The 72,089-nt window shown below is 36.4% G+C and overlaps 1 protein-coding gene across 7 annotated transcripts; it reads left to right on the top strand.

Moving 5' to 3' along the window:
• The first annotated feature begins 41,926 nt into the window (after positions 1 to 41,926).
• Positions 41,927 to 69,378, top strand: LOC131151206 (protein NONRESPONDING TO OXYLIPINS 2, mitochondrial). Of its 7 annotated transcripts, none has more exons than XM_058102456.1 (4): positions 41,972 to 42,240; positions 42,315 to 42,433; positions 68,866 to 68,931; positions 69,099 to 69,378. In XM_058102456.1, the coding sequence occupies exons 1-3, from the start codon at positions 42,080 to 42,082 to the stop codon at positions 68,889 to 68,891; spliced, it is 306 nt and encodes a 101-aa protein (XP_057958439.1). In that variant the 5' UTR covers positions 41,972 to 42,079; the 3' UTR covers positions 68,892 to 68,931; positions 69,099 to 69,378. The 7 variants fall into 7 exon arrangements, with proteins under 7 accessions (XP_057958435.1, XP_057958439.1, XP_057958438.1 ...); XM_058102459.1 differs by having other exon boundaries at positions 41,982 to 42,222; XM_058102452.1 differs by lacking the exons at positions 68,866 to 68,931; positions 69,099 to 69,378 and adding an exon at positions 49,496 to 49,903 and having other exon boundaries at positions 41,927 to 42,240.
• Positions 69,379 to 72,089: the final 2,711 nt, after the last annotated feature.

The following is a 72,089-nucleotide window of genomic DNA, read 5'->3' as shown; positions in this document are numbered from 1 at the left end:
CATGTGTTTGGTTAGGCTTAGAGAATGGTTAGTGTTTATGATAACGTTTTGCAAATGTTATTAAAATGATATTTATAAACCTCATGTTAGTCACACGTTGTTTTAATATATTGTTTCTTCCCTTATTGAGATGTGTCTCACCCGAATATGACTATTTCTTTTTCAGGATATCCTCGAGGTCGGGCTTAGAGAGCTCAAGGGTTTATAGCATTTTTGAGAATTATAAAGAGAAATGGTATATTTTGATAATACTGTTGGGTTGTATAAAGTTTAAGTTTATGTTTTTTTGTTTTAAGTCTGCTAAGAAATGAATGATTGTGAATACTGGTTTTGTGGTTTGAGTTTTTTGAAGTATGTAGATTTATGAATACAAGTGGATGAATGGTTAATATAAATTATAGGTAGAAATAGTAAACTTTGGTATTATATTTATGGAGATTATGTTTATGTTTTTCGCTATGTATATATTGATTTATGGATTATCATGATTTTATCAAGTATAACGCACCGGACCTGGGTTTAAGGGTTCGGAGCATTAACCCAGGCCCGGTGCATTATATTTTAGTATCAAAGCCAAGTTATTTTGGGATTTTGAGAACTTAGGAATAATTTAATACCAAATTAGAGGAAATAGTTAGGATAAGGATACTAGATGAATAGGTTAGGTTTTGAGAAGAAGGTTTGGTGTAAGGAAGTATAAGATTTTGTTTTGTAACTTAGAGACGAAAATACATCAACGATTTCCTGTGATTTTTCTGAAGCAGTTGACGGCCTCAGAAAAGCCACGGTAAATCTTAGATGTTTTAGTTTCTGAATTGTGAGACTAGTCCTTATATGCAGATTTTGGATTTTTATTGGATTTAATTTAATTATTATGTTGTTTGGGGTTATAATATTGAATTCTTATCTCTATTCTGTCCTATTTTGAGGATGGATTTGGGAGATGAGAATGTAGAGGCTGAAGGAAGAGAGGATTCAGTGACTTCTAGTAAAGAAGAAATGAATACCTCTAAGGTGTTGCGGGGTATCGCTCGTCAGGTTAAGGCAGAGATGAAGAATGATCCAAAAGAACAAAACTGTCTACCTGTAGATTAGGGCTACAGCAATAAGGAATTTATGAGGATGAACCCTCCAACCTTTGTAGGAGGAACTGATCCAGTGGTTGCAGAGAATTGGTATTATGACTGTACTCGACTACACAGACGAACAGAGGGTCCATTATGCTACATTCAAGATGACTGGAGAGGCAAAACACTAGTGGCTTTCTGCAAAGCTGCTAGAGGACCAGAGGGGGGAAAAGATAGCTCTTACCTGGGAGAGATTTAAGGAGCTATTCTTTGACATATATTTTCTTTCATCTGTCAGAGAGGAAAAGATTGAGGAGTTCACTAATCTGACCCAAGAGGATATGACGATTGTGGAATATGCGGCTAAATTTGTGGAATTGTCGCGTTTCGCTCCATTTTTTATCCCAAACGAGGTAAGGAAAGTCAGGAAATTTGAGAAAGGCCTAAGGCGCAGAATCTACGAGCTGGTGGTCGGATTTCAGGTCTAGAGTTTTTTAGAACTAGTTGATAAGGCATCGGTGTTAGAGAAGAGTATACAAAGCAACACTGAGTCTTTAAAGCAGAAGAAGATACCTACACCATCTAGTTTTCATTTTGAGGCCAGTTAGGGATTAGGGAATAAAGGAAAAGAGGTAGTGAACTCTCTATGCCCGAAGTGTAATAAGAGGCATAGGGACGAATGCTGGTTTGACACTCCGAATTGTTACAAGTGCAGTAAGTCAGGGCATGTCAAGAAAGATTGTCGGGAGCCGTTGTCTATGGTATCTGTGAAGAACCAAGATCGAGGAAAATAGTAGGTACCATTAGGAAGAGGTGCTCCAACTCTAGTGTATACACTTCAAGCTGAGGAATATGCCATCAGAGAAGCAGGTATGAGATTATATTTTAGATAATGATGATTTAATTTAATGAAGAATGATTGAATGGTTTATATGATGATATGTATGCTGAGTTCTTATAGTTATAGTTAGCGAATGAATTCAAGTAATGTGAAAAGATGATTAGTTAGTAAAATTTTGAGGATGAAATTTCTTAAGGAAGGGAGAATGTAATAACCTGGAAATTAAAACTATTAAAATAATTATTAAGTATAATAAATGAAATGGATTAACGGATAATAAGGAAAAAGGAAAGATTTTAGAGGAAGGAACAGCAGGCCTCGTCGACAAATGTTCTGTCTTCATCGACGAGTGTCCTTCAGAGATCGTGGACGAACTCCAGTCCCTCGTCGACGAAGAAATCCTGAGAAATTAATTTTGAACTCTGAATTTCGTCAACGAATGTATCTTCTCATCGACGAAGTCTCTTCAGTAATTCGTCGACGAACTCTGCCTTCTCATTGACGAATCTACGTGGCAGCAGCATTTATAAAAGAATCCAAGGTTGCTTCCACGCGAAGAATTTGGGAAATTTTCATTTCTCTCTCTAGAAAGTTATTTTCTCTCTCTCATCTCTTCAAATTCGGCCCGGATTCAGCCCGAATCACTAAATGAAAGTCGCTACGGTGTTCTAGGGAAGATTCTTTACACATCTAGCAAATCAGTTTTTTTAAACTGAGCTTTTTGGGAAATGCTCCAAAGTTAAGGTAAGGGTCTAGATTTTCAATTTTGGATTTTTATAAGTTTATTTAAGGTTATTAAGTTGAGAAAATATAGAAATAGTAGGTTATTTGGGACTTATCTCATCAAACTAGGGTTTTGATTTTGGCTCCAAGTGAACGCTGCGGGTATATGTATATGTTTTGGTATAAGTTTTAAAATGTCAACCATGTAAATTAAGTTTTCTGAGCTTAGGACCGTTTATTTAGTCATGTATATGTGAAAATGGACTGATGAAAGTGAAAGGTATTTTCTGGAAAATTATATAAGAAATGGAAATTATATTTTCAGTATTTAAATGTTAAATGTGGGTTGACTTATTTTACAAGAAATATGTATGAATTTTATTGATAAATTGTGTGGCATGAGTAAATGTAAGTTTTGTGCAAATGTACGTTATATGTATGAGATGCAGGTTAAGTAAGTAATGCATTAAGAATAAAACATGAAATGAACTATGCTACTTGTATATGTTAATGCAACCGTGTAAATGTATGACAGCTGAAAGCCGTGTTAGCCGATTCTAGTGCATTTCTATGTAAACTAACTGATGACAGCTAAAAGGAGTTGTGATAGTAGATTCTAGTTCATTTCTATGTGGACTAACTGATGACGGCTAAAGAGCGACTGTGGTATGAATGAATGAAATGGCAATGGAATGAAATGTGAAATGTGAACAATGTAAATAGGAAAGTGTCACTTAAAGTGAAATGCAATGCAATGTTTTAAACTATGAATGTGAACAAATGTGAATGGTTGAATAATGACAAAAAGAATAGTGTATTATGATATTAGAAGTATCTATGCTCATAGAACATGCTACGATTGGGTGGAGCGTACTCTTTGCCTGGGGGCTTGCTGAGAAAGGCGAGTACGCTAGTAACTTTAGATGTGTTAATAGCTGCATAATGTATTAAGGCAGAGGGAACCTACTTGTATGGGCGGTTAAATTTTCCTATCCTTGGGGCCTTCGCTGGTAAACCTTTGTTTGAACTTTGTGAGTATGAGATCAATCTAACACTAGAGGACTTACTGAGTAAGGTGAGTGTCCTAATATGCTTTAGTAGTGACCTTCGGGTTGCCTAAGTATCAGAGTAAAGGGGTGCTACTTGTATGAGCGGGTAATCACCCCTATCATTGGGTAATCTCGTGGGCTAAATCTTCTGCATGTGTTTGGTTAAGCTCAGAGAATGGTTTCGGTGTTTATGATAACGTTTTGCAAATATTATTAAAATGAAATTTATAAACCTCATGTTAGCCACACGCTGTTTTAATATATTGTTTCTTCCCTTATTGAAATGTGTCTCACCTGAATATGACTATTTCTTTTTCAGGACATCCTCGAGGTCGGGTTTAGAGAGCTCGAGGGTTTATAGCATTTTTGAGGATTATAAAGAGAAAATGTATATTTTGATAATACTGTTGGATTATATAAAGTTTAAGTTTATGTTTTTATATTTTAAGTCTGCTAAGAAATGAATGATTGTAAATACTGGTTTTGTGGTTTGAGTTTTTTGAAGTATGTAGATTTGTGAATACAAGTAGATGAATGATTAATATGGATTATAGGTAGAAATAGTAAACTCTGGTATTATATTTATGAAAATTATGTTTATATTTTTCGTTGTGTATATATTGATTTATGGATTATCAGGATTTTATTAGGTATAACGCACCGGACCTGGGTTTAAGGGTTCGGGGCGTTACACACCTCTCAGTAAGATGAAATAAATTATTATCAGTGTGTGACAAATGAGTTATCATGTAACATTATACATTCCTTAATGAGCTTTAAATAAGATAACATTTATAAACTGTGTCTATACCTATATAATTGCCTAACACATATATATCATTTCGGTTCATTATTCAGCTCAAAAGCCTCATTCACATAAATCTACACTTCACATAATCTATACATAACTAGTATTCGCTGAAATTGAGGCATCTCGTGCTGCTGTCTTCCAATTCAGTCATTCATAACATGCACTCGCTGAGAGGCGTTTTGTATCGCCGTCTCCCGAATCAGCAAGTCCTTGGACAAAAGTACTGAGGATCGGGGTGTTTTCGATCACCGTCCCCCTTTGCCTTTCTCTATAGTTATCGGGGCATTTCTTTTCGTCGTCCTCCTTTCCCTTTCTCTATAATTTTTGGGGCATTTCGTTTCGCTACCCCCCTTTCCTTATTATCTAAACAACATTAGTATTTCCAAAATTTCTAATCATTCACGTATTCATATCAAACTATCAATCCATAACTCGGTATCAAATCGTCATTATCGTAACTTGGTATAACAATCGCATTTCTATACGTAATTACATCTCAGTACAAATTCTCAAATTTGCATATAATCATAACTCAGTATCATTTCACATGTCCGTATAGAATCATATCTCAATATAACATCACATTACTATAAACAATCACATCTTATCTATATTATATCACACAAGATATTCCAACTAATTTGTTTCTGTAACTATGACCATTTGTTCTCATACCACACATTTTAAATGCTTAAATCATAATTTGATAAACAGTCCGACAAAAATATATTTGTTGAAAACAAGGGTATGATCATCTCCACAATTTTACTTAAACACACAATATACATTTTCCATAAAAATGAGATGATTACCCTACTCACTTAGTTTTTCTCAAAAACATAAATAATAATCCACTTCCATATTTCTAAATTATTCAGAAAATCATATACAACATTTATGTACTCAGAATCTTAGTTTTAATCAGTTAATTTACAAATAATAAGCTAACATAATTTATTTCTCTTACTTTATCCCTGAAGTGGTACCTATAATGCTCAAACGACAAATCCACTCCGATTAAATTGCTAAGGATCGACGCTAGGGCCCATAAATGACGTTTATCCTTCGATTTGGCTGAGTTCTTGAAGAGAAAATGGAGAGAGAGAGAGAGAGAGAGAGAGAGAGAGAGAGAGAGAGAGAGCTCTTTCTTTAAAAAAAAAAAAAAAACTTAATTCCTATTTATAAGCTTGACAGTTTGGTTTTTAGCCAAACTGATTTTTACCGTTTTACATTTACCAGTCCTCAATAATATGAAATCGTCGACAGTTTTCTTGAGCTCCACCAAATCGTTGACGGTATTGTTATTATTATTATTATTATTATTATTATTATTATTATTATTATTATTATCCCAGTCTCTACAAGGGGTCTGCAAGCAATGAACATACATGGGTGGAGTTTGAGGTTTGAAATACTTCAAAAGTAGACCTACTAAAGCGGATCGGGTCGGATCATCTGTGACAGATTAGGCAGATTATCGGGTGAAAAATTATAATTCATATTTGACTCATTTAAGTAGCGGATTGGTAGCGGTTCGGGTAAGATAATTCATGACAGATGGTAGATAATCAGCCATTCTCATATATTATTTTATTAATAATTTATTTTGTATCATAGATTTTCAAGTTGTATACGACAACTTACGGTTAAGTTGGCACAACTATGTTTGAACTTTATTTAAAATAATTAAGCAATGTCAGCTGCGATTTTAAACACCAATTTTAGTTGTACCTAAAATTAACATATATTTTTTGACGCAACAAAAAAAAATTGCTTCAATATTTATTCAATACAAAATTTTTTCATCAATATCAATCAAATTTAGTACTTTTTAAAAATAAATACTTATTGTTAAATACTTATCAACAAATACTTATTGTTAAACAGTATTCAGATTTCAGAGTGTTCACTACTTAGCGTTGCGGCTGCTGCCTATGTGGTGTGTGAGTGTGTACTGTGGCTGCCACTTCTGACTTTTGTGTTGAGAAGTTGGGCTCGGGGGGGGGGGGTGTGGGTGTGGACTGTTTGGCCGTGTGCGCATGGTAGTGGGCATTTGCCAGTTGGCAAGGCAAAGGGCTAGGTGGGTTGGGGTTTCGGGGGGGGGGGGGGGGGGGGGGGGGGTGGTGGGGGTGTGGACTGTGTGGCCGTGTGCGCATGGTCGTGGGCATTGGCCAGTGGGCTAGGCAATGGGCTAGGTGGGTTGGGGCTTTTGGGGGTGGGGTGTTGGGCTTTATGGGTTAATCAGTTAAGGCTTTTAAGCGGGTTGACGGATATTCGCCAGATAAATCCGTCCCAACCCGACCAGCTAAGGGGGCGGATATAAAATGGAAACTCATATTCAACTCATTTAACAAGTGAGTCAATTATAATTCGGTTAAAGCGAGTCGGGTTCGGTTCAGATTAACGGATCTGTATCCATTTTGTCAGGTCAATTCAAAAGCTTAAATCAGGAAAGCATACTAAAGGTTAAAATGGAAGAAATTATGGGTTGAGAGTGTTTGGTTAAGGGTGATGAGCTTGTTGCTTTTGAGGCTTTGGATAAGTGTTCCTAGAAAAGAAAAGAAAAAAAATTGTAAGCATGGGTTTATCTTTCTCTTGGGGGTGATGTTTTCTAAAAATTAAGAAAACATTCATATTTGCCAACATGAATTCTAGTTGTAGATTTGGATTTTTTAAATTTAAATAAAATATAATATAAAAGTGTATTAATTCTTTTTGTAAATTAACACAAATTTAGATCAAAGTCCTGATATCTATCCTCTTAAACATTGGCTCATAAAACTTGTGATTAATTTTTCTAATAAACAATTATTTAAAATTGAGAAAGTGCAGCGTAACTACTAGTTGTAGTTGTTAGTCTATGGTTTTATCCTTCTAAACAGCATCCTACCATTGTCAGCACGATGAGCACCCTGCCCATTAACTCGCACCTATTTCCCAGTCTAGAACTTTTTTTCACAAAAGGAAATTATCTTCAAATCTTTCGTGTAATGTTATGTCCAATCAAGTGTCCTTAGTGCACCCAACTCATATTAAAATCTCCTCAAATTTTGTCATCTATCCAATATCTGAACTATTATCTATGTGTTTTGGCTCTTGGGATGAGCTTTCTTCGCTTATCTTTACATTTTTTTAGACTAGAGCATCTTTGGAGCAATTGGGCATGAAATTTGAATCTGCTCAACCATTGAACACAATTGTGCATTAGAGACTCCACACTTTTTGAAATATGGCATTGCCATCCTAGTCAATGAAACATACCCCTTTTAATGGGTCAAATCGTTGAGACAAGTGGTAGGTTTTTGGCGGGGGCATTTTAAAACATTTTGTCTTTTCTCCCCAGGTATTGTGTTCAATCTTGTTAAAACCAATTCATTTTTTGTCTTTTGCACTCATCTTCTTTGTTAAAGCTTCAATCCTTTCTTTCGAGGCTTCTCCTTTATGACTCATTATCATAATCTTTTCCTCATCTCTGATTCAACTTCTCATTCTTGTACAAAGTGTATGCCTCCTTAGTTTTTTTTTTCATGATTCTTATGTAGTTTCCCCAAGATGTTCAAGTTATTTTCTATTAATAGTTTGTTTATTATTATTCTTTTCATTTTTTTCATAATGGAGGAGTCTTCTTTTTCCACTTCATAATTCACATTGTTAACTTTTTGAGTCTGATCCCTATTTTGATTATGATAAATAATAGTATCTCATCTGTGTGCTAAGTGTATGGACATGTTCATTTTTCTAAGCACAGGTAATAGATGGGAAATAGAAACCTTGAATGCACATCAACGATCATATTCCATGGTGTATTCCATGGACAATCAGAGGAGCATAAGAATTGAAGACTTTATTTATTATTTTCTAAATTGTAATTATTATTTAGGTTTAATGTGTGCATGCATATCATATGATCTAAATTGAAGCTCAACCAAGACCTTAGATTGACCTTAGGGGCCTAAACTTTTTATGAAAACATTTTTTCCAAAACAAGTTTTTAAAAAAAAAAAAAAAAAACTCCTTCATGTTTCTTCTATTGCATTGATAAGCGCTTTTATCTATCAATTACTCCTTATCTTAAAACGTGTTTAACATGAAAGTTGTGATATTTTCTCTTAGCTTTCTGTTGATACCAAGCACGTTCAATTTGGAGTTGTATAAAAAAAGTTATGTTCAAAATACTGAAGGATGTCTGCAGTAGAAAAATTCTCTTCATGTTTCTTTTGTCTCATTGATGAGCAGTTTTCTTTATCAAAAGCTCTTTATCTTTAAAAATGTTCAACATGAATGTTGTGAGATTTTCTCATAACTTTCGGTTGATATCAAGAAAGTCCAATTTGGAGTTATATAGAAAATGTTATGTTTGAAACCAAAAACAGTTAGTTTTCAAATTGAATTATATTTTAATACCCCAACAACCATAAAATGGGTAGTAATGGGTTTCCCCTATAAATACAAGCCTAAACCACTTGAAAAATGTTAGAAAAACTCTTGGGAGCATTCTTGCATATTCTCTCTTTCCCAAACATATTTTACACTCCATTTTTTAAGGTCAAAAGCTTATTTCTTCTACTCTTCTTCTTGAAAATCTTTTTGGGGAAATTATTTTTAGGGTTTATAGGCAAGGCTTGAGCTTGAGCATATATATCTTGCTTGAAAATCCTTCTTGCTATTTTTATTAAAAGGCTAATATTGAAAGAAATCATTTCTCTTACTCCTTTCATTAGAAAATATATTTTTGGAGAAAAATTCTTTGGATTTTTTAAGAGAGCCTTAAGCAATATTTTTCACTCATATTTTCTTGCTTGGAAGGTTTCTCATAATTGATAAGGTCAATCATATTGTGAAAATCATTTTTCCATTCTCTAACTCAATTAATTGCAAAATATTTTTGGGAGGTTTTATCATACTCTACCAAGCTTCAATTGAAAATCATTTGAAAGTGCTTTAAGATTTTTACTTGTACAAATCATCTTGGTTAAGAATCATTTTCTTGTACGCATTATATTTCATATATTTTGTAATTTATGGTTCGGGTTGCGAATCGGGTGAGGTAGCTACATCTCGTGAGCAACGGATTAGAATGAAGCGGTGTCTCTTGTAAGGGTGCACTAGCCGTCCAAAGCATGATTGGGAACTAGAGTATACTCTAGCATAATGATCACGAGAACCTCTATGAGGGACTGTAGCCTAATACGTGTACCTGACTAAAGCAATAGAGGTGCTAATCTTGTTACTAAACATCATCACAATCTAAACCATAAATGAAAGCAGTAAAGGAAAGCTGTAAATGAAAGCATGTAAAAAGATCATCCCTTTGTATTCATCATGTCTATCACTAATGCTAGGAAGTATAAAAGAAGATCCTAATATACACGGATGTGGTATGAACACCACCGGTTGTCACAGGCCGTCGGACACTCTATACATGAACTAAAACTACTCTACCCCTATTCTAACTTGGCTTTCAATGACTTCCTAAGTTTGTTACTAACCTAAGAGAGGCCAAAGAGGACCCCAGAGCTTGTGTTCATAGAGAATACTTATAGGCTCTAGGGTTTACAAGGGTTGTTTTACAAGTTAGGAAAGTTTGTAGCAAATCTTACGTAGCATCACTATTGACGAAGTCGCTCCTCTAGCATTCTTGTGCGCACCCTAGTCGAATCTCGCGGGAAGTCAAGGATTCAAATCTTCAATGTCTTTGACTTCATTGCACCTTAGGGTCTTGATGTTGAACTGATGGTCGAGACTTGCAGTATCTCGATCCTCAGGAAATCTCAATATCTTGACATAGTCGCCCTAAAAGGTCCCTTGGTCGAACACTTCATCGAGACTCTCAGTATTTCTCAATTTCATTTCTGTCTCAGTATCTCGACGTGGTCGCTCCAGGGTGTCACTTGGTCGCGCATTTGGTTAAACCTTGCAGCATTCTGATCTCAGTCTGAACCTTGAAGTTTGCAGTGGAAGACTAAGTTGCTCTTGTGGTTTGCTAGTCGCGCCACATGGTCGAGCGTCATCTTCTTGTCTATTTATGATTTGAAGCTTCTAGAGCTTGGCTGAACGTTTGAATTCGAGCTTTGAATCCTTCAAATCCTCCTTTACTTCTTGTAATGCCTAACTCCATGGTTTTAACCTGTTTTTCCTAAGAAGACAAACAAACCTTGCATAGTTTTGAACAATGATAACTCTGGGTAAATACATAATAAAATGAGGATAAACAAAGGTAAATGGGGGTCTAAAATCATGTATTTTAGGGATTCATTACAACCCCCAACTTACACTTTGCTAGTCCTCGAGCAAAGGAAAATCTAAGAAAACCACCAAATCCTGCCTATATTCTCTTTCGCGGGAAATACGATTGCATTTATTGTATACAATAAGGCTTTAATCCCCCAGGTTGATCCTAGTGGACGAGTTCTAGTCTCGTGAGGGTTTCCAAGGCAATACCCACAAACACTAGTGTAGTAAATATAAGAACACATGCAACATAATCATACCATTTTACATACAAAGATATAACCTTGTTACTTACAGATTCCTTTATACACAACTCTATTATACGCACATTTTGTAGCATTTCAATCATGTGAAACTCAATACAACACAGCTATCTCAAGACACCACTCACAAGGAATCAACTCATGATTATAATTCAAAGTTAATATTAGCATGTAAATCCAAGTATGGATAGGCCACGTCACAGGGCATGTGTAAAGGATGTGATTTGTCTCACTCAGAATGGTCTGAGGGACCTACTGAACGGTCGTCTTGACTTAGCCTCACTAGTTTATTCCCTCAAAATTCACTCAAGAGAATGGGTTCACTCTCATACGTGAGGAAAAGTGTCATGATCAAACATCGCACATATTTAAAGAACTAACACTAGAAGTGTGGAGTGAACTAGTCTTATAAGAAAGGAATTCAACATTTATTGAGGTGTCAGGTCCTTCACCCTAACATCTTCTCACTGACTCGCCATATTTAATCAAGACCGCCCTAGAGGAACTTATTCCCAAACTTGCTTCAATTCAGCAAATGCATTGGTCGGAAGATCCTTCATACATGCAAATTCGTAGTGTGTGTCCTCAGCTTGACCTTTTTATCTTTTCTCAGAGCAAGTGTATATTTTTGTTTTTATTTTTATCTGCTCAGGTTTCTCTTTCTTTTTCGTTTTCCTTCTTTGCATGGTTAGCTAAAACAATCATAACCTTTTATATTGTCTTCATGTTTCCAATAAGAACGTTGTTCGAATAGGAGTCCATGGAAAAAGTTAGTCTCTACGGGGGCTTAACCTTTATGTCTTGAGTAAGCTACAAGACCTAGATTTATATCTCCCCACTTGATGTCACCTCTAGGCTAGCAAATACAATAGCAAAGATTAGTTGTTAAAGGAAATCCAGTAAAAGAAGGAAAGTTAAGTTTTATAAACCTAGAGTTTGACGTCAAAAACTCAAGCAATGAACGAATGGCTCAGCAATACCTCACAAGGTGTCATAGTCGCTACGGTTGTTCTCTCAATGCTCTCAAAGAACCCTAAGTGTTACAAATCGCGTGAAGTGTGTTTTTAGCCCCTTGAAGTACCATGTAAATACTAGAGTTTACATTACAGTATTAACCTGAACAAACCACTAGTCAACGACCTAGAGTAATATCAAGTTGTTGGTCATGTTATGTGATCTTTACACAACTAATTTACTACATTGTTAGTGAGCATAATGAAATCATATAACTAAAAAGTTTATTTAAATCACATAAATATAATTAAATTCATATATTCAGATTTAATTGGGAATATTTTAAAATATGTCTGACATAATCCATTCCCCTTACCTTATCTCAGGAGTGGTGCCTACGACGCCCAAACCATGAAATATCCCCGATTAAAATGTTGGTGACTGAAATTGGAACCCAGGATTATCTTTTGTTCTTCAATCGGTGCACGATTTTTAAGAAAATTGAAGAGAGAGAAAGAGATGGACGGAGAAGAGAAAGAGAGAGAGAGAGAGAGAGTTTGCAGGTTAGGGGGTCTTCTATGAATTCAATTTCAATTGAATTCTTGAAGGATCCTTCATGTAGCCTTTATATATATATATATATATATATATATATATATATATATATATATATAATTTAATTAATAATTATTATTTAATTATTTAATTTAATTTTAATTAATTAATTATTTATTTATTTTTAAGGATCACTTCCATGTATATTATTTTTGGGGTCGTTACATTCTCCCCTCCTTATAAGAATTTCATCCTTGAAATTTGTTAAACATAACTGGCTCAACAAACGGTCTCATTTACATAAATTTACATAATAAGTAGTAAAATGATTTCCTCATTTCCTAGGTCATGTTTACATATAAAACAATATAACGACCTCCTTATTTCCTGCCAACGCTATATTGCAATATACAAGATAGACAATACAACAACTTCCTCAACCTACTAACGTTATATTGCAACCCTTTTCAACACTTCCAAAAAATCAGTATATCATCATAATTTTCACAATCTGTACATTATTCACATTATCTCGAGTACCTAATATAAAATCCATGCTCAGTATATAATCACATCTCTGAATACAATCATAACTTAGTATAAAAATTAGAACTCTATATGTATATTCATAACTTCGTATAAAATCACAATTTCACTATAATATCATACAAGAGATTCCAACTGATTTAATTATGCAATTATAACAAATTATTCTCATTTCCAGTTCCCCAAAGATCTAACATCGACATAATCTTTTTCTCTCAACAGATAATATATTCTAGGTCTTTCTTTAAAAACAAAAATGGTACCTACAAAGTTCAGTAACCAAATTGCAATACGGTTAGGATACCTAGTAACCACTCCCTTATCATCTTCTAGCTCCAAAACAAAATTCCTTTTGAATAAAGAGGTATTTAAGGCTTTAAGTGTCATGATCCATAGGCAACCACATTTTCCTTTTTCATCAATACACATCCCAATCCATTCAAGGTGCATCTATAAATACAACATAACGATCATCATTGTTTGGAAGAGTTACTGTTGGAACTATTGTTAATTGGTGTTTTAATTACTAAAACTCTCATTCACATTCTTTATTCCATGCAAATTTCTTTCCTTTCCTTGTCAAAGAGATCTTCTAGTTGCACCCTAGGTTGCCTTAGTTTAGCTAATGTCATTCTATATGAAGCAGTTGACGTAGACTCCGTTCCTAGCACCACATCAATATTAAATTCAATCTCCTTTTGAAGGCAGCCCCAATAAATCATCTTAAAAAATATCTAAAAATTTATCACTTATGGGTAAAGAAGTTTGAGTTTCAGTAACTTGTGTATTTTCTTTCATTACTGTTACAAACCCCGGACATATGCCCAAATTCCATCCTTCCACAAGCATTCAAGATATTAAACATGAGAAATTGTTAGTTGGAAAGAAACTGTCACTCCATTTGGATCTTCGAGTACTACTTTCTTTTGGAAATAATCAACTAAGTGTATGATAAATAGATAACCACTCCATTTATAGGATTACCTCATAATCCACAACATCCATGTTAATAAATCACCTGGGCAGTCATTTCCACCGATATCTAAATTGCATGTCTGCATATTCTGTCCACATTTATAGTCTTCCCCATGGGTGAAGTAACTCACAAGATAATACTCTAAATGTTCAAATTATAAACACAACATACTAGAAAAGGATGCAACAATGTAAGAGTGAGTAGAACCAAAATCGAATAAAACTCTTGCCTAAGTGTTGTGTAAAAGAATCATACTTCAATTCCTTAATGTTGACTAGTTCTTGGAAAAACTGTGATAATTCAACAAATTTGCTTTTATATTATTAGCTAACAAACAAATTCCTCTGACTCAACTACATTAATTTATGTAATTTGGCTTCTTGGAGTGTTTTTCGAAAATATTTCCCATTGAAAACTATTTTAATGTCAGTATAACTCATAGCCTCAATCCTCAACATCTTTTACCTGTTGCATAGATTCGCACCAATGGTCAGCCTCTCCTTATAAAAAAAAAAACTTGCAATGATGACTTTATATTCATCAAGCACTATATATGTGACTCACTCGAAAAATGAGCAGCTCGGAAGTTATCCCAAGTATAGGAGTTCAGTCGTGTAATAATTAGCCCAAGGGTAAGATCATCTCCTTAGGGAATGCAATTTAGCTCTAAATTTTGTATAATTCCAAAAGAAAATAAGAAAAGAAAAAGTTTACTGAACACAGTTCAGATTCAAGTCTTGGGATGTTTAACATTCTTTTTTGACGAATTAAAACAACGCAATTTAAATTCTAAATCCTAATACGCACTAAATTCAACACTGAGAAACAAAAATCCTACGCTTAATCGGGCTAGAATTGAAACACGCATTTGAAGTTCGGAATCAAAACTAAAGACGATAACTTTCCTATTTAATTTAAGCACACAATTAAAAATAAACTCATTCAAACACAAATTCACAATAACCAAATTTCTAACTCATTTAAGAGCTCAAAAAAAAAAAAAAAAATAGAACTTTAACAACTGAATGATAAACTTAAACAAGATAAAAAAATTTAGATTTAAATTAAACCGAGTTTAAATTAAACAGAACCTAACAAGATTTAAATCCTAAAAGAAGATTTTTTTCTTTTTGTATTTTATTTCTTCTTTTTTTTTTCAAGAAACCAAAAAGAACCTTAATCAATAATAAAAAAAATAACTCAAACAAAAATTAAATCTAATGCTAATGTTAATTGAGAAAATGAAGAAAATAAATAGACTTTAATAATAATCATCCAACAAAGATTCAAAACTTCAAAACTTGAATAGAAATTTTACTGAAATTTAACAATAACTAATTAAAAGCAAGAATAAATAAAGAGAAAGGGAAAGAAAGAGAGAAAGAGAGAGAGAGAGAGAGAGAGAGAGAGAGAGAGAAGGAAGTAGTGTGTTGGCCATTTGTTGGAGCAGCAGAATGGAGACTCGGGTTGGCAGCAGCAGCAGTAATGGAAGAGGTGAGTAGCAGTGCAGGGTTGTGGTTCTGTTACACAGCAGGAGAAACAGAGAACATGGCTTTGGTTGGGAGGTTTCCACTGCAGCAGCAACACTAAGCTCGGGTTCTTGGATGGCAGCAATAGCACTCGACAAGCTGGGGGTAGCAACAGCAGCTATGAAGGATTCGACAGGGGATAATAGCAAGGAGAAGAAGGAGACCAAGAGGAAGAGAGAAGAGAGGAGAGGGAAGAAAGAAAAATAAGAGAGGCAAAGAACTGGAGAGGGGAAAGGAGAAAGGGGTGAGACAGAGTTGAGAGAAGGAAGAAGGGTTGGGAGTTGTTCCATGAAGGAGAGAAAAAAAAATTAATTTAAAGGCTTCCCTCCCCCCCCCCCCCAAAGACCTACCTAGCGCCACAAGAAGGAGCGGAGTCTAGACCCGGCTGCATGGCCGGTTCAAATCAAACATATTATTATATATTTTTTCTTTTTGTTTTTCTTATTTCTTCTTTTTTTTTTCTTTTTGTTTCCTAGAGAACAAGCCCAGTTTTGACCATTCTAAAGCCTGTATCTCTCGAAACTTAAAACACAAAAGTTGTAGATAATTTTCTCAATTTTTCACAACATTTCGAATCATCTCGATTGGAGGTCAGACGAGAAAATTACGCACAGATTATGAAGTAGTGTCGGTTTTAACTTCCAATAATTGTCGTGCGATAAAAAAAATACCAAAAATTCATAAACTATTCAATGAAATCCAAATATTATAAATAGGACACATTGTTAAATTATTGAGAATAATTAGGTATTTAATTAAAAAAAATATAGCCTTCAATGCATAAATTAAAATACCTAATTACACAATTTAAGCGCGTAATCACACCCCCCAACTAACGTTTTGTTAGTCTCTAGCAAATAACGTGAATGAATTCCAGGGCGGTACCCATAAATACTAACTCCAACAAACATGAAACGATTGCACACATGACACAATTATACCATTTCACATATAGGAATATAACCGAATTTCACACAAGCTCATCATATACAATGCACACAACTCCGAAGTAAGTCATTCATGCAAGTTTCATCGTTATTCACAAACCAGATGTGAATACATTGGAAGCATTAAGCAGTTGAAGAGTCTTCACACATAGAGAACATGTGTCGTGTCTCTGACTTTTTGTGGTATTTGTATGGAGTAGGTATTAACCTTTCATTTCATGTGCATTTCTACTTTTCTTATTCTTTCTTCTGCTCATTCTTCAATTTTTTTTCTTTTCATTGTTAATTAGGACAATCATTACACTTCTTTTGTTGCCTGCATACCACTCATGTGAATTAAGTTTGAACAGTAGTATATGAACTAAGTCTATTTTTAGGGGTGGCTCTGCCTTCACATCTTGAATAGGCTACAAAACTTAGGTTTCTATCTCCCTACTAGATGCCACCTCTAGGCTAGCAAGTCAAAAAATAGAGACTAGTGTACAAAGAATCATATAGAAGAAAAGAGAACTGAGTTTCATGAATTCTGATTTGATGTTAACACTCAAAAAGATGATACATAGCTCAAGGATACCTCACAAGGTGTCATAGTCACTATGGGTGTTCTCTCAGTGCTCACAAGGAATCCTAAGTGCAATGAATCACGTGGATGTATCTATTCAGCCTCATGAGATACCATGTAAATACCAAAGTTTATATAACCAAATTAACATGAGTGTACTACCAATCAATTCTTCATGGAGTTACAAAGTCATATAAAGAGAAACTACACATAAATGACTTGAGCATATAATTCTTAGGTTATATGCAAGTATATGAAGGATATACGTCAGTGTTAATCATGGCATAATCATCTATCTTCAATACTTTTTCTTTCTTTCTTTTTATTTTTTTATTAATACAAAACTCGGCAAGTAGACGTGCACAGTGTCACATGCAAATTCTCACCCCCCCCCCAAACTAAAGTGGAACATTGTCCTCAATGTGAAAACATAGGGAAAATAGAAAAATTGTGCATGGGTGAAACAAGCTAATAGAAAAAACACTAAAAATTACTACCAACAAATGCAACAAAAAAAGAAAAGAGAAATGCAAATGAAGAAAACAAATAAAAAAAAAAAGTAATGAGAAAGAGGTCAAAACACTCTCATAGGGTCTTGCAGAAGCAAGACTTCTTTATTTGGATCGAAGGGAGTTATGAGAGGCTTGAGCTGCTATTCATTGACCACGAAGCTATTATCATTCGTTGGATCCACAAGTTTTACTGCGCCATGGGAATGAGTGTGTTCAACGATGTACGAGTCACCCCATCGGGACCTCAGTTTCCCGAAAAACAGATGGTATCTAGAGTTGCAGAGAAGATCTTGTTGATTTGGGAAAAGCTATTTATCCTTGATGTTATTGAAATGAAGAATAGCTTCCTAAGAGGGAGGGTGAATTGGAAATCTTTTAATTTTATTTGATTTTTAAGTTTTCTAATTTTAATAACCCAGCAAAATACAATATATAACAACACTTAAGAAAACTCGAATTTAAAATAATAATTCAATCAATGTAATCAATCAACCAATAACATTTAGGCTTCCATTGCTTTCCCTGTAACCTTTTATTATTCACTTTACTTGATTAAGATTTCCGCAAATTAATCAACGTACTCCCCTTTTGGGTTTCCGCAAAAGATTAATCAAAACGTACTTTCTATTGATCAAGAACTTAATTTAAATCTTGCAACCTACACTCATAAATTTTATAACAAAAGCGAATAAAGTATGTAAATTAAAGTAGAGAGAAGGAGACAAGAGTTTTTACAAGGTTCGGCTTCAACACAGCCTACGTCCTCACCTTTGGCAAAAAACACCAAAGGATTTCACTATCTCAGTTCCTTTACCTGGTGGAACAATACCAACTTACAATGCACTCCTTCAATTAGGTTAGAGCCCACCTCTCCAAATAACAACCCCTTATTTGGTTCAACGATTCAACAACTCAGAATCGTTTAAGAAAGATAACAAAGGAATATGTGTACAAAAGAGAACTCTCACAGTAGAGTGAATTAATACACCAATCAGCTCACTTTATATCTCAAAATAATTTAAATATAAGAAATTTCAAGCTCAATTACTTGGTATGGATTATCAAATAATTTTCCAAAGAAGATAAAAATTTTGATCGTTGGAAAACTTAATTTCAGAATGTAAATCGATTTCAGATCAGAGAGTTTATCTTAAAAGAATTTCAGATCCTTTGAAAACAAAATTTTGAATACTTGAAGATTAGTTGATCTAAAACCTTTAAAAAAAACTTACTTTGATCTAAAAGCCTTTGAATATCTCTGGATCAGAAAAGTTGTTGAAAAGCACTTGATCTGGAAACTTTAGAGTATTTCTCAATTTCAGAATTCTTTTGAATATTTCATCAAAGTTCTTTCTTTCTTTCTTTGTACTTTCTTTTCTCTTATGTAAAATGTTTGAGATTAGAACTATTTATAGAGTTTTTTGAAATCATCCATTACTCCCAAAGATTCCTAAAATTCATTTCCAAATATTTTGAAATAAATATGTTTAAAAACATGGTTTAAAAAATCTTCTCTTTTTAAGCCCTTTTTATTTATTAAAAAGAATACTTTTTAGAGTATATATGTTTAAAAAAATATTTTTGATTTTCCAAATATTTTGAAATAAATATGTTTAAAAACGTCATTATTTCAAAAAAATTTGTTTTCTTAAACCCTTTCTTTTTATAAATTAAAGAAATATTCTTTATAGTATATATATAAAAACATATTTTCGAATTTTTTATATGCTTCAAATTTCTTTATACTTAAGATTTACTTTGAAGTACTTACATTTGAAAATATCCTTAAAAGTATAATCTAATCTTCAAAACTTGTTCTTCCACCATCTTTGTAGTTGCATTCTTTCCTTTGAACTTTTCACAATATGACCTCATTCTTCATGCTCTTTGTAATCCATGAACTTTCTTATACACTTGAGCTCTGTTATTTTCCTGAACACTTTTACTTGAAACATATTAAATATATCATTTGACTTGTTATCATCAAAATAAGAATTGTAAGCCTTATTAGGCCAACAGTTATGCATCAACTTCATCCACTTCTTCGCTAAGCGATCCTTGTCATAAACTTTCTTCTTGGATTCTTGAAATTCACACACCTGCAACTTTCCTAAACCTATGGCATTATCAAGTGAAAAGTTAATCTGTTTTATAACTGATAATGCATAATGTTGAATCTTAACAGGTACATAACATGTCTTACCGTAAATCAACCTGTAGGGAGACATCCCCAAATTCTTCTTGAATGCAGTTTGGTAGGCCCAGAGTGCATCAATCAGTTTCTCAAACTAGGTGTTGCAATTAGGACAACCCGTCTTCTTAGGTATGATCTTGAACTCTGCAAAGAACTGACGCTTATCCCGTGTTACCTCGTGTTCTAACATTCGATCGGTGGCAAGGTAGTTCAAAATATCATCAAACCAAGGGCCGCATGACATGTCGGTAGTAGGATAGATGATGTCTAACATCTTCACCACTTCTTTCTTTATCACCTCCATCATGGTTGAGTTCGGTCTCTATCGCGCATCACAAACTGGTATTACATCTATCTTTATGGACTGCCCCTCTGATTCTCGTAACTCTCTAATAAAGGAAACTTTTTCATCAGATTCCTTAGGATTCTTGGGAGCTTCATTCTAAAATGCACCATCAGAACCAAATGTCGACGACAGGTCTGACATATCCAAGTCATCTACAAAATTTACTGCGTGTACCTCTGAATCATCACACCCAGTCAGTGTCTTATTAAACATGTTCATCTCCAATGTCATTTTTCCAAACGTAAGATTAAGTACTCCGCTTCGACAATTAATCAAGGCATTGGAAGTAGCAAGGAAAGGTCGCCCAAGAATAACAGGGGCCTGATATATGGTGGAGACAGGCTGCTGCATATCTAAAACCACAAAATCTACTGGGTAATAAAATTTGTCAACTTGTACTAACACATCTTCAATAACACCTCGTGGAGCTTTTAGTGATCTATCTGCCAACTACAGCATCATGGGTGTTTTCTTCAGCTCACCTAAACCCAACTGCTCGTATATTAAAAATGGGAGCAAGTTCACACTACTCCCCAAATCAAGTAAAACTCTCCAAATATGAGTTTTACTAATCATGATAGAAATAGTGGGGGAACTAGTATCTCTAGGCTTCTGAGGAGTCCGACTCAATATCAACGCACTAACTTGCTTGGTCAAGAAAGCTTTCTGCTTCACATCTAATTTCCTTTTTACTATGCACAGATCCTTTAGAAATTTTGTGTATGTAGGAACTTGTTGTATGACATCCAGAAGTGGAATGTTGATCTTCACCTGTTTGAAGATTTCTTGAATCTTAGTGTGATACTTATTCTTCTGACCAGATGTCAACCTCTGAGGATAGGGTACCACAGGTTGATACTCCTTAACAGTCTCATCCCCCTTATTATCTGACTTCTTTGAATCTGAGTCTGCTTCGTCTGATTTTTCATTTCCCTCGTTTGTCTCAGTTGGCTTTTTAGGTGTTGGACCATCTGTTTTTTGATCAACGAGCATTTTAGGACGGAAAACTTCTTTTCCACTTCTCACTGTAGCAACTGCCTTCGTCATTTCAATAGAATCCCTTGAAACAATATGCATTGGTTGCTATTGTTGTCGATATACTTGTGGATTAGGCTAAGGTTGTGTAGAAAATTTCTCTTTTTCTAAGGTATTCAACTGTGTACTTATCTTATTCATGGTGTCTCTCAGTTCACTGATGGCTTGAGTATTTTGACTGTTGGTCGTGACATGAACCTACATGAATTGCTAAAACATATTCGCCATCTGCGTCATGTTATCATCAAAAGATTTCTTTGATGGAAATGGAGCTAAAATTGGTTGAAATCTCGAAGGTGCGTAGCTCTAAGAGACCTGTTGCGGCTAATACAACTGTTGAGGAGCTACAACTAAGTGATATAGCGGCTGTGGAGGTGGTACATAAGATTGAGGAAATTACTGAAACTGTGAGGAAGATGGGCTAGACTGATCGTTCCTCCATGATAAGTTCGAGTGATTCTTCCATCCTGGATTATAAGGGTTTGAGAATGGCTGATATTGAGATTTATTGACCCAATTTGTTGACTACATTTGATCAAATCCACTCTCTTACAATCCTGGTAGAAACAGACAATCCTCCACCGATTTCACAGTTTTCACTTTCTCTGACTCCATAACCTCAATTTTTTTAGACAACGCTGCAATAAGAACCCGTAAATTAGTTTCCTCTTTGATCTCATATCTACCTCCACCACTGATCGCTCTGAGAGGTTGTGCTACCATTAGTGTCTGTTCATGTCGTATGTTCCATTGTTAGGCACTCTTAGCTAAATAATCAAAGAATGATAGAGCCTTATCTGATCCCTTGCTGAAGAACTCCCCGTTGTGCATTGTCTGGACAAACTGTTTACATTCAGGGGTTAAAGCAGTATAAAAATAATTCACTAACCTCCAAGATTCGAATCCGTGATGTAGACATATATTCATTAGGTCCTTGAATCTCTCCCAGTAAGCTTGAAACGTCTTGTCACCTTTTTGCATGAACTGACTGATCTGCCTCTGCAGATATCGAGTTCTCTAAAAAGGGAAGAACTTAGGTAAGAACTCACATTACATTTCAACCTAACCAATAATAAAGTTAGGTCGTAGAGTATTAAACCAAAATTTTGCCTTATCTTTTAAAGAAAAAGGAAACAAGTGAAGTTTGATTTTCTCATCAGTTCCAGCCCTATTAATGAAAGTGGTGCAGACCAACTCAAAATCTGTCAAATGTTGGTATGGACTCTCCGAATCCATCCCGTGAAATTAGGGTTTCACAGATAACATGTCATGCTTAATTGTGAAATTCGGTGCATCTTGTGATAACACAATGTAGGAAGGTGTAGAAGTGTGTGTGGACTATAGAAAATCTTGAAGTGTACGTGGTACAGGTGCAGTCATGACTTCCTTAAAAAAATGTTCAAATAGATTACTCAAATCAATTTCAGAATCACTCAAAGTAACAGGAGAACAATTAAATTATGTGCTTTGTGTGCCACTACTGGTGTTAAGTAAAATTTTAGACAGTCTATTCGAAAGATCTTAAATCCAAGGCATCAAACATCAATGTTAACAGTAGAAATTCACCAACATAGCAACAAATAAGCATGATAAAAATTTTTCAATTTTTATTATTATTTTTAAATATATTTTTTGTACTTTTTTCAATTAAAAATAAAAATAATTGGAAAAACATAAATTTTGAAATTAAAGCTGGCACTCCTCGACAACGGTGCCAAAAACTTGACTCACTCAAAAAATGAGCAGTTCGGAAGCTATCCCAAGTATAGGAGTTCAGTCGTGTAATAATTAGCCCAAGGGTCAGATCGTCTTCTCAGGGAATGCTATTTAACTCTAAATTTTGTGTAATTCCAAAAGAAAATAAGAAAAGAAAAAGTTTACTGAACATAGTTCAGATTCAAGCTTGGGATGTTTGAGATTCTTTTTGACGAATTAAAACAATACAATTTAAATTCTAAATCCCAACATGCACTAAATTTAACACTAAGAAACAGAAATCCTACGCTTAATCAGGCAAGAATTGAAACATGCATTTGAACTTCGGAATAAAAACTAAAGACGATAACTTTCCTATTTAATTTAAGCACACAATTAAAAATAAGCTCATTCAAACACAAATTCACAATAACCAAATTTCTAACTCATTTAAGAACTCAAACCAAAATTAGAAATTTAACAACTGAACGATAAACTTAAACACGATAAAAAAAATTCAGATTTTAATTAAACCGACTTTAAATTAAATAAAACCCAACAAGATTTAAATCTTAAAAGAAGATTTTTATTTTTATTTTTGTATTTTATTTCTTCTTCTTCTTTTTTTCAAGAAACCAAACTGAACCTTAATCAATAATAAAAAAAATAACTCAAACAAAAATTAAATCTAATGCTCATATAAATTGAGAAAAGGAAGAAAATAAATAAACTTTAATAATAATCATCCAACAAAGATTCAAAACTTCAAAACTTGAGTAGAAATTTTACTGAAATTTAACAATAACCAATTAAAAGCAAGAATAAATAAAGAGAAAGGGAAAGAAAAAGAGAGAGAAAGAGAGTGAGAAGGAAGCAGTGTGCTGGCAATTTGTTGGAGTAGTAGAATGGAGACTCGGGTTGGCAGCAGCAGCAATGGAAGAGGTGAGTAGTAGTGCAAGGCTATGGTTCTATTACACAGCAGGAGAAACAGAGAACATGACTTCGGTTGGGAGGTTTCCACTGCAGCAACAACACTAAGCTCAAGTTCTTGGATGGCAGCAACAACACTCGGCAAGCTGGGGGCAGTAGTAATAGCTATGGAGGACTTGGCAGAGGACAGCAGAAGGGAGAAGAGGGAGGCCAAGAGGAAGAGAGAAGAGAGGAGAGGGAAAAGAGAAAAGGAAGAGAGGGAGAGAACTAGAGAGGGGAAAGGAGAAAGGGGCGAGACAGAGTTGAGAGAAGGAAGAAGGGTTGGGAGCTATTCCATGAAGGAGAGAAAAAAAAAATTAATTTAAAGGCTCCCCCCCCCCCCGGTCCAAAGACCTACCCAGCGCCACAAGAAGGAGCGGGGTCCAGACCCAGCTGCATGACAGGGTTAAATCAAACATATTATTATTTTTTTTTTCTTTTTGTTTTTCTTGTTTCTTCTTTTTTCTTATTTTTGTTTTCCAGGGAACAAGCCCAGTTTTGACCATCCTAAAGCTCGTATCTCTCGAAGCTTAAAACATAAAAGTTGTAGATAATTTTCTCATTTTTTACAACATTTCGAATCGTATCGATTGGAGCTCATACGAGAAAATTACGCATAGATTACGAAGTAGCGTCCGTTTTAACTTCCAATTATTGCCCTGCGATAAAAAAAATACCAAAAATTCATAAATTACTCAATGAAACCCAAATATTATAAATAGGACACATTGTTAAATTATTGAGAATAATTATGTATTTAATTAAAAAAATATAGGTCTCAATGCATGAATTAAAATACTTAATTACGCAATTTAAGTGCGTAATCAACCTGCTCGGATATCTCAGACTGGGATGCGTAATCATTTGCTTGTTAGACAAGCATGAACATGTCTAACAGCTTCAGAATACAAAATGGCCTTGTTTTAGATGCCATATAATAGAACACAATGTCCAAAGAATTTTAGGAGGCACTGCTTCAACACCGTCCCTCGAAAAAGACTACAACAATGCACTAGCTCAAAATTCAAAGACTTGGCAAAAGGTACTCTTAAGACATTTTACAATGTAACTGATCACACTTGCGAACATGTTTCCTAGTTTCTTCTTAATCGTTAAACCATGTCATGTCTGTCATAGTAAGCCGACATGCAGTCTTCATATACGTTCATTGGAGATAAATTTTCAATCATATTTTAACAATTGGAAGAACAATATCCCTTTTTGAATATCCACAAAAGTTTGAATGCAACTTCCAACTTGTTCACTTCTCTCGTCATGCCTTAGCTAAAGGGCCAAGTCCATTATCAGATGCTTGAATTGCTAAATATTCCACCAGAAAATACTAAAAATATCATGTATCTGAAACATCCAAACACCATAATGCCTATGTTCCTAGCTGTTATGGATAAGTGATTAGACTTTTTCAAAATATATACATCTTAGTGTTGTCAAGATGGATCATGTATCTAGAACGAAGTGCTTCCAGCAAGACTTCCTCTTTCAAATCATGTGAAACACAAACCTCCCCAAATCACAAAGCCCCCATGAAAGATTTTGTCTACCCTTCAGAGTGTGTACCTACTTCAATACCTCTCAACAAAACTAGGGGTCTTACTCTTATCCTTTGGTAGTTCACTCCAATAAAGTTGATTGTGCCTTTAAGTTATATATACAAACTTTATCTCCTTTATGGATCATTTGAAAGTCAAAAAAAATCTATTGTCTCTAATATTTTCCACTTATTTAATTTAAATTTATTCCATTATCGTTGCCTCATTTTCTTTAACCACTTTAAAAAGATCCTCGTTTCAAAATCCCATAAGTTTCAGTTGAACGAAACCTGTGAAAATCAGCTTAATATCCAAACCTATAGCAGGTCAGGCGACTGACCTCAAAGAGGTTGGTCAACTACCCTTTGACGAATCTCGGTAGTTTGCCTGAAATCTCAATCAATCGACTGAGGTCCCTTTATCAATCAATTGACCTTGCACTGACACCCCCAAAATCCTGAGTTATAATTCATCAGGCGATTGAGGACTCTGTCTCAGTTGACTGACAAGCCATTGTCCCTCTGAAAAGTTGTTCTCAAAACCCATGGTTGACCTATAAGAATATGGAAAGATTGAATATTTTCTTTAAGCACAAGAAATACGAGGGAGAATAGCATACATCAAAGAACCATATAAAGTTAGGAATACACTCTAATGTACAAAGGTGCGCACATTCCCAAAAATGCACAAAATTCTATTTCATATATTCCAATATTGCAAATGGTAGTTCATTTCTTGCAGTGGCTATTTACACATGAAAAAGATCATTGTTCAACATTTCGGAAGAAAAACGTCAATGGTTTGCCGTGGCTTTTCTGAAACCGTTGACTGTTCCAGAAAAATCATCGAAAACCCTCGATTAATTTTTGCTTTTGGCTGCAAAACAAAACTCCAAAATTCTAATTTGCTTGTTGTACTTTACTCTGTTATGCATCCTATATCTGATCGCTCCTACAATACCTAGCCTACCCATTCCCATTCTCATCTTACTTCATACCTATACTCTGATAATAATCCTTTCTAGAGTCCACAAAATCTATGTCCTATGCTCTCATACCAATTATAACGACCCAAAAAATTTCGCTTAAATTTCTCTGATACCTTGTAATGCCCCGAACCCAGAAGGAGGTTCAGAGGGTTATATTAAATAAATCTCTGATACCAAAAAAATACACAACGGAAGATCTCCATAATAATTAGTAGAGTACTAAAAAACCATCATTTATTACAATAAAAATCCCAGTATCATAATAAAATTCTGAACTCATCAAAACGTATATAAAATAATAACAATTCTAACCAAGGACCTTTTACCCCACCAACGCTTCCACTGCGCACTCTGATTACTGTTATAATCCTTATGACATCTGAAAAATAATTGGTTATAAAGGGGTGAGTCACCTCTTAGTAAAAAGGAATAAATTATTATCAGTCTATGACAACATGAGTTTTTAATATATCATAAACATACCCTTTATACAATTAACTTTTTACTGATAAATCATGTAAAGCTAAACTCACACATATATATCTAAGGAAACATAATTTTCTCAAAACATACTTTTCATCATAGCATACTTATCGTAATAAATTACTTTATATTTAGATGTCATCTGTTACATATATACATACATAAAATTTTCCCTAGGACATTCATATATCTCGTCATGTAATAACCTCACATAACCAGGTTGTGCGACCCGAGGGCGAGACTTAGTCATGACTGTCCTACCACTAGGTTAAGTCAAATTTAACGTGTCTATAATAAGATTGGCCCACCTCAACTTGGTACGGACTAGGGGCAGTCAAAACCTCTTCGTAGGCCCAATCGACTTTTGTTACCAACACTCTCCCCGAGTAGTGTGGTTGCACTGACTATCATCATCATACTAGCAATGATACTATGCTCTCAATCTGAATTAGTCCATCAGGGTTCTACTACCATATAATACATTTCATAAAGTCAAACTGTAACATTATCACATTTCCATAAATTTGTAAATAACTTGATGTAATAACAATTCTGTATAGAATCTGTCATTTCATAACTCTTCATAATATCATTATTTCATAACTTGGCACACAACCTTCTATGATCGGCACACAATCATCTGTGATTAGCACAAAACCATTTGTGATCGACACACAATCATCTATAATCTGCACACAGACATCTGTACTCAGCACACAACCGTCTGTACTTATATCATAATTTCATAATTTTACAACATTTTCTAAAATCAGTATATACTCATGCCACACAATTTGAGTTAATATTTCATAATATAGTAATCATAAAAAATCCCAACATGCTTATTTATGTTTTAAATAAATTAAACTCATGCTATACAATTTATATTATAATTAAATTTTCATAAATTACCTGGAAAATTCTTATAAGTATATACTCAATAAATTCTAAAAAAAAAAACGCGGGTATGATCCACTTCCCATATTTAAATTTAATCTCTAACATATTTAAAAACAAAAATATGATCAAATCCCCGCAGTTTAATTTAATTCCAAAATATCCCCAAATCCAGACATGTATCTAAATCACATAAATATAATTAAATTCATGTATTCAGATTTAATTGAGAATTTTTTAAAATATGTCTGATATAATCTATTTCTCTTATCTTATCCTAGGAGTGGTGCCTACAATGCGTAAACCACGAAATCTCCTTGATTAAAAGGTTGGTGACTGAAATTGGGACTTAGAGATATTTTCCATTCTTCAATCGGCGCACGATTGCTAAAAAAATTGAAGAGAAAGAAAAAGATGGATGGAGGAGAGAGACTGGTTTCAAAGTCTTGGTGAATTCAGATAGGTAACATTCATTAATTCCCAGATTCCCTCCTTTGCTTTGGGCACACTCTACAGAGAATTCGTCGGTGATCCAGATATTCATGCCAATACAGTTCGACAAGAATATTTTGAAATGAGATGTTGTTCTTTAAAGAGAAAGGATCTTGATTTCCATTATCAAAGGATGTCTAAGAGGTATTATCTTCTTGGTGGATTTCATGATGATAATCTCAGACAAGTTTATATTAATTCTGTGCCAGAAGATATTCAGCCAGATTTACAGAGAAAAATTGCTTCTCTCTCGCGACCACTCAAAAAAATCCCGTTAGGAGAAATTTATCAACTGACACTCACTTCTCTTGAAAAGATATGTGATACCCATCAGTTGTTCTCAAAGATGATGAAACAGAATCATAAGTTCACAAAGCAATGCAAGAAGCCTTACTTGCAGATCAAATGCAAAGAAAAGGATTGCATCTGTAGTCCCAAAAAGAAGAAGCATTTCAAAGATTATGGTTATGAGAAACTTTCCAAGAAAGATCACAGAAAGAAAAAGAAGTTCAGATTCTTCAAAAAGAAGAACCGACGAGGACATGATAAATCTCCTCGCTGTTTCATTTGCAAGAAAAAAGGTCACTATCCAAAGCAATGCCCGATGAACAGGACAAAATCTGCAAAGCTCACCTAACAGTTACAGAATGAAGAACTAGATACAGATGCAGAATTTGTTCTTTCAGAACAAGAAGAGATGACTGAAGAAACTATTCTCGTCCTTACTAATTTAGAAAATTCTGATTCAGAAGATGATTATCATTCGGATGAAACTCTTCAAGTCCAACCTATTCTCTTCTCTCAAGATTCTCAAATCAGTCCTCATGTTCAAATTCAGCTCCTTCCAGAAAAGCATGGTAAACCTATTCCTGCTGTTGCATTCATTGATACGCGATCCCATAAGACCATGATCAATCCAAAAGTCCTACCATCAGATTGTTAGTCTTCCTATACTCAATTTTTCAGAGCTACTAATGATCAAATTTTTACTACCACCTTGATTTCAAAAAGGAAAATTGGGATTAAACTCCTTCCTAATTGCATCATTTGGACTCATGTTATCGGTAGTCCTCTTATTCAAAAAGATGTTCTTTTAGGATGGGATGTTTATTGTCTTTCAAAATCCTTAAGGATTCTTCCCACTAGAATTAAATACAAAAGAGAATTCAAGCCTTTTACCCAGACAAACAAAATCTATTCTCTTTCGCATTCTCCTCCAAATTTCTAGCCCATTCAAAACAAACTCCTCAAATTGTGTGCAGAAAGTCATGATCAGTTTATTCATGATCATCCACTTTGGAAAAATCCAGATTTTTTCATCTACATTCCCTTCAAGCTCAGTGAAGATATTAGTCCGACCAAGGCTACCTATCCAGGAATGACTCCATCAGACCTCAAGCTAGCTAGAGAAGAATGTTATTCTTTATTGAAGCAAGGTCTCATTGAACCAACCAATTCCTCTTGGGCACGTCAAGCATTTTATGTTGAAAAAAGATCAGAAAAGATCAGAGGAAAAAAGAGATTAGTCATTGATTACAAGCCGTTGAATATGTTCATCAGGGATGATAAGTTCCCTATTCCAAAAGCCAGAACACAATTCATCCATCTTGCTGAGGCAGAAATATTTTCAAAGTTCGATCTAAAAGGTGCTTTTTGGCAACTCGGGATTCACCCAGATGACAGATACAAGATAGCGTTCTGTATTCCGAATGAACAATTCCAATGGACAGTTTTGCCCTTCGGTTTAAAGATTGCGCCATCACTATTTCAAAAGGCGATGACCAGGATTTTTAATCCTATTCTGCATAGTACCCTGATTTATATTGATGACATTCTATTATTCTCAAAAAGTCTTGCAGATCATCATCACCTTCTTGATCATTTCCACCAACTGGCATCATAGTACGGGATAATGCTATCAGAAAAGAAAAGCGTGATTGGACAAAAAGAAATTGATTTTCTGGGGATGAAAATTTCCCACAGAATCATCTGTCGAGGTCCACATCTCGCAGAGCAATTATTGCAGTTTCTAGATGCTAATCTTTCTGTCGAAGAAATTCAACAATTTCTTGGCATAATTAATTACATCAGAGACTTCATCCCGCATGTGAGTCATTTTACCAGCTCCCTGTCACAGCTGTTGAAAAAGAAACCACCCCCATGGGGCCCTGACCAGACAAATGCTGTCAAATATCTCAAAAAAGCTGCCAAGGATCCACCGCCTCTGACTATTCCATCTACCGAAAATCTTATCCTCCAGTCAGACGCAAGTGACCATTATTAGGGTGCCCTACTGCTTGAAGATAAGGATAACAGAAGGTCCTACTGCGGACACGCCAGTGGAGAATTCAAAGATTCTCCAAAGCACTATCACACTGTGTTCAAAGAGATAATTGCGGTGAAAAATGGAATTCAAAAATTTGACTTCTACGTCAGATCAAAGCACTTCACAGTTGAAATGGACAACTCATCTTTCCCAAAGATGCTTAAATTCCGGAACAAGATTCTCCTTGATCCTCAGATTCTCAGATTGAAAGACTGGTTTTCTAGATATGACTTCTTCGTGAAGCATATAAAAGGCGATCATAATGTCCTCACTGATATGTTATCTTGCCCCCGGAAAACATCCTTCCTCATATCCAGACACCGAGCCATACCATTGATTTTCATGGCCTCATCCTCATTATCACCTCCAGATATCCTGTACCTCAGTGCTTCTACACAGATACATTTCCCGCCAAAAATACCTCTAGAAACCACTGATGTCTCCAAAATCTAGTTCTGTGCAAAACCCTTATGTTACCACTATGCTCAGACTATTGGTCATCACCATACCTTCTTAGCATATCCATTCCTCAATCCCTACGTCATCAAACCATCATCCTTCAATACTCATGTATTATATTATCTATGGTATCTTTCTGTTTTGCAGGAACATGCTGTATTCCTCCCGCTCCAAAAGACGTATGCCCATCTTCATGATCCAGATAACCAGAAGTCCCTGTTCTGAACCTTCCTCCAGCTGTTCGATCCACTATCCACATGGAGAAAGAAGCTGACTACCCTTATGGGTAACCATAACCTCTGGAAGATGGACCCAGCTGAAGCAGCTGCAGTACACAGTATCTTCATACTTCATAGGCCGTATTTCTACAATCCGACCAGAAGCCTTCTATGGTGCCAGAATCAAGCCTACGAATGGGATACGCTGTACAACCTTTCTACATGGCCAAGATACAAACCCTCACTGTTGAACCACCTCTGTGAAATGAATGACCTAAAGTTCTGTTCCGAGCTCGTCACGGCCATTCCAGATGAAATTCCTGCTCCTAAGCCACCTGACAAAGACCCTCATGATCCAAACCCTATGGATACAGATGATGAAGACAATCCATGGAAGCAGAAGACGTACTACCATCCGATCCATGGAGAAATCACGGATGAAGACTACGTCAACCTCAATCTCTCGCCATCTCATAGAAGTCCATAATGGCAGGCTACTTTATGTATTATTGTTACTAAAGGCCACAATGGTGGGCCGTCCTATGTCTGCGTGTGTTGTAAGTTTGTTTATAAGTCAGTATTTGTTGGCTTAATTTGTCAAGAAGTCTTGCATAATTAAAGGTGGTGGGTCACTCTCGCACAAATGCAGCCGCCCATGTGCTGTCACCTTTTAATTATGACTGTTGTCAGTAGTTAAGTCGTCTTTACCAGTTGTCAGTCAACGCCACAAAAGTCTTCACTGACTTTGCTTTATGTCGTCGTCCGTCTTTATGTCTCTATCGTGTTTACTTTATGTCATTCTCAAGGTTTGCTTATCATGTAAGCTTCGGGGTCTCAGACCTCTATTTAAAGGGACTGTCTTCCCTTTTGTAAGGCAAACTGAAGTTAGACTAGAATCAGACGAAGTTAGAAATAAAATTCCTCCTTGTGTGTTCTTCCATGGCTTTCTAATTTCCTTCTTTCCCTAAAGGCTATTTGCCCGAAGGACTTCTATTCTCTTACTTCTATGAGCTTGTAATGTCTCTATGATATTACGAGGGATATCTTTATAGTGGATAACCGTAACCTGCCAAGTCACTATGCTGGTGTGAGGCAAACCTTTGGTTTAACGAAACTGTAATGGGTTCCTTAAATAATCATAGCATGGCACCGAGTATGCTCTGTGCTTGCCTTTAAGGAGGATCCTGCACATTAGAAAGGTTGTACGGTCCCCGAAGACCTCCTCTGGTAAAGCATTTGGTTGAAGGACCCGAGTTCTTTGTTTGAGTGGCCATGGGAAGGCCTATGTTGGAGATGTGGTCCTAGATTGGTTGCTTTCCTTTGGAAGGTCTTGGGGCTCCCGGCTCTCATGTGGTATCAAAGCCATGTCCTTGCCTGGAGTCCAGGAAAGTTAAGATCATAGAAGTAAATTTTAAAAGAACGAGGAACAAATAGCTCAAAGGGGAAACTTGCAAACCATGGATTCTCATTCACAAAGTTCAGAAATTACACCTGCTCGACTTTCTTCTTCCATATTTCTTCCTTCCTCCATCAAGAAGACTACTTCTTCCAAAATTACTAACCTAGTAGAATATTCCTATATTCCTCACTCTGCTCAGATACAGGAAACCTCTCTTCCTTTTGTAAATCCCTACAATATTTTTAGAAGAAAAAGATCTCTTGCCAACCAAGTTCGTACTTTTCTCATATCTCACAACAGACCGCAAGTCAAGGAGTTCGTCCAGACCATAACTCTTGACAAGTGTCTCATCCCAGCCTCTTCCAAGGAACAATATGTTGATCTTGAGCTTGATCAAGATCTCATCAACCAGTGGATCAGAGAAGGCTACACTCATCTCCATTTTGGTGCTGTCAGACTCCTTCTGACACTTCATGGCCGAAAAGGACTTCCAGTCACAGCCAGAATCACTTTACTCAACACTACCTACACTCAGTATGAGCATGCAGCAATTGGTACCTCACTTACCACTCTCCAAGCTGGTAGTGTGTGTCTCACGTTCTTTCCCAACTTCAATATTCCTCTCAGAGACAAGAACCTGAGGAACTGCATAAAGGTTCAACTGCAGATTTCTGGTGCTCCATAAGTCTCTTCAGCCTACATGGCTACCCTGCATCATCAGCTCATCTACAAACTTCAAGATCACGCTCTCCCCCTTCCGGGACAGTCTGAGGACACTATCCTGATTACTGCTGAACGAGAAGATGATGATCCTACCATCCTTCAGATTCCACGACAGATTCCTAGAGAAGAACTAAAACAACTCATTCCTCTAAAGTGGATTTCCAGCTATGAACAGCTTCATCAGCAATCTTCACCCATCAATCTTTCAGATCCCAAGTTCCAGAGACTTCCAGATGGAATGGTAAAGACGGTGTTCAACCCGAAAGATACGGCTTCATCCAGCACTCCTCCGGTGTTCCAATCATTGATGATAAAGCCTGTTACTTTCGAAGATGACATTCCAGTTAGTCACGTTGAAATAGATGAATCCCCCATCTATACTGACAAAATTGAATGACATTTCATATGGGATGTTGATCCTTGTATGTGCGATCCAGATTGCACTTGCCACCAAACACACCAGAGAGAAACCAAACCATCCTGTAAACCTTTTTCTCCTCACAGAAAACCTGATCACCCAAACAGCCCATGGATAGGTATCCGACGTCCAAATCCTAAACCAAAACCTTTATGGATTTATGATAGAGCCCTTGAGATTCTTCGCGAAGAAGGACTCCTTCCTCCAGAAGAGCCTGAACCAGAACCTTACCAAACTCCAGTTTCCAAACTACCCCAATCTCAGCCAATTCCCTGTTTCATGGCTTCTCCCTATGACAAACAGTTTCCACCCTTGGAACCAAGATCTTATGCTGACTCTAACCTTCATGCTAGACCTTTCATCCAACCCTCTGACATTCAACCAGACGGTTCCAGAAAGCTTCCATCACAAGATGAACAAGTCATGAACTGGCAAACTCAGAATGCTAGAACCCAGAACACAATGTTGACTGCCATTGATCACAAAGTTGACAAACTCATCCAACATGGCGCTCAGATGAACCAATGTTTTGACAACCTTGATTCCAGAATTGAAGCTTTATATGTTGATCTCAAAAGAAGAATTGATTGCCTTGATACTAAACTCAGACAATTCATTTCTGTAGTATACTTTGGATCAATGTTCAATGAAAAGGAAACAGAAATAAGAAGACTCAAAGACCAAGTATCACAAATTGAACGAGAATATCATCCAACTCCCTTACTAACCTACATACCTAAAGCCTTTCCATATGCTCCATCATACTCTTTCATTCCTCAGTCACCACCGATTCCATCCTACCAACAGCCAGATTATTCTAAGCATTTCAAGTCCACTGCTGAAATTCTTAAGAGACATTCTCTTATTCCATCAGCTCCCATTACTCACAGATCTCCAATTCCGGCAAAGCCTTTACCTCCTGAACCTGTTGACCAAAAACTCAAAAGCCCAGTTTTATCACCTGATCAATCTCCATCCTTCCTTGCTGACCCTGTTCCTGAAATACCCATTGATGATAACAGTGATGTTTCCACTGAAATTGAAACATCGTCCTCCTCCTCAGATCAAGAAAATACTTATCTCACCACTATGATGATGGCATCTCCCACAGAACTAGGATCATCCAGAACCCAAGAATTCCATAAAGAAACCAATACCACAGTTCCCATTGTGGAAGAACCCTCTGAAGCCACTTCGGCTACTTCTCATTCGGTTCCACACCATTCAAATAATAATTCATGGTTCTCTTTTGATGGACTACCTCCAGCTAAGTGGAGAGATCGAATTGGTGAATTTGGTGCATGGATTGACCTTCAGCTCTCAAAGCCCAGGAACACTTTACAATCAGTTCTCGTTGAATTCACATCCAGATTTACTGGAACATTAAGAGACTGGTTTCAAAGTCTTGGTGAATTCAGACAAGTAACATTCATTAATTCCTAGATTCCCTCATTTGCTTTGGGCACACTCTACAGAGAATTCGTCGGTGATCCAAATATTCATGCCAATACAGTTCGACAAGAATATTTTGAAATGAGATGTTGTTCTTTAAAGAGAAAGGATCTTGATTTCCATTATCAAAGGATGTCTAAGAAGTATTATCTTCTTGGTGGATTTCATGATGATAATCTCAGACAAGTTTACATTAACTCTCTGCCAAAAGATATCCAGCCAGATTTACAAAGAAAAATTGCTTCTCTCTCACAACCACTCAAAGAAATCTCGTTAGGAGAAATTCATCAACTGGCACTCACTTCTCTTGGAAAGTTATGCGATACTCATTAGTTGTTCTCAAAGATGATGAAACAGAATCATAAGTTCACAAAGCAATGCAAGAAGCCTTACTTGCAGATCAAATGCAAAGAAAAGGACTGCATCTGTAGTCCTAAAAAAAAGAAGCATTTCAAAGATTATGGTTCTGAGAAACTTTCCAAGAAAGATCACATAAAGAAAAGGAAGTTCAGATTCTTCAAAAAGAAGAACCGACGAGGACATGATAAATCTCCTCGCTGTTTCATTTGCAAGAAAAAAGGTCACTATCCAAAGCAATGCCCGATGAACAGGACAAAATCTGCAAAGCTCGCCCAACAATTACAGAATGAAGAACTAGATGCAAATGCAGAATCTGTTCTTTCAGAACAAGAAGAGATGACTGAAGAAACTATTCTCGTCCTTACTGATTCAGAAAACTCTGATTCAGAAGATGATTATCATTCGGATGAAACTCTTCAAGTCCAACCTATTCTCTTCTCTCAAGATTCTCAAATCAGTCCTCATGTTCAAATTCAGCTCTTTCCAGAAAAGCATGGTAAACCCATTTCTGCTGTTGCATTCATTGATATGGGATCCCATAAGACCATAATCAATCCAAAAGTCCTATCATCAGATTGTTGGTCTTCCCATACTCAATTTTTCAGAGCTGCTAATGATCAAATTTTTACTACCACCTTGATTTCAAAAAGGAAAATTGGGATTAAACTCCTTCCTAATTGCATCATTTGGACTCATATTATCGGTAGTCCTCTTCCTCAAAAAGATGTTCTTTTAGGATGGGATGTTTATTGTCTTTCAAAATCCTTAAGGATTCTTCCCACTAGAATTAAATACAAAAGAGAATTCAAGCCTTTTACCCAGACAAATAAAATCTATTCTCTTTCGTATTCTCCTCCAAATTTCCAGCCCATTCAAAACAAACTCCTCAAATTGTGTGCAGAAAGTCATGATCAGTTTATTCATGATCATCCATTTTGGAAAAATCCAGATTTTTTCATCCACATTACCTTCAAGCTCAGTGAAGATATTAGTCCGACCAAGGCTACCCATCCGGGAATGACTCCATCTGACCTCAAGTTAGCCAGAGAAGAATGTTATTCTTTATTAGAACATGGTCTCATTGAACTAACCAATTCCTTTTGAGCATGTCAAGCATTCTATGTTGAAAAAAGATCAGAAAAGATCAGAGGAAAAAAGAGATTAGTTATTGATTACAAGTCGTTGAATATGTTCATCAAGGATGATAAGTTCCCTATTCCAAAAGCCAGAACATAATTCATCCATCTTGCTGAGGCAGAAATATTTTCAAAGTTCGATCTAAAAGGTGCTTTTTGGCAACTCGGGATTCACCCAGATGACAGATACAAGACAGCGTTCTGCATTCCGAATGAACAATTCCAGTGGACAGTTTTGCCCTTCGATTTAAAGATTGCGCCATCACTGTTTCAAAAGGTGATGACCAGGGTTTTTAATCCTATTCTACATAGTACCCTGATTTATATTGATGGCATTTTATTTTTCTCAAAAAGTATTGCAGATCATCATCACCTTCTTGATCATTTCCACTAGCTGGCATCACAGTACGGGATAATGCTATCAGAAAAGAAAAGCATGATTGGACAAAAAGAAATTGATTTTCTGGGGATGAAAATTTCCCACGGAACCATCTGTCCAGGTCCACATCTCGCAGAGCAATTATTGCAGTTTCCAGATGCTAATCTTTTTGTCAAAGAAATTCAACAATTTCTTGGCATAATTAATTACATCAGAGACTTCATCCCACATGCGAGTCATTTTACTAGCTCCCTGTCACGGCTGTTGAAAAAGAAACCACCCCCATGGGGCCTTGACCAGACAAATGCTGTCAAATATCTCAAAAAAGCTGCCAAGGATCCACCGCCTCTGACTATTCCATCTACCGAAAATCTTATCCTCCAGTCAAACGCAAGTGACCATTATTAGGGTGCCCTACTGCTTGAAGATAAGGATAACAGAAGGTCCTACTGCGGACACGCCAGTGGAGAATTCAAAGATTCTCAAAAGCACTATCACATTGTGTTCAAAGAGATAATTGCGGTGAAAATGGAATTCAAAAATTTGACTTCTACGTCAGATCAAAGCACTTCACAATTGAAATGGGCAACTCATCTTTCCCAAATATGCTTGAATTCTGGAACAAGATTCTCTCTGATCCACAAATTCTTAGACTGAAAGACTGGTTTTCCAGATATGACTTCTCCATGAAGCATATAAAAGGCGATCATAACGTCCTCGCTGATATGTTATCTCGCCCCCGAAAAACATCCTTCCTCATTTCCAGACACCGAGCCATAGCACTGATTTTCATGGCCTCATCCTCATCATCACCACCAGATATCTTCTACCTCAGTGCTTCTACATAGATACATTTCCCGCTAGAAACTCCTCTAGAAACCACTGATGTCTCCAAAATCTAGTTCTGTGCAAAACCCTTATGTTACCACTATGCTCAGACTATTGGTCATCACCATACCTTCTTAGCATATCCATTCCTCAATCCCTACGTCATCAAACCATCATCCTTCAATACTCATGTATTATGGTATCTATGGTATCTTTCTGTTTTGCAGGAACATGCTGTATTCCTCCCTCTGCAAGAGGCGTATGCCCATCTTCATGGTCCAGCCAACCAGAAGTCCCTGTTCTGGACCTTCCTCTAGCTGTTCGATCCACTATCCACGTGGAGAAAGAAATTGACTACCCTTATGGGTAACCATAACCTCTGGAAGATGGACCCAGCTGAAGCAGCCGCAGTACACAGTATCTTCATACTTCATAGGCCGTATTTCTACAATCCGACCAGAAGCCTCTTATGGTCCCAGAATCAAGCCTACGAATGGGATACGCTATACAACCTTTCTACATGGCCAAGATACAAACCCTCACTGTTGAACCACCTCTGTGAAATGAATGACCTAAAGTTCTGTTCCGAGCTCGTCACGGCCATTCCAGATGAAATTCCTGCTCCTAAGCCACCTGACAAAGACCCTCTTGATCCAGACTCTATGGATACAGATGATGAAGACAATCCATGGAAGCAGAAGACGTACTACCATCCGATCCATGGAGAAATCACGGATGAAGACTACGTCAACCTCAATCTCTCGCCATCTCATAGAAGTCCATAATGGCAGGCTACTTTATGTATTATTGTTACTAAAGGCCACAATGGTGGGCCGTCCTATGTCTGCGTGTGTTGTAAGTTTGTTTATAAGTCAGTATTTGTTGGCTTAATTTGTCAAGAAGTCTTGCATAATTAAAGGTGGTGGGTCACTCTCGCACAAATGCAGCCGCCCATGTGCTGTCACCTTTTAATTATGACTGTTGTCAGTAGTTAAGTCGTCTTTATCAGTTGTCAGTCGACGCCACAAAAGTCTTCACTAACTTTGCTTTATGTCGTCGTCCGTCTTTATGTCTCTATCGTGTTTACTTTATGTCATTCTCAAGGTTTGCTTATCATGTAAGCTTCGGGGTCTCAGACCTCTATTTAAAGGGACTGTCTTCCCTTTTGTAAGGCAAACTGAAGTTAGACTAGAATCAGACGAAGTTAGAAATAAAATTCCTCCTTGTGTGTTCTTCCATGGCTTTCTAATTTCCTTCTTCCCCTAAAAGGTTATTTGTCCGAAGGACTTCTATTTTCTTACTTCTATGAGCTTGTAATGTCTCTATGATATTACGAGGGATATCTTTACAGTGGATACCCGTAACTTGCTGAGTCACTATACTGGCGTGAGGCAAACCTCTGGTTTAACGAAATTGTAATGGGTTCCTTAAATAATCATAGCATGGCACCGAGTATGCTCTGTGCTTGCCTCCAAGGAGGATCCTGCACATCAAAAAGGTTGTACGGTCCCCGAAGACCTCCTTTGGTAAGGCATTTGGTTGAAGGACCCGAGTTCTCCGTTTGAGTGGCCATGGGAAGGCCTGTGTTGGAGATGTGGTCCTAGATTGGTTGCTTTCCTTTGGAAGGTCTTGGGGCTCCCGACTCTCGTGTGGTATTTAATAATAATTATTTAATTATTTAATTTTAATTAATTAATTAATTAATTACTTTTTTTAAGATCACTTCCATACATACTATTTTTGGGATCGTTACATAATCATTGCTCTTAGTACATTATTTTTTATTAAGATAGATTGTTTCCGAGTCATATTCATTGCTCTTAATACTATTCCATTTACAATTTTCGATAAATAGACTAATTTTTTCTTTATTAAATTACCTAATTTTTGAACTCAAGAAAAAAATGGAATTATCTTTATAAATAAATGATCATTCTTCATTGAAAATATTCATTACGTTAAATATACTTTTTCTTATCCAATTTAGGATTGCCTAGTTACTTTTGTTTTGATCACTTTTAACATCATACAATGAGCAATTATGTTTTAATTATATGTGTTAATTGAAAACATGAATATTGACATTATACTAGAAGTTATTAAGTGCAAATTATTAATATTTGATTTGGTTTTTATCAAAATCGAAAAGTTTTATGGATATTATTAATGTTTTTATGGTTGAGTTCTTTTATTACAAATAAACGTAGACAGCCAAACAATTGTGATTAGATGACACATTTTTTTTTCCTGACATGAATTTTGAAGTATTTGTAAGATGTTCAACAGTAATTTTTATTTAATTTTAAATTATTATATTTATGTAATTCTATAATTATATGAAATGTCTAGCATGCTTATATATAGATAAAAAAAATCAAATTATTGACACATATACATTTATTCAACTAATATTTAGAAATATGAACATCTAGTAATTTGACTTATGATTTAAATTTGATAATTAAAATTTAAAAATTATTAAAACCTATGCACAAGGTATATACTTATTTATTTATATTTGGGGTGCATTTGAATTAATTGTAGTGGTATTAGAGGCGGGGCAAAATCAGGGCGGGCAACGATTCCCCTTAATGTCACAAAATTTATTCCAATTACAAAATCCATTCCTATGAGGATGGAAGCTTTACCAATCCAAATCCATGTTCATGAGTAGAGAAAGCCTGAGTTTTCGAGCTCCACTCAACTCTTCTCTTCTCCCATCCCTCTCAACTTCTGTAAGTCCATTCTGTTTTGTAAATTTTAACAATATTTAATACAAGCATTTGAAATTCAGAATTATCAATTTATCCAATAAGTATGCTCTGCACTTGCGACTCTGTTTGATCTTGTGCATTAGAAAAACTGTTTTAATTATTCAAAATTCTCAAAGATTGCTCATGGGTTGTCTGTTAAGCTTGACCTGATCAGTTAAATAGACGTAATAGCCAGTCTCCCCAGCGGACTCTTAGTCATCCCTTAAATCTTGAGAAAGTAATTTACTTTCAATTTATGCAATTTATGATGCTTACGTCCTTTTGCTTGCCAATTGTTTAATCTTCCCTTGCTTTAAGAGTGATCTGGGCGTATCTGGTATTGGAGCCAATTTTATTCATTGCTCTTTCAAAAGTTTTCATTTTGTTGTATGTTTTTGATTTTCGCTAAGCGTTGGTAAGGCAGTGAAAATCCGTTGGTCAGCCCGCCGAAGTCAGGAGAGCGTATAGGGTGGTCTCGGTGCCGTTCCCGATTAGGAAAACCTCAAAACATATTTTATTGAAAACCAAAAAAGAAGATGGATAAACTAGTTCAAAGTATCATGAACAAAGGAAAATTCTTAAAAGAAGTTAAGTACAAACAAGAAGAAACAAGTAAAAGATCTTATAAGAAAGAATTACAAATATCACTTGGCAAAATTGAAAAAAGATTTTCAAATTGGAATGGTAAAAGTTTACCAAGTCAAGATTTAAATAAAATTTGGAAAATGACAAAGTCCGAAAGCCAAATTATTAAGCATAAAGGATCAATTGAGAAAAATGAAGAATATTTTATTAAAATTATTAATAAATCAATTTCATTAACAACCAGTGAAGCAAGACAACAGAAAAGACTTTTTAGTCTTGAAGATCTAGAATCCCTTAGATCAAAATATGATAAACTTCATATTGGAATGATTCAAGTCGGATTATTCTCTTTAATAAGAGTAGGACTTAACAAACCAGTTTGTATTGTTCTTCGTGATGCCAGATATCATGAATTTAATGACTCACTTTTAGGAATGTTAGAATCCAATATTGCTGAAGGTCTGATTTATTTTGAATATTATCCAAATATTAGGATAAATTTTAATAATAAATCATTATACAAACTATTAACATTGGATATTCAAACTAAAGGTTATGATATGAATTCAAGAAGTTTAAATCTTGAACTTTACCGATCCAAATCCATGTTCATGAGTAGACATAAATAATAAAACAAAACAAAATAAAATAACATGGTTTTCGCCGGTTGCCCTTAGTTTTGGACGGAGAACTTATTTCCGGCCAGTGATCGGGTCACTCGGGTAATTTTCGTGCGAAAAACATAAACCCCACTAAAACCCCCCTGGTGTTGCCTTTGCTTACCTTCTCGAAAGCCCTAGTCCAATTTCTTCTCCCCTTCCTATTGCAATGGCTTCTCGCTTTCGCTCTCTCTCCAAACCTTCTTTGACCCTCCTCAAATCCACCCTCACCAAACCCGTCCCCAAGCCCAAGCCCAAGCCCAACCCCTCTCCGTCCTTCCTCACTCCACGCTCTTCCCCGCCGCTCTCCAGGCAAACCGTTCTGTCCCTGTCAGACCTACCCATTTGGTTTCTAGCTGTATGCCTTCACTTCAAAATTTCTGACCGTTAACTCTGAATTTCAGGTCATTTGCTCAAATGGGTGCTCTTCAGTCCCTTCTCCCTCTTCACTCAGCCGTGTCTTCAGCTCGTCTGACGTCGTGCCTTGGGATTGATTCAGTGAGCTCAAGATCGTTGTCTCAGGGTATGCTCTGCAGTGCAAACCCAGGAGTTTGATATGTCCAATGTATTTGTTTAGTGTCAGTAAGCATTCTTTGTTCTCAATTATATCTCTGGTTAAATTGGATATCTTGGATTATATGCTTTCTTTTATTCTCATCGTCTGTTTCTTGCCAAAACATGTAGGAAGACATGAAGTGGAATTTTGAATTTTATGCGGCCAAAAAAGTTAAAGAATTTTGTAATTTAGACTTTTCAGTATTTTGGACCTAATAAAAGAGAAGTGTACAGCTACTTAGGGTCTGTTGTTATCGTTGCTATTTTATGTTTCCTGTTTCTGTTTCTCCATAGTAAAGAAATCAATTATTAAAATGCTTTTTTTTATGTTGCTATTTTTTTTTTTAATTTCTGTTGCCGATTTTTAGCTATTTGTCAAAAAACTGAAAATAAGGTTTTATAGTTTTCAGTTGTTTTGGCAACCTGTTGCCAAAAATGTTAATATCTAAAAATAGTTTTTTAGATTAAATTATTCATTTTATACTTTTTTAAATTAAAGTCAAAATTAAATTATCGTAAATATAATTAAAAAAAATATAAATAAATTTTTAAAAAATAGTAATAAAGCCAATTGCAAAATATTTTTACTATTTTTCAGTTATCATATCTAATAAAATTTTTATTGTAAAGTAAAATTTGAAAATAGAACAATTATGTAAAAGAATTGTAATAAATTTTATTTTTATTATAGTAATTTTTTTAATGTGTATTATTTGTATTTATTATTTTAATCATATTTATTATTTGATTTAAAAATGAAAATGAGTATGTTTTAATTAAAATTTTAATTTGTATTAGTTTTATAAATGTTAACCAAACAGGTTGCTAGTTTCTAGTCTTTAGTTTCGGTTTATGGTTTCTGTTTTTTCTTTCTCTAATTTTTTACAGTGATACCAAACGGTCCCTTAATTTGTTTGTTTGTTTGTTTTATTTTTTTAATTATTATTTTAATAAATAAAACTTTGTACATAATTATGGATTTCCAAATCAAGCCTATGAGCTCACTAGAAAAGAACGAGGTTAAAAATTTGAGTTTCCGCACTTGTGGGTGGACCCAATCTATTCAAATGATAAAATAAAATTAAAAAGGAAAGAAAAGGAATAAGGAGTTTACGTGGGAAGTTGAATCTTGCTTGGGGCACAATTGTTTGATTGACATGGTATTGTTTCCGTGCCAAGCTTGTTTCAAGGCTAATTAATTAGTCTTGGATTTTTTTATTGCATTAGTGGTGGCTTATCTTTCCAAAGCATGCATGGTTGACCTTTGTAACTTGGTGTTTTATTCCTTGAGGACTTCTCGTAGGATAATAAGCATGGCTTCTCTTCCCAAGCTTGCAAGAACATATTTTTTCAAAGTCATGTCTTGCCTTTGGGGATATTTGCATTGATATTATATGCAAATTAGGTTTATATAAGGAGAAGGGTTTCCTTGTCATGTGGGTTGTGTGTGTTTCATGTAGTGTAAGGTCAAGCCAAAAGATTGTGAATTTGTAGTTCTTCCCCTTGCACATTTTCTTGGGTTAGGAAAGAGTTGTGGGAATATTTTTTTCTACAATTGTCTGGAGAGGAGTAATAAATTCTCTTGTTGTATTTTTCTTTACATCTTGATAGCAATTGAACTCTTGCCATATTGCACATTGACATAGGCTGATAGCCAGACTGCGTTAATTTCTTGTGTTTTCAATTTTCTTGCAATTTTATTTTATCTCTTCGCCATTTGTGGAATTGTGGTGTGGGTGATCCTTGTGGTTGAACAAAGTGGTATTATAGTTGGGTTTTCATTAGTGAGGGGTTTGATGAAAATCAGGAAATTGCTCGAAAGAAAAAGGTGGAGAAGGTTGCAGGCGGTTCGTTTGAGGTGGATAAATTTGGTGACAAAAGGATTTTTGAATTATGGGAGTTGGGGGTCCATATGTGTTGGTACAACTTGGGCAACCAAAAGCCTTACTTACAAAGGAGGAAAAAGTTGTAAAAAATGTCTAATGATGATTGGAAAGAAATTGACATGAGAGCTGTTTCTACAATTCATCTACGTCCATCGCATGGTATTTTCTTTTGTATAAAAATTGAGAATACGGTTGCAGATTTGTAGGGGAGATTGAAAAGTTTGCATTGACCTAAATATCTCTTCAGAAGAAGAAGCTCTATTCCTTGAAGATGAGTGAAAGTGGCAAATTCTCATGTCACTTGAATGCTTTCCATGACATAATAAGTGATGCAGGGGCAGCATCAAGTTTCTACAGCCATGGAGATATTAGAAGAGATGAAGGAAGGGGAAGGGAGGAGAGAGGGGATACCAAGGGGGAAACTCAAGTTCACTTCAATTCAAATTCATCAACAATTGTCTACAATATGGTTTTCACACACCATTTATAAGAAAGCCTCTTTACATGAAATTACACATAAACCCCTCAAACTACATTACATTACAAATGTACCCCTACTTTACACAAATATTACAAACAACCCCCAAACACACATAATCCTATACTAATTAATACTAAACACATATAGTAAACTACTAACTTAACCCCACAATTCCTTTACCCAACTCTTCTTAATTATTTTGTAGCAAGGATCTTCCAAAGGTCTTATATCTTGTCCTACATCAACACTCCCCTAGTTAGAAAAAATTCAGCCTCGAATTTTGAAATGTTGGAGAATCAAAAGGGAGAAGCAAACTTGGATTCTTTGAAAGCCAGCGCTTGAGTGATACAAGAAACCATGATCCTTTGGCAGCATCATAGACTTGAATTGAGAGTTAGCATCAATAAGCACATCGGGAATGACAAACTCAACAATTGGAATGTCTAAAGGACTTTGGATGTCTTCAAACACATTCATTTCCTTCCTTGTTGTCTTCAAGCTGAGTAATTATAACTGGTTCTTTTCCTTGGTAGAGCTGACTTCAAAATGATTTTCTTCCCATTATAGTGAAAGTCATATTTGTTCTCATGTCCTTGAGTCACACCTAAATCATCCAACCAAGGAGGACCAATGTTGCTGAATAATGCATATATATATATATATATATAAATGTTGCAGCTATATATCACAACCCTTTAACACAATTTCCCACAATCCTTACTCCCAATTTCTCAAAGAAAACTATCTTGAATTCACCCTGATATTGATTTTCCTGCTGAAATGAAACAAATTCACGAAGAAAACTCACAAATTACAGCAACAAAACCTGATTTTTAATGCTGCCAGTGACAATTTCTAGGGCTTCATGCCAAATTATCACCCTTGCTTGCAATATGTTGTGTCCATAAGCAAAATTATCTCCTTGCAAATCAAAATTTCGTGGAGAATACCCAAAATATCGTGGCTGGGCAGTTTTTCATGAGACTGGAAATTGCAGAAAACTGTGGAAGTTTCCTAGTTGCAGGTCGCCGGCATGTGGGTGCGTGGGCCGCTAGTGAGGCACCTCCGACGATGAAACTTGGGTCGAGGGGAGATCAGGGATTGGTGGTGGCGGTTTTATGAGAAAAGCACAGGAGATGAGAGTTTTTGAAGTGCTGATGGCTGCAGAAGTTTTGGCTGGCGCATGGGGATCCTCCGGTGGTCGGATGGTGATAAAATTTTGAGGGGAAGGGTTTTGGGGGGTTCTGTTTTTGTTGGTCGTGGTGGTGGTGTTGCGGGACTGTCACTAGAAAGTGGTGCTTGAGATTTGGGGACACAACTGGAATTTCTGAAAAGTTCAGAAACTGCAGAACTGCTTTTCAGGTTTTTTTTTTAATTGAAATTCAAAAAGTAATATATATATATATATATATATATATATGGAGAGAGAGAGAGAGAAAAGAAGAAGATGGGAGGTTGGAGGAGTTGCTAGACTGAAACTGCCAAAGGACAACCACAGATTTCAGAAATGAGAGAGATGAGAGAATTATGGGAGAGAATAAAGAGAAGAAGAAGAGAAACAGACAAGAAGAAGAGGGCAGACTGCTGCTGGGCAGCAGGGAATTATGGACAGAACAGGAGATTAGAAACAGAGAAGAAAGAAGAAGAAAAGGAAGAAGCGGAAGAGAAAAGGAGAAGAGTGAGGGAGAATGGGTGGACTGAAATGGAAGAATGGAGATCGTGGTTGGGCTCTGATACCAAATGATGCCAGGGCAGCATCAAGGTTCTGCAGCCATGGAGAAATTAGAGGAGAGGAATGAAGGGGAAGAGAGGAGATACTAGGGGGGAACTCATGTTCAATTAACAATTCAAATTCATCAACAACTGCCTACAGCATGGCTTTCACACACTATTTATTAGAAAACCTCTTTACATGAAATTGCACATAAACCCCTAAAGCTATATTACATTATAAATATATCCCTACTTTACACAAATATTACAAACAACCCCCAAACACACATAATCCTATACTAATTAATACTAAACACACATAATAAACTAATAACTTAATCTCACAATTCCTTAACCCAACTCTTAATTATTTTTTCAGCAAGGATCTTCCAAAGGTCTTACTTCTTCTCCTACATCAATAAGTCAATGGGAGATCATTGGTATGCTATTGTTAAATGAAGACAAGGCTTTGATTTTGCTTTTTATATTGTTAGATAATTTTGATGGTCTCGTCATGAAAATTAGTTACGTCAAGGGAAACCAACTCAAATTGGATGATGTGACTGCCACATTATTGTCAAGCTTCGTAGGAATGCAACCATAGGGAGCTACCGGTTTGGTGGAAATGAAGCTTTTGCTACTGAGGACAATCACAAGTGAACATGAGATATCATCTAGAAACCATCCAAAAACTTGGAATGGTACACTTTTTTGTTGGTGTTGTGGAAAGAAAGAGCATGTCAAGAAGGAATGCCATTGTAAAAAGTATCAAGAGAACAAACATGGAGGTGAACCAAATCAAGTAGAAGAGTTTGTTGCTAGATGTACTTAGTAGTGATGGCGAATTGTATGTTGCGGGTAAGGGTTCTTATACTCTGAAAATTGGATTCTTGATAATGGTGCAACTCATCAATGTGTTCACATAAATTGTGGTTTTTGTTTCGTGATAAATGTGAGGATAATTTTGTGACCATGGGAAACAACTCAAAATATAATGTGATGGTGTTGGTTGTGCCCTCATAGAAGCGTATGATGGTGTTGTTAAAGCTCTTGAAAATGTTTTGCATGTATGAGCTTTAAAAAAAACTTGATTTCACTTTTAATATAGATTTGAGGGGTTATAAGTTCATGGTGAAGGTGGGCATTTCAAAATATCAAGAGGTGCGCTTGTAGGGATGAGGGGATCTTGAGTTGGAAACTCATACCAAGTGGTTGATATCACATTAATGAAAAAAGTGGGCTGTCCAAAAAGGAAGTGTTCTCCAAGGAAGTGAAAGGTGGTGGTGGGAGAAACAAACCAAAGACGGAAAAGACATTGGTATTTCCAAAGAAGGATAGGCTACATGGACCTTCTCTTTGTTTCAAGCCAAGGACTGATGACTTTAATGTGGACATGGAAGTCAAAGTTGGTCTATACAACAAAATTGAGAACATGTGTCCGGATATTGAAACAAGGATTAAGAATGATCAACAATTGGAGAAGTTCAAAAAATAAACCAAAGGGATGTTTTGTTCAAGCATGGGGCTACTCTAACAAGAGACAAGAAACAACTCGATATTATATCAATTCAATAGTTGCCTACTTGCCTGTATGGTAACCTTTTTAATTTTTTAGTTTTTCTTATTTAGTTCATGAGCATAGTTGCATAAACATGACATGATATTAATTCATTCTTTTTGATCATATATATAGTTTTATAGTAGGAGAGTTATGGAGAGGAGTGCAAGGAGCTTAGCTTTATATATATTGCCATGAGATGTAGAGGAATTGGAGCTCATTTGACCATGTCCAGCCAAAAAAAGGAATCAGTTGGAACATCAAAGATTGAATGCTCGTCTTTGCTAAGTACAACATTCAACTAGAACTAAGGCAAGTTACGATGCAACAAAGCAGTGAGATGTATGATCCAATTTGTTTACTGGATAAGGAATCAGATGATGAATGAATCACCAAAAAGGAAGACCCTTGTCTATTGGAAGACATTCCATGGATGAATATCGATGATTGCTTTGAAGATAATGGAGGAGTTGGACATAGTGAGAGAAGAAAAAGAGGTATGAATTGCATGACTAAGACTTTATATTTGCTACGCTCTAAGTAATTAGTTTATGAATGAAAGATGGGGTTTCAAAAATAATTTTGACATGTCATTATGTAGGACCAAGGAACCTAAGATTTGATTGTAAAGGGAAAGGAAAAAATGTTGAAGAAGATGACATTGAATTGATTGATGAAGAGGATGGAGATGTTGAAGAAGAGGAACAAGAAGAGATTTTTGTGGTAGACAATCAAGAGGATGACGTGGAAGATGATGATGACCACCTTGCCTTGGGGGAATGGGATGATTAAATAATGATGCACATTAGACATTTCAAATGAGTAGCCTATAAATGTTTATAGTTTAGTTTATTTTTTTTAATGAATATGAGATGGGGGTTCTAGATATCTTTTTTCTTTTGAAGATGACGTCTCAAAACACATGTGTTAGACTTATATTTTTATGGTAAGCTATTGCGACTTGGTACTTAATAGAGGTAGGGATGGATAAATCATGGTATATCTTTTTTGTATATGGCTAGTTTTTCCTTTGTGTGAATATATGTTTGAGTTAAATAGATCATGGTAGGTTTCAGACCTACATAACTTGCTTCTAAGGCAAGAGCCATTCCAAATAGCAACATGATTGACCCATATTTGTTGAAATTTCAAAGTGTTTTGCTATTTTATTTACACATGTGCATCTCATTTAGAATGAATTTTTCAAAATTTGAACCAAATCTTATGATTTGATTCAATTCTTGAATCACGAAATTAGAATTCCTATTCATGCTTGATTTGACAACTATGCTTCTGAGCATACCACTCTCAAATTAGTGATACTTCTTTGAAAGCTTGCTGGAAATTTTTCTGAAGCTTCCTAGTCCTTTTCCATTGATCTACTATTGGAAGAGATGTGGAAGAGTTGGGAGGCTGCTGAAATTACTCTATATCGGGGTCGATATACTATGTTTCAATGGATGCAAAAGCTTTTCATTGGGATAACCTGTTCTCAAAATGCTCTTGAATTGAATTCCAGCAGCCGTGATTTGAAGCTCGATTCCAAGGGGAAGCCCATGAAAGTGAAGATGAGTGTCCCACTGGCAGCTGCATGATTTGAATTTGTTGCTAAAACTTCCTTATCATGTACTCTCTTTCTTATTACTAGTTGTGTTGGAACCATTCATAGGGCAAGGCTTTTTAATCAGGGCAAGTGTACCACTGAGAATCCAATTTCATATAAAGCAGATACTATGGGCCAAAAAGCTGCCCTCTACAAACAATAAAGACGAACTATATGCAATTTGTTTTTTTGTTTTTTAAAGTTAGCACTCTTGTTTTATTTGGAAACTGAGCATCATGGATGAACCATATGGTTGAAGTCCTTTATAAAATAATCTAGGAACTTTCACAAAATTATTGTTGGATTTACTTGTTTAGACTCTAAAATAGGTCTTAACATTTTACACTCTTGTTGGTGCTAAACTGAAGGGGAGCCTAGGTGCAATGGTAAAGTTGTTGTTGTCTAACCTAGAGGTCATAGGTTTGAGGCGTGGAAACAACCTCTTCCAAAAATGCAAGGTAAGGCTGCTTACTATAGACACATTGTGGTCGTTCCTTCTCCTGAAGCTGCATATGCAGGGGCTTTGTGCACCGGGATGCCCTTTTTTTTGTTGGTGCCAAATTGTATTTACTTGTGAGTCTAGTTGCCTTCATAATTTGGAAGCTGCTTTTAACCTTTTACAATTTTAAGTTTGTTGAACCAGGTGGCTATATAGCCTATATTGTTGTTATCAATACCATTCATTGTGGCCTAGTTGCCCGTATAAACTATGAAATACTAGTAATCCTGCCAACCATGTTGGGCAAAAATTGTTGCTTGCAGCATATCCACATACTTGCCAATTTCAAGACATTGTACTAATCTTACCTCTGTTTTCATGATGATTTTTATCCTTAATATCCCATGCTCCCAACATGAAATTATTGCTCACAACCCAAGTTCAACATTTGTCATGCAAAAGGTAGTCGATCTTTTCAGCTAGATTCTGCATGATATTGTTATTTTGTACTATTATCTTTTAGATAGGATGAATTGTAACCTGTTCTCTTTAAACCATTATATTTTTATACAGCCAAATATGAATCCTCACTCTTGAATCACTTTTTTCCCCTTTTTCTATTTTCAACTTTAAAATTTTTCTTAATATTGCCATTAGAGTATTTTCCTTCCAATAGGTAAAATGTGTAATTTCTCATTTATCTAGGGAGAAAAAAAGAAACTGAAGAAAGCATTCTTTCTCCTTTGCCACCTTGCTTTTGTGTTTTTATGGCTAAGGGCTTGTGACCATGCCATAGGACGCCTGATGGAGGAGGTGCAAATTTGAATGTTTTGAAAGACAAAGATCTTGTTTATAAACATTTATCACTAAAGGAATCTTACGGCATTTGAAAGTTAAAATGAATGTGTGATTGGAGGGAAACTTGAGAAAGAAACTAATGTAGAAGTGTAGAACAGATGGCAGCAACATTCTTGGATCATCAAAATTGCGAGAAGGCTTCCTTCAACAAGTGGTATTATATTCAAACGACCATAATTTTTTATCTGGGAATGATTACAAGCTATGCATAGCTCTAGTCAAATTTATTTTCCATTGACAACTTCCATTTTTAATTATTTTTAGTATCTTTCCGTTTTTTATTGATTTTTTATTCTCATCGAGACAATGTCAAATTTTTGTGAGCAATTTTGTTTCATAGTTTCATGCCCAATTTAATTTTACTAGGATTTTATGAATTGTGTAAGAGGGTGTTTTTAGGGTTTTGAGGGTTATACCATTATAGCCTTGTAAGGATGTTGGTTGTCTTAACCATTTAAATAATAAACTTCAATTTTTTTTTAATTATCACTGTTTTTGAAAGCCCTAGAATTGTTCTAGGATAGGATTGAATGCTTTTGTGTTATTTTTGCATTAGTTGGTCTTAGAGCATGCTTACCTTGATTTATGGGGAACAATGGAGGAGGAAGAAGTATAAACACTATGGGCAACAAAGCTCTTACAAGAAATGTGCAACGGAATGAGCAGATGATGTCAGATTTACATGTTGCTTTGGAAAGGCTCACAATAAGCTTTTTTATGAACATCCCACAAACCCTATGCAATAGGCTCACATGGGTGTTGGGGGGTGTTTGACGAGCTAGACCCTCAATCTCCATGGCAAAGGGGCGTGGTTAACATTGATCTAGACGAAAAGGATGCCAATTAGTGGTTGGTCTGATTAGATTACAAGTAGCATACCATATCAACTATTAGATTAAGTAGATCTATCCAATTTCAACGTTAATTTGGGAATAAAGGGATTATTGGATTGGATTCATGAAGTTGAGAGATTCTTCAACTATGTGAGTATCCCAAAAGAGAAGCATGTGAAATATGTGGCATATAAACTCAAGTGAGGCCCCTCAACGTGATGGCATTAGATACTTGTCAACCGATGGTGACAAAGGAAGCAACTCGTGGCATTTTGGCAATGGATGACGCATTTTTTATTTACCGCATTCCTGCCTTTAGATTATGAACATATTGATTTTATAAGCTTTATAATTGCCGCCATCATTGCGATTTTTCAATTCATCTGGGAATATGTCCACAATTTCATCAATTGACATCATAGAACAACTTGGCAGAATTTGTGTTTTAACGAGTTGCGAGTATGTTCTCCGTTTAGCAATACATCATCGAGTTTCCTTACATACTATGCGGACACTAGACAAGGTGTATAACTTGGCTTTGAGGGTAAAGATGCATCTATAAAGGGTAATGGAAGTTGTCTACTAGCATGTCATTCCTATTCAACTCATAGTGTAGCCAGTAGTATTAGATAGCAAGTTGTAGAGACTCAACCTAAACCACCTATTATTTGGAACCAAGAGGAAAACAATAACATGCCTAGGAGCCTAGTTGCATGTAATGAAGCACTAAGAAATCCTTATGCTAAGCCAGTCCTCGTAAGTGTTTCCATTGTCAAGAATGTGGGCATCAATATAGCGAGTGCATGAATAGATATGGAAAAGAGATTGTTGTCACAACATTGTTATTGAATGTGAAGAACCAGACCTAGAAGATGACAATGCACGTGAAGATGAACAACTAGAATTGTATATTGATATGGATGATTTGCAGGATGAGGAAGGAGAATATTGTTCCTAGGTAGTTAGGAGATTGATGCTAGTGGAGCCCAAATAGAAGGAGGCAGAGGTCCCCTAGTGCAAGAACTTTTTTTTTTTTTTGAATCAATGCAAAATCAAGTAGAATATTTGTATGATGTCACCATAGATAGTAGAAATAACGAGATCATCATGTCTAGAGATATTATTATGAAATTGTAGTTTCCTTGGAGAAGTCTCCAACCCTATATGAGATTTTTTAGATAAGTTGGCGAGACCAAGTTATGCGACCAATACTTATCCTCCTTTCTATTGGAAAGTATCAGGATTAGGTTTATGTCATGTGGACATGGACACACGTCGCCTACAATTGTGTTGTTTGACTAGATGCTACATGTCTATCAATTCTTAAAGAATGAGGACAACCAAGAAGCACCTTTGGCCCTTTGACTAACCATGCTCTCTCTAAGGCTACCAGAGCTAAAGGAGTCAACATTTTTTGACAATGTCAAGTTCAACATTCTACCTCTTTGTAAAGTAGGCCTTGCTGAATTTTGTAGTAAAGGATCAACAGACTATAGAGGCTAAGATTCCATCTACAATGTTGAAAATACTAGATGAGTTCAACCATGTAATGCTAGATGACTTGCTTGCTCGATTACCACATGTGGGAGATAATATTCCTCATCGATCTTGTTCCTAAACTCGGTCTTTCAAACCTACCACACTACTACGTGAGTCCATAGAAAAATGTAGTATTACATGAGATTGTGACGTGCCTACTTCGACAAGGGAAGATCTAGGAAAGCATGAGCATTTATGATGTTGTTGCATTGTTAACCCCCAAAGAATGATGGTAGAAGGTGAATGTGTGTTGATAGCAACAAGATCACAATAAAACATTGTTTCCCATTCCATGCCTAGAATACCTATTCGATACGTTTGCAAGTCTGATGTTCACAAAAATTGACCTAAGGAGTGGCCATATCCCTACATTTGCACCAGACAAGTGGATCAGTGGAAGAAAAACTTCAAAATTGAGGGGTTTTACAAGTGGTAGGTGATGCCTTTTGGGTTGTTGAACCTGCCCAGTACCTTAATGCGCTTGATGAACTAGGTTTTTAAATCTATCATTGGAAATTTTGTTTGTAGTTATTTTGGTAATATCCTAATTTAGAGTAGAGGTGAAGATGCCCATTTGCATTACTTGATGGAGATGCTAACTATATTGCAAGAAAATATGCTATATGTTAGTTTTTGAGTTCTTATAGAATTAATATGAGCGACGAGAAGATTCACTCAAAGAGATTGTACACTCCTCCCAAAACTATTAGTGATGTGTATAGCTTCCAAATGCTAGCAACTTTCTACCATACATTCGTTATAGGCATATTTGAAGAACGATAAGTTTCAATAGGGAGAAGAGCAAGAGAAGTGCTTCATACTGATCAATGAAAAGACGTCTAGAGCTCCAACCTTTGTATTGTCAAGCTTCGAGAAGGTGTTCAAGCTAGATTGTGATGCCTCAATTGTCTTTTCTAAGAAGGGTGACTAGTCGCATTTTATAGTGACAAATTATGTGAGGCTAGATAGAATTGGTTCACATAAAGTTGGGGTTTTATGCAATTTTCAAAGATTTTGAGCACTGGTGAGCAATACTTATTTGGGTGGGACTTTGTGCTCTACACTGACCATTAGATTTTGAAGTAATTCAATAGTGAAAAAAAGGGGAAAAGAAAAAGAAAAAAAAGTTGAGTTTCCTACTTGCAGCAATTCAATTTTATTCTCAGGTATAAGCCAGGCCAACCAAACAAAGTGGTTGCTGTGCTTTAGCCAATAAGTTTCTCCACTGGTCTCTATGAACATAGGAGTAGCAGGATTTGATTGCTTGAAGGAGTTATATGCAAAAGATGATGATTTTTAGACTTGGTGCCAATTTCATCCAGTTGGTTAAGACTAATGACCTTGCAAGATAGGTTTTTGTTTGTATGTAGTAAGTTGTACATCCCTTATGGGTCACTAAGGGAGAAGCTGATCCTGAAATTACATGGTGCTGGACTTGGTGGATAGTTGTGCAATTAGACGATGACTAAAGTGGAGGAATGTCACTTGAAGAGAGATGTAACCAAGTATATCCTTCCAATAGTCCAATGCAAAGTACAAGGAAGTTGAACTGTTGCAACATCTCTGAATAAGGAAATTTAGTGATGGTATTCTGCGTAACGAGCGATTCACAACGAGTACATATATCAAGTTAATGCATAAAAAGATGGGTCATTGCTGGATTTTAAAGAATATTAATGAAAATGCTCGTGGCGAACTTGCTAGACAATTTGCATCTGTCCTATTTATAATGTCGTTGATCTCTTGAGTATCATTTCCACAAGATCCTCTTTATCGGGGTTCCAACTTGAGGTCAATTTTTTCAAGAGTTTTTGTCTTCTCTTGTTGTGTTGGGGGGATGGTTTTGGGGGGTGGGGGCAGGGGAGAAGAGCAAGGGGCAAGGCGATGTAGAACAAGTCAAGTCATAGTAGCATTACTATTTTAATCAAATCGCAAGAAATCTTAGATCTGTCCGTGAGTATTATTCTAGGTCCAACTTCAAACAACTATAAGATTTGAGTCATGAAGAGTTATAGGTCTGACAACATGTGCATGAAAAGCCCCACATGAGCCCTATAGCATGTTTTATTTCATATTTTAAGCCAAGGTTCGTTTGAAGCCTCAAATTTGGCCATTTCAATATCATGCCAATTGGTTTTTGTTATTTTTAGTAACTTTTCATTTTGAGTATTTTCATTTCAAGACAACATCATACTTTTGTGAGATTTTACGAGCGATCTTGCTTCATAATTTTAGGCTTAATTTCATATTTTTGGGGATTTATGCATTGTCTAGGAGGGTCCATTTTTTTTTTAGGGCTATATAGCCTCGGTAATCATCACAGCTTGAATATTAAACTTTACTCTTTCTATTAGTTCTGCTCACAAAAACTCAGAATTGATCTAGGACAGCATCAACTGCTCAAGTTTTAATACCTTTATTTTTGCTTTTGTTCTGCGTTAGAAAAAAAAAAAACAAAGCATAGGACTAATGTGGTGATCTTTAGAAATTTTCCTTAAATAGAGGGGAATGAAAGAGCAAAGAGACTTGGAGTTGAAGAATTTAAGGAGAATAGTTACTTGCTTCTAAGATGAATGCATATATAAGAAAATGAAAATCAAAAGAAGGGCCAATTGCAATTTTAAACTAGGTGGTTACTTTTACAAGCTCACCATAAGGCTGTACACAAAATTGTTTGCCTATGGTTGCTATGAGCATTAACATCACTACCTAGATTGGGAAGAGGACCTTTAATCTTGTGGATCCCAATGGAGCTGATAGGAAAAATTTCAAGCTAATGGAAAGAGATTAAGGCTTCTCACAGCATATCTTGGTTGATTTGCAAAACCCTCTAGATTTGTGATTGCATGAACAAGATCTCAAATTGGATCCCCAAAAGACCAAGGTTCTTTGATCTAGCAAAAAGGTTTTTAGGGCATTTGAAAGAGACAGTAGTGAGGGTAAGCTCCTGAGGATTGTGGAGAGTTATCAATTTACTTGGCACAGTGCTTACAAGTCTTTGGAAGTCGCTAGAAGATGCTTTCAGAGAGGTTGTGAAAGAAGGCAAGGGATTCCTACTTGCCCAAATAATGCACATCTAGGGTTCATTTCATGGACCATTCTCTGGTGGGGAGGTTGGTTGGTGGAGATAAGAGACATTCCTAAGATAAGGAAGTGGAGGCATAGGTAAACAGGTCTTAGAAAGTTGTGTCAAGGGTTAGGGTGCTAAAATGCTTACAATCTTGTCCTGCTTGAGTTACTATTATAGTAGGCAGCTTCCTTTGCCCTAGACAAGGGGAATTGTCTAAGGGAAAGGGTTACCATTCTATTGGACTATCCAGTGGTAGGTTGTTGCAACATGGATTATGGCCTATTCCCACATGGATAAGAGAAATGGGGCTTCTAGTGATCTTTGGGATAAGGAACCGCTCATAGCCAATAGTGATGCGGCTTATGCCTGTGAATAACTTGTAATGGTTAACTAAGAATCAAAGGTTGGATCCCATTTAAAGTGGGTCAGAGTCCTTGTCACAATTGGCAGGAAATGATTTCCAATGGGGGTTAGAGTTGAAGTGTGGTTGTTTGGAGTCCCTTGTCTGAGCAAAATTGGTGTTAGTGAGAGAATTATGGCTGATCTAAGCAGGGAAGATTTCTATACAAAATCAGCTAGCAGATAGTGACAAGTTCAGGTAAGTTTAAAAAGATTCCTCTATTGAATTTCTAATCTAACAAGCTGAAATCTCACATTGGGAAAATAGGCCTGAAAAATATAAAGCTCTTGAAGATGGGCTTGGGCCCATAATGAAAACAAATAGCCTTTTTGCAGTGTTAGGTTGCCCTATGGAATATGAGGATGCCACAATCAGTAATTTCAATGCAAAAGAAAGAAAGCAAAGCCCACCCAACTCACCTCATTCCTAGGGCTTGAGCTATAAGGAGAAATTTGGCATAGGGGAACTGTCCGACTTGGGTTGAGAAAGGAAAATGGTTTTGAAAAATGACTTGCCTGATGGTGAATAGTAGGATCTTGATGTGGAGCTAGATAGCATGCTAGAGTCAGCACCATAAGAATTTGAATAAGAGTTTTGGTTATAAATATCTTATACGTTGGGGAACAACTTTTGAGAGGGCGTAGGTTTAGTAGTTGGGACGATTTATGGCATTTTAGCACAATTAAAAAGATGGGGAAGCACCAAAAGTTCATTTTGTAGTAGCAACATTTCTAATGGCAAGAATCTGGCAATGATGCAAGTGTTGCAAAGCAATATACCAATAGCTTGCATCTCATTGGTAGTGATGGAGCCCGTAAAGGGAGCAGCAAAGGAATTGGTGGGAGAGATGGGTGGCCATAAAGTTGGAGGAATCAACATGGTTTAAAACAAAATTCAAGGGTTTTGGAAAATTCTTGGGCGTGTTTATGGATACAAGTAGAAAGCAATGGAATTTGCTGCTGATGATTGAAAAAATTGTAGGTGCAGCAAGAGGAGAGGGGTAAGAGCAGAGACCCCAAGTCCAATGAGCAGGGGGGGGGGGGGTGAAAGAGGCTTGATGGAGGGTGAATTATAAAGGGAGAGATGTGGAATTAGTGGTTAAAATGGAGGAACATGTAAGGCTGAACAAAGCTCGTGAATTGGAAGATCATCTCGTGGAATGTTAGGAACTCGGGTCATCATGATCCTGATACAAAGAAGGTGATTAAGGAATTCTTAAGAAGGAAACCTGGTGTGCCTTGAGAAGACCAAATTGAGTTAGATTTCAACTTTCAATCGAGATTATTCAATCTTTGTTGTGTGGGAGGAGAGTGAGTTGGGCTGCCTACTATAGGGAGTGTCTGTTCCGTTGAATAGAAGCTCCATCAACGAATGGCTGGGCCTTGACCCAATGTTAAGGGTATTATATCCAAACTTGAAGCTCAAATGTTCAAGTCATAGAAATAGTCTCTCCATGTGTGGAGGTAAGAGTTCTATCCATCATGCCTGTTCTAGATATGAATGGCATGGATGCCATGCACTACGGGTTACATTTATGAGCTCCATCAACAAGATGACCAAGAGATTTGGGTAGCACCTAGTATCTTTGCTGGCTGGAATTTGAGGAAAATAAAACAAAATTGGTGTTTTCTGGTGTTCTATGGCCATGCAAAAGATGACCCTAGGAGGAAGCTGTGGGTGGGGACTTCAAAGCAATTAGATTCTTTCATGAAAGATATGGCAATAGTTGAAACATTTCATGTATAAGATTCTAATGATTTCATTAGTGAGGTGAGACTGATTACACCTGAAAAGGGTTGATATTATGGGGTTAAATAATAGAGAAGTGGGGTGGCTTCTAGGTTTGACAGGTCCCTAATATGAGATTTCTACAGATTGGGAACAACTTTAATAAAAAAAAGTCTAGGAAGATTTGTTTATAGATTTTACTATTAGAAAAAAAAAAAAGTTCTATTTCCAGACTTCCTGCATAACTGCATGACAAAACCCATCCTATCATGACCCTTTTCTTCTAAATTGTGGAAGAACGGAAAAGGGTAAAAGCTTGTTTTGATTTGAGAGCATGCGGTTCAAGAATAAATCTTTACTGGAACAAGTAAGGACATGGTTGAACAGCTACAGTATAGAAGGCAACCCCTTTTTTTCTTAACTAGAAAACTGAAATTTCTAAAGAAAGATTTGAAAAAAGTGGAACAGAGAAGTCTTTTGTGGAGTTTGAGGATAGAAACCAAAATTGAAAAACTCTTGGAGGACATTAAGAAAATGGATAATAAAGAGGGAGAAGGCTGCAATCTATGGAAGAAAGGGATCAAAGAGAAAGCATAAAGGCAAGTGTGTGGGTTGCTCATCAATTAAAAATATACTAGAGGTGGAAGTCCAGAGCCCTTTAACTATTTGAAGGGGACAACAATACATTTTCTTCTTTTAGTTAGGACCAAGTATATTGACAAAATCACTGAATGGGGCCACTTAAAAAGAGCAGGAAAGGACTTCACTAGGGGTTCTTGATTTCTGTAGTTCTTTGAAACAACCGGTTGATGACCTAGACTCAGTTGCTTTTAATTCCATCTCTGGGGATAGAGCTTTTTGGAAAAAACATTCATGAAGTGGTGGTATGACTCTAAACTCATTCCTAGGAGACAAAACTCCTGACCTAGACATGATGCCTTTGGTGTCAAAGTTGGGACATTATTAAATGAGAGATATTATCTACCTTAAATCAATTTTATAAGGTAAGGGGTGGGGGGTCTAGGGACATAAATGATTTTCAAGGGATGTAAAAGGTGTAATTTGGAAAGTCATGTTAGATACTCATACTTAGAATGCCTTGATCAAAGGAAGCCAAAATTTGGTCGCAATACTCATTGCAAATGAATGTTGGATTCGAAGATTTTGAGAAATGAACCTAGTTTGATATGTACAATGGATAGGGAGATGACTTATGACCATGTGAGTTGGGACTTTTTTTCTCTATCTTTTGTAGAGGATAGGCTTAGGAGTCCCTTTCAAAACCAAGCCAATCTAGGATTGTGTGACCAAGAGATTTAAAAAGTTGCTAGTTGGTTGAAGCGTGCATTGCTTGTCAAATTGTGGAGAGTTCACAATGCTAAAGTGTTCCCTTGATAGTCTCTGCATGTACTTTGTGCCCTTAATCGCAATCCCAACAAAAGCGACAAATGGTCTTGAAAGGTTGCAAAGAAAATTTTTATAAGGCAATAGTGAAGGAAGAAAATAACACCTGGTAAAGTGGGATACTATGGTCTCCTAGGAGACATCCTAGTGGTTAAATATTAGAAATTCTGTGTTGGACGTCTTAGTTTGAATTCTAGGAGGTGTGGGAAGGTGTAAGGGATGGAAGATGGGCTACCTCCTATTGCGTAGCCTAGGACAAGTTTGGGCCTCCAATGACCAAAAAAATGATATAGTCTACTCCACCATTTGGCCTCATGAAACTAGCTTTGGAAGGGCAGCATAAAGGGTTATGAGGCTTTCTCCAAAGTCGTTGGATTCATGGTGAGTAATGGAAATAGCCTTCCATAATTTGGTTAGAGATTTGATGATGTAACACAACTCTTGAGAAGTCTTTACCCTACCATCCTATAGTAGTTGACATCATCTGAATGGGGAAATGTTATGGTGTGAGACATTTGTTATGGCTAGGGATTGGCTGAGGTGGAATACTTGTTAAGTAGGCTATACAATACTAGAAACATTGATACCCAGGATTCCAACAACTTTGAAACGCTTAATGGAATGGAATCGAAAAGCACACATTTCAAGGACTAGGTCTTTGAGTGGGTGTTATGGAAAATGAAAATGATCAGTAAAGCCATTGACTACCTTTCGATGGCTTTGAAGTACAAACAAGTGTCAATCCGCCTGATACCCGAGAACCCCCCGAATTTGAAATGTTGAATGGAATGGACTTGGAAGGCACGCATTTCAAGGAGTAGGTCTCTGCAGTGGGTATTACGGAGATTGAAATGGTCAGTAAAGCCATTAGCGTGTATTTCTGTGGCTTTGAAGACGAGGCTTTGAAACTGTTTGAAGAGATCAAAGAGAAGAGGAGAGGAGGCACAATGAAGCTCCAAAAAACTTATGGGCAGTAACAAGAAACAACACACAAATAGGGAGCTGAAACACTTGGAATGTTTAGTAAATCATGATAAATTGGGTGGATGTACATATTTGGTGGAGGCAAGCAATAGTCAGGTTCGCACTACTAAATCATGTTAAAGAAATTCATTTCCTGGAATGTGAGGGAATTAAATGACAAAGATAAAAGGAGTCTAATCAAATCCTTTCTTAAAGAATGGAGAGGTGACATTGTTTGCTTTTAGGAAACTAAAGTGAAAAATATTGATCAATTCTTACTCAGAGATCTTTGGGGTCAGGAGAATTGTGGTTGGATCTCCCTTGGTGTTGTGGGCAAGGCAGGAGGCATCCTCATTTTGTGGCATCTGAAAGTTGAGGAGATGATCAATCATTCTATCAACGACTTCTTTGTCTCGTGCTTGTTTAAAAATCTGGGTGATAATTTTCTGTGGGTTCTCATTGGGGTCTATAGCCTAGGGCGAAGGATCTCATGGACATTTGTTTTGGATAGACCTCTTGGAGATTAAAAGGCAATGGAATGCACTTTGGGTTATTGGAAGAGACTTCAACATGGTGTTGTGCCCCTATGAAAGAAGTGGACGGAGTAGAGAACATTTGCATGAGAGAGTTCTTGGACTAAACCAATGTGAATGCTCTCATTAATCTCCTGCTCATTGGCAGAGCTTTCACTTGGTCCAATTCTAGAGGCCAACTTTCCTTCTCGGGAATAGATAGATTCCTTATTTTAGTTAATTGGGATACATACTTTCCCAATACCACTCAAGAGCTCCTTCCTAGGCCCATATCGGATTACTTCCTTATCCTCATTGACATGGGTGGAATTAAATGGGGACCAAATCCATTCCACTTTTGCTTTGAAAATATGTGGTTAAAGCAATGGTTTCGGGGACCTCATAAAGCTCAGGTGGTCCACACTTCTTGTTGAGGGGAAGGCTAGCTTTGTGCTAGCTTCAAAACTGAAGGTCAAAGAGAAGATCAAAGTGTGGAATAAAAGCACATTTGGGAATATTTTAGCGAAAAAGACCAATATTCTTAACGACATCATATCCTTGATGAGCAAGAGCTAAGACAAGGCCTTAGAGTTGGTAGGCATTAAAGGTCCATGGAAGTCACACATCTCCTGTCTACATATAACACTATCATTTTTTGTGAGGATAACCCTCGCCTCATTCTAAACCTGAGATGTATCTTGGTAGGGTTTGAGGCAGTTTCGGGGTTTGAAAGTTAACCTTAGAAAGTGAAATATTCCAATTGGAGAAACTGTAAACGAGCCTCTCCTTGCTAACCTTTTGAGCTGCATGATGAGAACTTACCCTATTAACTACCTTGGGCTACCTCTTAGCGCCAAATTCACAAATAAAGGAGTGTGGGAGGCCATCGTTGAAAAATTTGAAAAAAGGCTGGCTGGATGGAAAAGGAATTTTTTGTCAGGAGGCGGAATTTGAATTTTACCTTGTTAAATGGGGCATAGTGGAACAACCCATTCATTTAGGAGGCTTGGGTTTGAAGTACCTCCACATTTTCAATAAAGCTTTTTTAGGGAAATGATTGTGGAGTCATGATTGAGAAGGATCACCTATCGCGAGGAATCATTTTTGTAGTTATGGGCTTGGACATAATGATTGGCTCTCCTAGGGTAGCAGAGGACAACTTAGTGTAGGGGTGTGTAATTTCATTAGGAAAGGCTGGAATGTTTCTTTTCTTGTATTGGATTTCAGTTGGGGAATGGGACAATATTTATTTTTAGCATGATGCGTGGTGCGATTAGGAAGCCCTCAGTGTCAACCCATTCATTTAGGAGGCTTGGGTTTGAAGTACCTCCACATTTTCAATAAAGCTTTTTTAGGGAAATGATTGTGGAGTCTCATGATTGAGAAGGATCACCTTTCGCGGGGAATCATTTTTGTAGTTATGGGCTTGAACATAATGATTGGATCTCCCAGGGTAGTAGAGGACAACACAGTGTAGGGGCGTGTAATTTCATTAGGAAAGGCTGGAATGCTTCTTTTCTTGTATTGGATTTCAGTTGGGGAATGGGACAATATTTATTTTTAGCATGATGTGTGGTGCGATCAGGAAGCCCTCAGTGTTTTATTTCCAGCCATTGTAGAACATGGCTTATAACAAAGATGCCTGTTTCAGTTAGCACCTCTAACCTCATATTAGGGGCTCCTTTTGGAACATCCCCTTCCTTACAAATGTGGAAGATTGGGAACTTAACCAGCTTATAGACTTTTATAGTTTTCTTTACAACTTTCAGCATCATAATAGTACTAATTTCTACTTTGGACCTTAGATAAGTAAGGGGTCTTCACTGTTAGATCCTTGTACAAAAAGTTGTTTTCTTTGCTGTCAAACAACTGTAACTTTCCTTGGCCTCATATTTGGAAGACAACTGCCCCCACAAAAGTTGCCTTTCTTGCCTAAGAGGCAACACATGGTAAGATCTTGACTTTGGATTAGTATTTTAAAAGGCGAAAGCATTCAGCGAGGCATTTTACCCCTGTTAAAATGAGGCATAAGCCTTTTGAGAATTTATTTTTTTATTGAAAATATTTATAAACAAATTGTAAATATTAAACTTCATATAAATTTTATTAAAATAACTTTTGTTATGTAGTTTTAAACCCTAAATAGCTTGAAGTGGGGCTAAAATCAAAACTTAAAGCTCAGATCCCAGCATACGTGTGCCTTTCTTGGTTAAAAGGAGCCATGTGTCTTAATATAATAAATAAATTCCACAGAAGATCCCTCATCTCTGAAGTCTTTTCTTTCTTGACTCTCATCTCCCAGCATCTCTCAACTCTCTCTCTTAACTTGCTTCTTATAGATCCTGTCATCTCTTTCTGCTGAACAATCTCCATATGCAATGGGAGAGAGGTCATGCAATGGCAAGTAGGTCCTTGAACAATTGTTGTTGCTCATGGAATGAGAGAGAGGTCAGGGAGATGAGAGAAAACACTGCAGATTTGGAGGTATAAAGCACTTTGGGTGTTGAGGATCTCTGGGTCCTTGACATGGAGAGAGATCATCCAAGAAGATAAATTTGTTGTAGGAAGATCTGGAGCGGATTGATCATTTGAAACATTGTTGAAGGTCATGAAACAGGATCTTTTTTTAATGGAGGGTTCGTGATTTGAAGAATCTCAACAAATCAACGAGCAAGAACCCTAATATTTACATTCTGCACAATCTATAATGCGTACGCAACTCTGCAAAAGGCATAAAAGGCGCACTTTTTACGTTAAGTGTACGCGCAATGCAAGAAGGCGTTTGCTTTTAGGGATTTTTGCCTTTATAATTGTGCCTTGGTGTGTTTTGGCTAGAAAAAGCATTGAGAGGCGCTCCCTAATAACGCCTTTTAAAACACTGCTTTGGATAATTTGCAAAGGGGGTCTCTTAGTCGCCAATAGATGTCCCCTTTGCAGGGTTGATGCAGGATCAATAGAGCACATCCTCTTTCATTGCACTTGGATTAGGAATCTTTGGAGTATGGTGTTGGCTCTGATTGGGCAATGGCAGGTTCTTGCTAACTCTGTCGGAGGGGAACTCTGGGCCTAGAAAGAGATTTAGGAAACAAAAGAGAAAATAAAGGCTATGTTTCTCATTCCCCTTACAATTTTCTAGTGCTTTTTTGAAAGAGAGGAATAGGAGTGTTTAAAAACTCAACCTCGGCACTCCAAATCAACAAAGAGCACTAGTTTACTGGGGTCAATAACTGGTATAGCAGAATTGTTGTTAATGACTATAATGTAATCTTTGATTTTTGACACCCTTTAAGGTGCTTGACTTGTTGTACCACCGGCTGGCATCCTCCTGATGCCTTGTGGGTGAGTGGCTAGGAGGAAGAGGAAGCTTAAGATTTTGAGTTAAATCTTTTTTAATTTAGCTCCTAAAAGGACAACATATGCTATCCATGGAAAGAAATTTGGAAACCTGTTGACATAAAAAATTTGATCCTTGATCTTTGATTCGCACGTCCATAGTCATTGGAAATAATCTGCAACCAAGGGGAAGGAAAACTTGGGAGACCCCTATTGGCTTCCCAAGGCCTTCTTCAATGCTTAAGTTAGTGTAGGAAAAAAGGGATATGATAAGTATAACCACGATAATTATATTGCTTACCTTCCTCCTTTCCTTAGCTTCTTATAAGTCTCTTCTTATATTGATGGGTAGGTTATCCATGATATTATGAGGGGGTTTCACTTTCACCTCCATTCTAGCTTGTCTTGATAATACATTGATGGGCGGTTTACTCATGATATTATACGGGGGTAACATCTCCATAGTGGCTTGACCTTTTCCAAATTCGATGAATGATGCCCATTAAGACAAGATTTGGAAGTAAAAGCCTCTTGTTAATTTGTGCAGCATGGGCCAATTTTACCATCAAGTCATAGAGCCTGGAAGAGAAGCTTCAAGTTTCAAGAACAATTTTCCGCCATCATTGATTTTTTCTTTTAGGCCTAGCTAACTTTATCATTCTGCAAGATTCACAAGGTGGGCATATTTGGTCTACCATTTAGTCGAGCTCATTGGGTGAGCTGACCTATTGGAATTGGCCATTCCACCGATGCTGTTAGGTGGGCCAATTTGGCCTATTGAAATTCACCCTTTTGTAAAGTTTTGTCAAGTGGTATCTAGCCTATTAGGCAAGTTTTATTGGAATTGGCCATTCCACCGACACTGTCAGGTGGGCCAATTTGGCCTATTGGACTTCACCCTTTCGTAAAGTTTCGTCAAGTGGGCCTATCTAGCCTATTAGGCTAGTCCTATTGGACTTTGACCATTATGCTAATCCTCATCAAGTGGGCCTGTTTGGCCATTATGATTTCTTTGGATTGGAATGGTTGTGGTTCTAACAAATTAATGTCGTCATTTCCCAAATGACTATAGCTAATAATTAAAGTTTGCTTAATTTGGGCCCTATTAGTGAAATCTACCAAAATGAATCTCATCTTGGCAACTAAAGTTGGCTTAATTTTGACCCCAGTAAGGAAATCTATTCAAAAGGATTTCATCTTGGCCTAACCACTCTTGTAATTACCCCCACCAATCGAGATGAACCTCTTTATTGGCAAACCGCAAAATCAATAAGCATTAATATCCTTCATGATGTGTTCAATTGGCTCATTTTTTTTTGGTTACTTTGACCATGTTGTTGGCACATGAGCCCTGGCCGACAACAATTAAATTTAATTCATAGACCCCAGGGTGTGGGATCATGGATTCCATGTAGGGTCTTAGCTCTTCTCATGCATATCAATGTCCAAGACATTGGCCCTGGCCATGAAATCTTCCAAGTTCATGTTAATGATGTCTCAACTCCTAGGTTTGTCATTTGGGTTCACCATAGGGAGAAGGCTTTTGGCTGGAGTATAAATTCCCTCTCCATTAAAAGACCCAACTCAGAGTCAGATACTTGGGTCAAAGAGCCAAAGTAATTGTCTGGTTGAACCTTGACCTTTGTCGCCCATGAAATATGGGCTTGACAATCCATTGTTAGGTTTTGTTTTCCTATCCTCGTGGGCAAGATCTGTAGTCTCATAATTGTACGTGGATTTTTTTCCAATTTCTGTATACTTGACATTGAAGCTGTCCAACCTAAAGCCCTCCATAAACATTTTCACGCAGCATGATTGCACCAATCTTGAGCAAGTGTAATAGTGGTTCTCTAAGCAGGCGCAATCATGGTTCTTAATGAATTGAAGTTGATCAGTGGCCTTTTTCCCTCTTTTATTTATTTATTTTTTTTGAAATCCAACTCAATTACAAGGATCAACATGGTTTTTTTGGGAAGCACATGGTCCCCATCTGGCTACGATGAAGGATAAAATTGGCTCTTGCTGTGCAATTTTACAAGTGGCTTTGACACCATTTATTGAGGTATAAATGGACACCATTTATTGAGGCTGGAATCAATGTAACCATTATTGAGGTATAACCCCTTCATGATACTATGGGTAACATCCCCGTCACTGTATTATCAAGGCAAGCCATTATGGAGGTGGAACTCTCATAATATCACAATGTGTAGCATTATCTCCTTAGAGAGGTCTATTAGAAGGAGATAGGGGGAGAAGGAAGGTAAGAAATATATCTATCACGACTGTACTAGTACTCATCCTATTCGCTCATTTCCTACACTAACTTAAGCATCAGAGAGGACCCCTGAAGGCCACTGAGAGCTTCCCAAGCTTTCTTTTCCCCTGGTTGCATAATGAACTGTTGACATAAGGATTGAGGATTGATTTTTGACATAAACAAAACCCAAGGTTTCCAGGAAAATGGCTTGTTCTGCGTAGGAGGCATCTTGGAAGCTTATTCTAATGGGCAATAACTTGAGAAAGAGAGGGTTGCTTCTTGTTGCTTAATGCTACTTGTGTAAAGAAGAGGGGAAGAGCCAAAGCCGTACCTGCTTCTGTGTAACTTCGTAAGGTTAGTGTAGAGTTCAATATCACTTAGATGATACAAGAAGACATCTTCCTTTTAATTCCCAGCTGGAAACTAATCAGCAATATCATCAGGCAGGACCCCATGGATTAGGAATTGGCCATCGTATGCACTCTTTTTTTGTTTTTTTTTTTGTGGGGAGAGCAAGTGGAGAGCTTTTGATGGGACTGATGTACGTAAAGTAATAAATTTGATTGAGGACACCATGCGTCCTAGAAAATTTACACAACTTTCTGAGTGTATTGAATTTTTTGATTCTTGATTTTGTGAAGTTTGGAGAAGAGGGATACTGAATGATCCAGTGGGGCCCACAAAAAAGCACCCCCTTGGCCCTGCTAAAAAAGTTCTTGATCTTACCTATAAAAAAATTAGATGAGTAATTTTACTGAGAGTAATAGATTGTGTATTCACTTGCTCTATTTTATTTTATTTTATTTTATTTATTTGTTTTTACTTTTTAAAAAGAAGCTACAAATGAGTTGTGGATTCTTGGAGGTCTCAAATAGAAAGGGTCATGTCCAGATAAAAGTGTAGTGTCAAAATTCTATGTGCCAGTAGCTGAAAGAGGTCCTATTCTAAAGCTCACATATTCCCAAACCGTTGCATGAGTGAACAAAGTAGCCTTACCTAATATTTCCTTTGAATCTGTTTTATAGAGGAGCATCAGTTACCCGTGGCTACAACTTTCTTGCTTCTATTTTGTGCTTGTGAGTGTGAGTGTGAGTGTGTATGAGAGAGAGAGAGAGTGCAATGCAATTTTAACTCTCTCCAGTAGATTAAAAAAATTGGCATGTAATATTAGGGGCATCTAGAGTATTTGTTCTTATGATTTTCTGATGTTGCACATCAATATGTTGTATTCCTGTGGTCCTGGATCAACAAATTTTTCCAGGTCATATTGTTTGTCACTCCACATTAAATCTGCTTGATAAGAGGCACATGAGTAGCTTGCAGAATTTAGTTATCTGTCAAACCATGTAGTGGGACACTAATTGGGTAAAAGTGAAGAGCTTCCTTAGATGTGGAAAGGCCTTTTGGATTTTAACTTGTTCTGTTGGCCCATGTGAGGATTCATGTGTTTAGATGGAAAGATGGTAGTAGCACTTCCAAATTTCAACTGTAAATGCTGTTTTCACTGAAATTTGACACGTATATCACATGTTATGATAAGATTCAAAAATATGATGTTATTCTATATGTTAGGAAATTATTGCTATATTATCCAAGGCAACACCTAACCTAGAGACATAGAGGTCAAGTGTCTACCCTTTCCAACCACTGGTTTGGTTGGAGCTTTATTACAATGATGATTGTCCAGCGGTCAAGTGACACCAGGCAGTTATGTTCATTAACCATCTTTTTGTGTGCTCTAATATTTCTTTTAGTCAAGTGCTACGGTGCTTTTTTTGTTGAAGAGAGCTATTAATTAAATTGCATGGGCATCATTTTAGGATTATTCAGTTCCAACGGTGGATAACAACTACTAAACTCCCTTACTATTTATAAAGAACGCTCAGGTAATGTTGCTTGTTAATTATACTCCCTTGGATGCCATACCATATTTTAGTTGTTTAACATCAAATTATCCTTTTTGAGTTTTAAACTTTGACCTAGAACTTTGCATTTCTAAATAGAAACTCTGCTGATGAGGGTTGGCTAACACACTATATTGTATTTTTCTCAGAATTGGGTCTCAGCGTGCCTCGATAAAGAGATCTCCTGGATTGATGACCCTCTTTTTTCTTTCCTTTTTATTTTTTGACTTACGATAAACTTAAAATTTTGTATAATGGGAACAAATTTGCAACATGTATTGTTCCCACAATTATTGTTTTGCTTTTGGAATATTTATTTCCCTAAACCCGTGAATTTTGTTGCGGTAGTGATGAGTAATGTTTCTTTATAAAACCTGTTCTCTCACGAGTTCAATTCAATTGATCTATGGCTTTTCTGAAGGCGTCTAATACCGGAATTTTGGGATTGGCATTTTTTTTTCACTACTGTATTTGTTGTCTTAGTTTGACTATTTTCTTTCACATTTTACATTTTGTTTTCTTCAAAAAATTCGTCTGTCACTATAGGGCGGCAACTTTTGTAGCTGTGGTTTGGCTTGGAAAATCATCACCGACTGCTCGGCTGCATTTTACATGGTATGGAGATTTAAGTAAATTGCATCTGCCTCAAACCTCGAGGAGAGAGATGAAGATGATAACACAAGACACGAATAAGTAAATATACATAAACTCAGTTTGTAAAAGTTTTGGATTTAAATTTATATAAATTTGGACAAAATATAATAGAAAGTTATACTAAATTTTGTACAAATATATTCAATTCAAATTTAAAGTTCAAAAATTTTGACTCGGTTGCAAGTTCGAACTTGTTTTGATTAAGTTTGATTTAAATATTGATTTATACAAAAATTTTTAAAAAATAGAATATGTACAATATTATATATAATATTAAATTACTTGTAAAAATAACAATGTTACAAAAGCTTGATTATGCTCAATTAGGCTTATAGTACTACAAAATTCGAACTTGGGTCATTAAACTACTAGAGTAGCTTGAGTTTGACAAAAACTTGAGGAGATCAAGTCGAGTTATGGAGTAGGTTTAGTTTGAGTAGTTTATGAGTGAGAAAAATGGTGAAGATATGTGCTACTAAATGGTGATGAAGATGCAAGACACTATTTTCATTGAAAGTAACTGTAGATACTAAATGTTAACTTTTTGAGAAGTGTTCTCCAAATATTGATATATGATATAGAACATGTTCGATGACTAGTGCCATGCTCACCTCTTTCTATGGGTCTTCTTGTCTCTCTTCACCACTTTTTTCCCTCGTACCTCACCCAAGGCATTTGAAAGCCGAGCACTTAGCACCTCTTTTAGGCATATAGTAGTGCAATATTTCATCCTAGACTAGTGGTGGTCGAAATGACTACAGTGTCCACACCATGAACTTTATTTTCACGTCTTGTTTGTTAGTAACCTATGTTGTCCTCAAGTGAGGGCGAGTAGTTTGATTGTTTGGCTTTAGTCATTGTGGTGCTTAATCAAGTTTGGTGTAAGTTCTTGCCTAGATAGCTTGTACTACATTGACCTGTACTTTTGGAAAAATTGGTCATCTACCTTAATCGAGGAATTGCTTTATCTAAAGAATGTCAATTGGCCATCGTTGAATGCCTTTTGTATGTGATTTATGAACATCATAAAATTTCAATATAGCATGTGTCCTGGAATTATACCATTTATAGTATTCTTTTTTCCCTAAAGCTCTTGTAAAGGGTATGACATGGCCATCAACCAGCTTTATGTGATTGTTTCACAAAAGCTTATTAAAAATTCCTCAACCTTAGTAATGTTGAAAGTGCTATTTTTTCCTACTTCCATGGTTTAAGATTTGGGTCTATCATTATTACTAAAGTTCAGCCTAGGCTTTGGTTAACAAAGATTGAACACTTATAAGTCACTAGACTTCCATTATACTGCACATATTTCTTCTTCAGAGTCATTCTCTCTGTCAGAGATGTGTAAGACCCTTAGATGAGGGCTATTTATGGTCAACCTCATCCAAGAATCTCTCATAGGTAATTACCTATGGTGTGAGGTGGCATAAATTCGTAAACTTGCAACCCTCAAAATTTATGCGCCATTTTTTTTTTTTAGGCCAAGCCCATGCATTGCTTAAATTCCAGCACTTGCTTCTTATATGGTGGAAACTAATTATGAATTTTCTTACTAACTTGCTTCGTAGTTAAACTGCTCGTGCCATGTCTTCGACCTACACCTCTATTCAGATTTATAGAATTGGCCTTGCAATTAGTTCTCTAGTTGCTGTACTAATCGACCTTGGTAATAGGTTCATGTAACAGGTGAAAATTGACTCGGTGAATAGTTTGTGAAGAGATGTAATAGTAAGAAGTCTTTAGTTTGATTGCACTAAACATATACTGTGTGACGTGTTTGACCATAGATTTTCTATCCTCCCCTGAGAACAACTCATGTTCAAGGACTTCACACTCCCAAGGGAAGGGATGGGCTTAGTGTACCCACTTTTAAGTATTTTTTTCAATACAATGATCATACCATGTGGCACGTGTTCAAGCAAATCTATACTGCAAGGCTTCATCAGGTGTTCTCTCTTCAAGGGTGTTGGAAGATGTAATGGTCGTCTTCTACAGGAAGTTGGGGGTGGGTGCCATTTTGTTAGGTCTGGGCTCCATTCACCAATGCGCCTTGCTTTCTCCATGCAAGGTAGCAGCCCTAGGTAGGTTGTAGCCTTGCTTTGCTGGTGTTTTAGGGTGTCTATGTAGAAGTATGTGCCTTATAGGCCAGTTCATCTGGTGATGTTTCAAACTGATCCCAAGTTTGGCGATTTGGGCTATGGACAATTAATGGTATTGTAATCTTGGTCGATTTGTGGAATTCAACCATATTGGCGCTGGTAGTCGGTGGGCTTGGAAAATTGACCCAAGTTGTTTGAATGAGCGATCCATCCTTTGGGGTTTAGCTTCGGTGCATATTTATGCTATTCGCGATTTTTTAATTTCTTTAGCTATTCTTTCGGTTCGTTAAAAAATCAATCACCTTTTCAGTGATGATGTGAATTTGGAAGGCTAGATGGTGCATTGGTTGTGAATGAATTCGTTATGTTAACTTCCACGAAAAT

The sequence above is a fragment of the Malania oleifera genome, chromosome 3 (genome assembly GCF_029873635.1).
Source record: "Malania oleifera isolate guangnan ecotype guangnan chromosome 3, ASM2987363v1, whole genome shotgun sequence".
Taxonomy (NCBI): domain Eukaryota; kingdom Viridiplantae; phylum Streptophyta; class Magnoliopsida; order Santalales; family Ximeniaceae; genus Malania; species Malania oleifera.
This window is presented reverse-complemented; position numbering and strand designations above follow the sequence as displayed.

What these genes read in the sequence shown, in the direction of transcription:
- LOC131151206 (XM_058102452.1), top strand. Translation starts at nt 42,080, where the DNA reads ATGGCTTCTCGCTTTCGCTCTCTCTCCAAACCTTCTTTGACCCTCCTC. An exon ending in AGGCAAACCGTTCTGTCCCT is followed by an intron (nt 42,241 to 42,314) that starts GTCAGACCTACC and finishes TCTGAATTTCAG; the next exon opens with GTCATTTGCTCAAATGGGTG. An exon ending in CTCAAGATCGTTGTCTCAGG is followed by an intron (nt 42,434 to 49,495) that starts GTATGCTCTGCA and finishes TACTATTGGAAG; the next exon opens with AGATGTGGAAGAGTTGGGAG.